Source organism: Arachis ipaensis, chromosome B05 (assembly GCF_000816755.2).
Source record: "Arachis ipaensis cultivar K30076 chromosome B05, Araip1.1, whole genome shotgun sequence".
NCBI lineage: Eukaryota > Viridiplantae > Streptophyta > Magnoliopsida > Fabales > Fabaceae > Arachis > Arachis ipaensis.
Window position 1 is genome coordinate 93345432 of NC_029789.2, and position 72089 is coordinate 93417520.

Below are 72089 nucleotides of genomic sequence, written 5' to 3' on the forward strand. Positions count from 1 at the left end.
TAGTTGGGGAGTTGGAAACTTTAGGGAGCCTTTGGGCATAGAACTACTCTCTGTATTTGCTTTCTCTAGACTTCTAGTTTTACTTTCAGCATGTATTCTCCATCTTTGTTTTCATTTTCCAGAGCTATGAACAACTAAACCCCTTTCAATTGACCAAGGAATTGGCTATTGATCAAGATTTGAGAGATTGAATTACAAGGAATTGTAATTCGATCACTTAAGATTGCCAAGAAGATCAATGAATGCATTGATTGAGGAAGAGATGAAAATGAGCTTGATCCGGAGAATGCAACATCTCCTGAGCCCAATGAATTCCCCATTTCTGATCTTACCCATTCTCTTTAATTTCTGCGATTTACTTTTATGAGCAATTTCCCCATTCCCATTTAAGATTCTGCAATTTACTTTCCGCCATTTACATTCATCTCTTTATTCCTAGCATTTACTGTTTTCACTATTTACTTTCCCGCCATTTAATTTTCTGTAATTCTCAACTCAAATTCTGGTTCGCTCAACTAGAACATTCCTTTAATTAAAGTTGCTTGATCAATCAATCTCTGTGGGATTCGACCTCACTCTATTGCGAGTTTTTACTTGACGACGAATTCGGTACACTTGCCGAAGGAAATTTGTTGCGAGACGAGTTTTTCGCATATCAGGTATTATATGAAAAGTTAAACTATTTCAGTATAGACTTAATGAACCTATACTTGGGATAGGCTAACTATTCATACCAAAATTTATATAAACTTTAAATACATACGTTAAGCAGAAAAATCAGAGCAGAATAAAGAAACACAGAGAATAGAGTAAAGTAAAGAGATAAAGAGAAAAAGAGTACTATAGATATAGAAGAAAGAGTAATTAGAGAAAAGTAAAGAGTTACAGAGAACAGAGTAACTAGAGTAGAGTAAAGAGATACAGAGAAAAGAGAAACTAGAACAGAGCAAAGAGATAAAAGAGATGAGTAATGCAATAAAGAGATATTTGTTTTATGTACATTTGTTTTTTGGGGCAACCCAAGACATGTTTGTTTATTCATTTGTTGCATTAGGGCAACTCCAGAATTATTTGTATGCTCATCTGCTGCATTGAGGCAGTCAGATAAATAGTGGTACGATCACAGAATATTTTCCAGTGCTACACAGCTATTGAGAGCTATAACTGCAACTGATAACCTGGGATCACTTGCAGAGGATATTAATTCATACATGGCTAGAATACCGCACCTGTAACGCAAAGATTGCTTACAGAGGATATGATTTCATACACGGCTGGAATGCCGTCACCTGTAAGGCAGAGTCTGCTTACAGAGGATATGACGCATACGTTGGTTAGTGAGAACTGTACCTATGCTGACTGGAAAACCATACCCGTTTCAGCTGCTTCGGGTTACGTCGGGAGCGGGTAGAAACCGACAAATGAGCTCATTACCTGCACTAGGACTAGACATGCATCATTCTTGTCTACACATTACTCTCTGTTGCTTTTCTTCTTGTGTGTATGATCTATTGCTCTATGTTTGTCTGTATGTATGCTATATCTGTTTTTTATTTTCTTGTATTTTTCTGTTTGTGTTCTGCTTTCTGTTTTCTCTACTTTCTCTATCTATCTTTATCTCCTATTTACTGCTTTGCTATATCCTATTATTTACCTGCTAATCAACGCCGAACAAATGAATGTAAAACACCGGCCCTACTAAAAACTCCCCAGTTCTTACCCCCTTCTTTCTCCTCCCCATCAGATAGAAACGGGCATGATATTCTATGAAGTCGAAGACCTATACATTTACGAGGATCCAGTGTACTATGGTTACTACATTTTAAGTGCGGAGCCTCGTATGAGACGTTACGTGTTACAAAATCGTCCCTTCCAACATCCTCTGTCTAGCCCGCATTTTGACCCCGATGCTCCTTACGACTTTTCCTTATCCTAGTTACACCCTGACGCACCTGGGCATCCTTTTCCTGATGGTCCCGAACACCCTATACCAGCTCAACCTTTGAATGTGGTGGAACCTGAGCCTATCATTCCTGGTGAGCCTGAGTTAGCTGCTGTCTATGTACCTGTGATACCACCAGAGTGGGATTTTTCCCCTTAGCCGATCCCTGACTTTCCACAGCCTAATGAGCCGGCACTACCGGACGATGGGGTAGCTCCTATTTACGCGAACAGACTTGTGCTCGCAAATGGTTTTATACATAGTGACAGCAGTGCTTCTGGTGGGTCTGAGGGTATAGCTGTAGCTGCGGATGAGGAGGAGGAGGAGGATCCTGAGATAGAGATAGAGCAGGATGAGGAGATGGGCGAGCCTCATGATGATCTTCAGAATGGCCACGTGTAGATATAAACTGACAGTAGTGGGAGCATTTTTTGATGATACTCTAGTCTAATATTATCTTTTAGTTAGTCTCTCACTTGTGTTAGTACACCTGAGAGCTAGGAGCTATATAGTGGTTAGGCTATCCTGGGTGCCAGTTTAGCGGCTTTTTGTATGGGCCAGGCCCTGGGAGTGTCGTGTATATATTAGCTACATAGGATGACGAGGATGTAAACTGACTTGATCTTTTGTGAACGCTATATGTTTCGTTATAGTGTACATGATGTATATTATCTGCTATATTTCTATATTTCTCTATGCTTCCTTTTATTGCTATGAATGTATGCTTGTTTATTTTACCTCTTCACCGCAACAACATAAATAGAATATAAAAAAAAGTTACCCGTAAAATCGGCAACGTTCTAACAAGAAACAGGCTCATATATTAAGTAATAGTTAATAATTAGGAAGAACAAGTTGGTAACACTTGGCTTCTTGTATGACCATGGCGTACTAGGAGTTGGGTCGTTACAATCTACAATGATGAGAAAAGTCAACCATATTGGATTATTTCGAAGGATCACTTGTTGCTATTTTAAGTTTATGCATAATTTGCAGACATTTAGGATTAGATACGGGTTGGAAAAGCATTGGAAATTTCAAATTATTAAGTTTTCAATGAAAAACTTTCAACATTAATCATCTTAAGGCACTTTGTTAGCAACACTCTAATAATAGTAATAATCAAGGTTCTGAAAATCAGACCGGACCAGCCAGTTCGACTGGGTTAACCAGCAACCGGTCATCTGGCCGGTCCGGGTGACTCCCAGATCCGTCTTGCAAAAAACGGTGTAAAAATTGGTCAAACCGGTGGTTAACCGACAAATCTGGTGAACCAGCCCGGTTTTTTAAATCAACGGTTGTTCATTATCCATCAAAACATCATCGTTTTGACGCCGAGAAAAAGAAATCTTTTCTATTATATTGTGTTATCTGTTCTCTTGTTCTTGTTGCACGATCATTTGCATTTTCGAACTAGTGACCCACCCAACCCATCCATTTCCTCTTCCATTTTCGAACCCTAACCCATAGCTTCCCTAATTTCCTCTTCCATTTTCGAACCCTAACACAGCAACAAGCTCTACAATCGATGCCAGCAGAAGGAACTCCAACGGGCAGAAGGAACTCCCGGTCGCGGATCGTAGCTGCTATTAGCGGCATCGTCATCTGGTCGTCTGAACTCTGAAGCTTCTGCCGTCGATGTTGTCTGGTCGCCCTGGTCGATGTTGTGTTTTTTAATTAATTTTTTATTTTGTTAATTAACTATATGAATTGTTTGTTGGAAGATTGTTAGTTCAATTGTCTTGTTAATTATATGAATTGATGGCTTGATGTAGAGTTCTTCTTCTGCTTTTCAGTTTTTTTTTATTTTGTTAATTATATGAATTAATCATTCTGTAATTATGAATTTACTTAATATAAATTTGATATAAGTTCAATTTTGGATTCTGGATTTTGAATGCTATATAGAATTGATACAATTTTGGGACTCTGGATTTTGAATGCTACATTGACTTTTGCTGAATATAATTCTTGATTTTAAATGCTGTATGAATTGATATAATTCTAAGGCAAATATTTTCTCAGATCTTTCTTTTCTTATAAAGAGCCAAAAATGCATATGATGTATCAAGTTATTGCTAGAGAATTGAATTAAAATTCAGTTTCTGTCCAAAGTTTTGCTTTTGCTACTTTTTAATCTGTTATTTTAAATTCTTATATTTCATGTAGGCCTAGAAAAGTTCAGGTACTTGGGGCAACACATTGATGCTCATTTGTGTCAACAGCATCAAAATCGTCCTTTAATAATCAATTTTTTGTTCACTAAGGAACAATTTTATGTTTTTGAGGTCTAATTTTATGGAGAAACGTAACAGATTGATAGTGAAGAGATAATTAGATGTCTCATATATCTTTGAGACAAATTTGACCAATTTAGTAATATATAAATTGATGATCAATTTGATGTCAAGTGCATATTCGAAGGACCAAATAAAATTTTGATTATTTGAAGGGCTTACTCATGTTTTGAGCTGAATTCCTTTTGTTTATTTATTTATTCTTTTTAAATGCATTACCTTGATATTGTGTATGTGATGAACGGATTTTTGACGGTTTAGAATTTCACAATAAATCCTCGTTGCTAGTATAGTTTCTAAACCAACAAAGAATCCTTTCATACAAAAATTTGGATGTCACTAAAGCAAACCCAATAAAATAAACCGAAGTATTTAAACCTCGGGTCGTCTCTCAAGGAATTGCAGGGAAGTGTACTTATAGTTGGTTATGAGATTGTATCTTTTTGGGTTTTTGAAATGTTGAACAAGGAATGTAAATGATAAGAAAATAAACTAATAATTAAGAAAGGCTCTTGGCAAGGTATGAGAACTAGAAGTCCTATCCTAGTTACTCTTATCAATTGTGATGAGAATTGTCCATTGTTCCCACTTAGTTAACCTCTAACCATGAAAGAAAGTCAAGTGGATGAATCAATTTGATTCCTCAAGTCCTAGTCAACTCCTAAGAAAAGACTAGCTTTAGAGGGATCCAAATCAACTAGCAACTTTCAATTATCAATCAACAAAGGAGTTTGATAACTCAAGAGTCTCCAATTACTCAACCATAGCCAAGAGGAGAGAAATCTACTCTAAAATCCAACCAAGCATTTTATCAAACACTTGGAAGCCACAACATAAAAGCATAGAAAAGCAATAAGAGATAATAAAATCTAAACAACCAATTGAAAGCATCAATAACATAAATTGAAGAAAGCAATCATAAATATGAAATACCTCGAATTGCATTAAATAGAAAATCAAATCTAACATGAGAATTCATAAACTAAAGTGGATAAATAGATAAATCAACAAGGGAAGATAGATAAACAAAAGTACCAGAAGAAATAAGAGTAAAAGAGAAACTAAATTGAAATAGGGTAGAAATCTAAAATTGAAAATAGCTAAACCTAAGAATCCTAAAACCTAGAGAGGGGAGAGAGCCTCTCTCTTTAAAAAACTACATCTAAAACCTAAAACTATGTAAAGTGAATGAATGTTGTGTGAATGAATGAATGATTCCCCCACTCTGCAGCTTCTATTCTATGTTTTCGGGCTTGGGATTGGGACAAAAATAGCTCAGAAATTGCCCCCTAGCGAATTTTGATACGTACAGCACTTGGCTCTGTCACGCGTACGCGTCGTCGATGCATACTCGTCGTCCACGCGTACGCGTCGATTGAACTTTCGCAAGGTCACGTGTACGTGTAATCCACGTGTGCGCGTTGCCTAACAGCATGGCAACTATGACAAATTATATATCATTTCGAAGCCTCGAATGTTAGCTTTCTAACGCAACTAGAATCGTCTCATTCGGACCTCTGTAGCTCAAGTTATGATCGATTTAGTATGGAGAGGTCAAGCTTGACAGCTTAGCAATTCCTTCAATTTCTTGTATTCCTTCTACTTTTGCATGCTTCTTTTCCATCCTCTAAGCCATTCCTGCCCTATAAACCCTGAAAACACTTAACACACATATCACGACATCGAATGGTAATAAGAGAGAATTAAAATTAGTAATTTAAGGCCAAAGAAGCATGTTTTCAATCATAGCACAGAATTAGGAAGGAAAATGTAAAACATCGAATTATATGAATAAGTGTGAGTTTAGTGGATAAAATCCACTCAATTAAGTACAAAATGTACCATAAAATAGTGGTGTATCAAATCTTCCCACACTTAAACATTAGCATGTCCTCATGCTAAGCTCAGGAGAAGATACAAAGCAGTGAAGAGGAATGGTAGAAATTATGAAATGCAACCTATCTATATAAAGACAACTACATGCAAAAATGCTTTTACCTACTTGATTAAAAGTAAACAAATTCTCCAAGACAAACATAAACTGGATTCCACTAATTCAAATCACAAAATAAAGTACAAGTAAACTTGTAAGAAGATAGCCCATGAAAGCCCAGAACACAGAATCAAGCATTGAACCCTTACTGGAAGTGTATATGCACTCTAATCACTCAAGTGTCTAGGGTTAATTCACTCTAATCTCCTTTAGTCATGCTTTCAAAAACTTTGTTCTTCATCTAACCAATCAACAAATATTTAATGTACAAATGCAAATATCATGAGGGCTTTTCAAGGTTGAAATGGGGCTAAGGTAACGGTGAGGATATATGTATGGCCAAGTGAGCTATCATATGAATCTTTGACTAACCTAAGCTCTCACCTAACACACACACACACACTCTATGTAATTCTAAAATCATGCCTAGCTACCCAAAATCACACTTTTGTATATTTCACATACTCATATACCAAATTTTTCTTAATTTCACCACATATGCATTGATCTTTTATTAAACTTAACATTGGGGTAATTTTGTCGCCTATTTATTTATTTATTTATTTATATTGTAATAGAATTGTTTTTTTTTTTTAACATGAAAGCAAACATAACTTATCAATGCACATAGTTTTTTTGGTCTCACATGAGTATGCACCCAAATTCACAATACTTAAATAAAGTGGAAACACAACACATTCCCATTAACCCAGGTTTCCCACAATTCCTCACACTTAATTGATACACAATCTCTATCTTAAGCTAACCAAAAATTTAATTGGGGTAATTAATTGTTTTTCCGCTTAAGGCTAGTGATGTGGTAAAATATAGAACAAAGGGGATTAAAAGGCTCAAAGTGGCAAACAAAGGTAATTGAAATGGTAGGCTATTTGGGATAAGTGAGCTAATAACAAATGATGGCCTCAATCATATGTATGCATGTAAATACACTAAATAATGGACATATATAAAGGAACAAACTATAGATTACAATCATAGAAAAGAAAACACACAAGAATAAAATATTATAATTAAATATTATAACCATATAATTAAGCTCAAATCTCACAGGTTATGTGTTCTAAGCTATAAACCATGTTCCAAATTAAAATCTTTAGACAAGTTTAACAAAAAGGTTTTAATTTAAATTACTGAAATACTATAAAAAGGGTCTTGAAAAGAAACTCATTATTTCAACCAAGCAAAACATACATGCAAACAATTATTATCATGCAATCTATCCTATCTAACAAAAGAAAAATGTCAAATGTTGGTGTTAAGAGAGAGAAGTTACCTCCAGAAGTCAAGGACTAACCTCCCCACACTTAAGGCTTGGCACGGTCCTCCGTGCCATCAGTAAGGAGCAAGGTAGGACTGGAAGCATCGCCTCCACTGTCTGGTTTGCCATGGCTCCCTGTGCTACTGGATGAAGGGGAATCCGGGGTGTCCTTCGGGTCCGGAGGTGGGTGGATACCAGCTATGAGTTCCTTTAGATAGTTGTATCGGTGCTTGTTACGGTGCTCCATTTTCTCCATTATGCAAACGCGTGGGTCGCGCAGATTTGATAGTGACGCGTAAGCGTCAGGCACGCGTACGCGTGCCTTTGGTTGTGCGAATCGTGCAAGACCAGCCACGCGCACGCACAACTCTCTGTTCGCTCTGGGCTAGGGGCCAAAATTGGCACGGCAGGGACGCACACGCGTGGATGGTCATTAAGGGAAGATGACGCGCACGCATCAGGGATGCGTACGCATGATGGGGTTTGTGCTTCTAGCACAGTTCCAGTCCCAAACCAGCACAACTCTCTGCCCATACACCCATTTACGCTGATTTCCAGGGTCATGCGTACGCGTCATGGAGGCTTACACGTGGACTGCTGAAAGCGCAAGTGACGCGCACGCGTGAGGGACGCGTACGCGTGGGCTAGCTTGTGCGCAAGGCATGCTTCCAGCGCCACTCATGCCCAACTTTCTGTTCAATTCCTTGGTGGTGCGAAGTCACGCATGATGCGTACGCATCATCGACGCTTGCGCGTCGAACTCCTTTTTCTTTTTTTGCAAGATAAAAGTAAATATGCAGAACTGGAAATTAAGGCTGACAGAAATAGATTAAAACTAATAAAAAGAAGGATCATACCATGGTGGGTTGTCTCCTACCTAGTACTTTTAGTTAAAATCCTTAAGTTGGACATTTGGTGAGCTCCTCGTCATGGTGACTTGTGCTTGAACTCATCTTGAAACTGCCACCAACGCTTGGACTTCCAATAAGCTTCAACACCTCCAAATAAATTCACCAAGCCTTGATGAAGTTCGCCACAAGTTTTGAGCTCCCAAAGTTGATCCTCTTGTATGCCCGGATCCCAAATCTTGTTTCCACACCCATCTTCAAGTTGATCATCATGATTCCATCCGGGTGGTTTAGCCTTGGAATTCTCATTTAAGCACCTAAACATCCTCCTAGTACCAATCAATCGAGAATTATACCAACCCTTGCAATTAGGCCTTGAGCTTCCAACCATAACAAACCTAGGATGGTGTTGCCAACCACTAACCATCTCCCTTTTACTCTTAAAACCACAGATAGCTCTAAGTTGTCCATCCGTTTCAAGTATACCATATTCAAGTGGGAAAGTAGAGTTTAAGGATAAGAATTTTACCCAATTGAATGTTGTGTTGGATGGTAATGGCTTGGGGGAAGGTATCTCCAGTGGCGGCCTTGCTAATGTATTCTTCAATCTCTTGGGCTCTTCTTTGATGATCTCCACCTCTTGACAAGCTTCTGGAACATTGACCTCTTCCTCTAGTTTAATGGGAGAGGTTTCAATTGTAGGTAAAAACTCATTAATTATTGAACCCGTCTCATGATCAACCTCCTCAAAGTCTGCAACCATGGTATGCATTGGAGGTTGTACACCCTCCTCAACATCAAATTCAAACATTTTAGAAGGAGGCTCTATGACTTGAGATTCCCATGGAGGTTCTGCATCTCCTAAGTCCTCAACCATTTCCTCTTCTTCGATAATTTCGGTTTTCTCCACTTGCTCTAGTACAAAATCTAACTCCTCCTTGATAACTTCCACCTCTTGACAACTTTCTTCAATTTCCCTAATTATTCAACTACTCCTTCATCTTCAAGGGTCTCTCCTACCTCCACTTTTTGGGCCTCCTCTTGCTTCTCTTGAAGTATGTATGCGTGAACCCTATCCATTACGTCTCTAAGACGATCCCTTTTCTCTTGTTCCATGTCAATAGCGTAATTGGGATCATGTTGCTCTTGGATTGATGAATATGGGTGAAAAGTAAGTGCACCAGAGCTTGAGAGTTGAGTATTGGGGGTAAAGGATGGATCCATACGAGATATAAGAGCTTGGAGAGTAGAGGTGAGACCGGTGAGAGCAGAGGTAAGTGTGGTTTGAAGCTCCTATTGCCTTGGCAAATAACACTAAAGGTATCATCTATGGGAGCTTGGGGTGGATAGGAAGGTTCATCTGTTGGGAGAAAAAGCTCATAATTCGAAGGTGGTTCTTCTTGATAAGGATATGGAGATGGTGTATATTGAGGTGGTGGTTCTGGGTATGGTTCATATGGTTCGTATGGTGGTTGGTGTGGTGGATAAGGGTTAGGGTCATATGGAGGTGAATGGTGGAAAGGGGCTTGTGAGTATGGTGGTTCAAAGCTATGTTGAGGAGGGGGTTCATAGGCTTATGGTGGGCTTGTCGGTAACTACAAGGGGATCTACCATATCCATTATCTTGGTATGCACCTTGGAATGGCTCTTGCTCATAGTAAGTTGGAGGAGGTTATTGCCAAGAGGGTTGATCAAATCCTTGTGGCTCCTCCCATCTTTGATTGTCCCAACCTTGATGCATGTTCTTATTATAGCTTCCATTCCCTACAACATAATTTGAACCAAACTCATAGCCAAAGGGATGAGAATTCATAGTAGCAATAGAAAATAAAAACAAAAACTGAGAAGAAATAATGAAATTAAACTCCTAAAAATAGAAACAACTAACAAAGAAACGAAAAAGTAAAATTATTCACAATATTCATAATAATCAATAATAAGGCACACATTTGCAATTCTCCGTCAACGGCGGTATTTTTTTTATGAACGGATTTTTGACAGTTAAGAATTTCACAATAAATTCCTATTGCAAGTATAGTTTCTAAACCAACAAAGAATCCTTTTATACAAAAATTTGTTTGTCACTTAAGCAAACCCAATAAAAATAAACCGAAGTATTTAAACCTCGTGTCGTCTCTCAAGGAATTGCAGGGAGGTATAGTTATTATTGGTTATAAAAAAGTATCTTTTGGGGGTTTTTGAAAGGTTGAACAAGGAATGTAAATGATAAGAGAATAAACTAATAATTAATAAAGCTCTAGGCAAGGTATGAAAACTAGACGTCCTATCCTAGTTATCCTTATCAATTATGATGTGAATTGTCCATTGCTCCCACTTAGTTAACCTCTAACTATGAAGGAAAGTCAAGTGGATGAATCAATTTGATTCCTCAAGTCCTAGTCAACTCCTAAGGAAAGACTAGCTTTAGAGGGATCCAAATCAACTAGCAACTTTCAATTATCAATCAACAAGGGAGTTTGATAACTCAAGAGTCTCCAATTACTCAACCAAAGCCAAGATGGGAAAAATCTAACTTTAAACCCTCCCAAACATTTTATCAAACACTTGGAAGGCAAAACATAAAAACATAGACAACTAGCAAGGAATATTAAATCTAAACAACTAATTGCAAGCATCAAGGATAACAAATAAAGGAAGAAGCAATAAATATGAAATACCTCAAATTGCATTAAAAAGGAAAATCAATTCTAACAAGAGAATTCATAAACCACATAAAGTAATCAACAAGAAAAATAAATAAACTAGAATGCTAAGAGAAATAAAAGTAGAAGAGAAACTAAATTGAAATAGAGTAGAAATCTAATAATGAAAATAGCTAAACCTAAGAATCCTAAAACCTAGAGAGAGGAGAGAGCCTCTCTCTCTAAAATTATGTATGAATGTTGTATGAATGAATATTGTGTGAATGAATGGATGATTCCCCCACTATGCAGCCTCTATTCTGTGTTCTCGGGCTTGGAATTGGGCCAAAAAGGAGCCCAGAAATCGCTCCCAGCGCTTTCTGCAATTTCTGCACGTGGCGCATGTCACGCGTATGAGTAAGTCATGCGTACGCATCGCCTGGCAAAATTCCTTGTCACACGTACGTGTTAGTCCCGCGTATGCATCGCTTGTCTTTTGTGCTAGTCACGTGTACGCGTCACTGCCAGCTTCTCAAAACTTCATTTTCTTGCCTTCCTTCCAATTTTGCATGTTTCCTTTCCATCCTCTAAGCCATTCCTGCCCTATAAAGCCTGAAAACACTTAACACACAGATCACGGCATCGAATGGTAATAAAGGATAACTGAAATTGACAGTTTAAAGGCCTAGGAAACATGTTTTCAACTATATCACATAATTAGGAAGGATTTGTAAAACCATGCAAATTATATGAATAAGTGTGCAAAGATTTGATAAAAATCACTCAAATTAGCACAAGATAAATCATAAAATAGTGGTTTATCAGTATGACATTGGGACATAATGGTTTGTTGTTGCATTACAATCACAATTAAAGAACATAGCTTACTATGCTTGGGACATAATGGTTTGTTGTTGCATTACAATCATAGTTAAAGAACATAGCTTACTATGCTTGTGTTAGAATGAGAAATTTGTCATCTTTAATTTTGAGGGTTAATGATGCTTGCTGCAGAAAAGTTTCATTTTGATTAATTTGGGTGTTTCTTTACTTTGGCTACTTCTTGTTGTTGGATCCAAATTTATAGACATATCACTTTTATTTTGGCTGCAAACTTTATATATACAAGTGCATAAAATTCTAACATCCTTACCAAAAAAAAGTTTATTAATTAAACCGGTTCAACTACGGTTTGACTCCGGTTGAACCATTAAATTATTGAACCAGTCACTTGACCGGTTCAATGACCGGTCTAGTTTTTACAACCTTGGTAATAATACAAGGAATTGTTTTATGTTAGCCATAATTGAAGTTAGGGTTGCAAACATTGAAAATGCTTGCATAATTGTGCAGGTATGAGTTCTAACGTTCACCAGATGCATTCTCTGCTTCAGTTCATGAATATAAAATATCTCTTAAAGGACTTCTAGGATTGCATTCATATTTTAATTTTGAGACTTTTATGTACTTAGATGATATTGAAATATTGAAGTTGTTAGTTTATTTTATTTTTTAAAGAAAAACAGTGATAGTTATGTAACACAATACCATATGTAATTATGTTTGGAACTATTGATATTGAGAATTTTTGTATATATAGAGTTATTATGTCTTATATTGAGGAATTGTGTTATAAAAGATTTAGTTTTAAAATTTTTATATTAAAAAATAAATTTTTAATTTGAGAATATGTAAATGAGATAAGATTAATGAATGATTTGAAATTAAAAATAAATAAATAATTACAAGATTTGTGGAGGTTTTAAACTGCCACAAAAGTTATTTAAAAATGCCATAAAAGTCCAATATACAACCCCTACTAAAAACACAAAATCCCTACTGAATAGATTGTGGAATTTTTAAAAACCCCACAAAAGACCTTGTGACGCCTCAAATTTTGGGGGTTTTGGAAACTCCCACAAACCATTTGGTGGGGGTTATAAACCTCCATATGTAACATCCGGTCAAACCGTAATTAATTAAATAATAAATTAAATAGGAGTGAATATGGTTAGAAAATCTAGCAATTGGAATTTGATAATTTAAATATGATATTTGGACTCAGTGGATTTTTCTGAGTCGGAAAACATAGTTTTCTGCAAAAAATTACGCACTGGAATTTTGACCGGCAGTACCGGCTGAGATCTATCTGGTACTGCAGCTGAGAAAATTAATTATAAGTTAATATGGCTAAGAAATTAGGATTTATAATTAGGACAAGTAGAAATATTTAAAATGTGATTTAGAGCACTAATCTTAAAGGTTTTGGCACAAAATTGGGCCAACAGACTAAAATAAGTGAACCGGGCCCAAGTGGGCCCAAGACCCAACATATATAAACATTAGTTATGAGCATTTTAGCTCATTAACCCTGAAGGAAGGGGGTAGGGGTGCTAAAAAATGGAAGAGAGGTGAGAGGAGAGGGTTCCAACTTCAATTCTATCTAACTGTTTGCGGCCACGCATCGCTCTTTTCATCCTCTACAATTCTATCTAAGTTTTGTGGTGAGTAGTCCACTCTCCTATGCCCAGTTTCGTTTTTCCCATTTTATTTCAAATTTGGTTAGGATTTTGAGGAAATCTTGTGATTTTGGTTGTTTAGGGGTGCTCTAGTATGAGCCATGGGTGATATTCATCACAAAATTTCGTGGGTTAAGGTAAGGAACCCTCTAACCCTTGTGATTTATCATTTTTATGAATCCTAGGTTGATGTATGTATGTGAAATTGGTTATGTTAGTGTATTTGGTGATTTTGGTGCACAATTGGGAGGTTGGTGTTTCTTGAGGAGCATTAGTGAGGCTTGGAGCTAAGGGTTGGTGGAGACTTCCAAGAAAAAGCTCAATTATTTTGGCTACAAGAGGTACGGTTTAAGTTTCATTTAAGTACCGTGTGGTGTGATGAGAATTCATAGGCTAGATGCCCCTAGGATTAAGTTTGGATTATGCAAATGGTTGGTACTAATATATATAGTTGTCATGTAATGAGAATTGATAATTGAGTTGAGAATTGTGTGAATTTGTATGTTTGGTGTGTTGAGAATTTGATGAATTGAATAATAAATATTGGTTTGTGGAATATGCATTTAAATTGTGAATTTTGCACCGGAGGCCGGAAAGAGGTAAAGAAGGTAAGTTGATATGTGTGTTGTGTGATGATAAGAGATTGGATGGATTTTAGTTATTGAATGTGTGAATAATTGGTTTGGTTATTGAATAATAAGGTTTGAGGAATTGAGGTGTGAAATTTGATAGTTTTGGATGAAATTGTGTAGAGGAGGTAGGTTTAGTTTGGTTGAGTGTAATTATGTGAATGTGGTTGGGTTGTGGTCATTTGGATGAGTGGAAATGAATTTAGCTTGTGAACATTAGAAAAATTGGTAATTTCTAGTTTTGGGGTAAAAACTGATTTTTTACCAACATTAGTGGTCCGTAACTCAGTCCACGGAGTTCGGAATTCTTCAAAAATGGATTTTTATGAAAGTTTATTCAAAGATCTTTCCAACAGTTCAAAAATGGTTGAAAAAGGAATTTTGTAGCAGAAGCTATGTGTGGTGGAAGTTTGAGGTTTAAAAATGAAATTCTGCAGCTTTTTAACTTAGTAAAATTTTTTGCAGATGGTACTCCCACGCATACACGTGGCCGACGCGCACCCGTCAATCTCAATTTTTACTCACCCACCTGTGCGCCTGGCCGATGCGTACGCGTCGATGTACTGATTTAAGTGCCCAGCCAAAGTTCTCGAGAGTTGTGCGGCTACTGTGCTGGTTTTGTGCGTAGGGCACAAACCGCACCCACGCGTACGCCTGGCTGACGCGCAGGCGTCACTTTACTTTTCTCCCATCCACGCATGCGCATGGGCGACGCATACGCGTCACTGTAATTTTTCTGCTTGATAAACCCTGTTTTTAGGGTTTATCTTGTGTTGAATTTAGAGTATTTTAGTAACATTTTCTCACATTTATTCACTAAAATAGCATGGTTTTGTGATTCCCCCTTGATTTGTGCTTAGATGTGAAAACATGCTTTTAGACCTTTAATTTGATGATTTTAATTCACCTTTGATTCCACTAGATGCCTTGATTTGTTTGTTAAGTGATTTCAGGTTGAAAAGGCTAGGAATGGATCAAAGGAGTGAAGATGAAAGCATGCAAAGTGGAGAACACATGGAAAAGCCAAAGATTTGAGATGCATCATCCACGTGCACGCACACTGTACGCGCACACGTGGATCATGAAAACCTCAAGGGACGCGCACGCGTGATGTACGCGTACGCGTCGGTGGCCGCACGTGATTTTTAAATAGAAAACGTGCCCAGTGAATTCTGGGAAGCTGTGGGGCCCAGTTTGCAACCAATTTTGGCGCCAAAGTGCTTTAAAGGACCAAGGATTGAAGGGAATGGGGATCTTTTTGCTCATTCATACACATTAGGATTAGTTTTAGTTAGTTTTAGAGAGAGAAGCTCTCACTTCTCTCTAGGATTAGGATTAGGATTAGGTTTAGTTCAATAAGCCTAGATCTAGGGTTTAATTCGTGCTTTCATCTACTTCTACCTGAGAGTCACGCATGCACTGCACGAACATTGCCCCGGAGGTGCAACCATCAACCCATGCGTAAGCGTGATGGACATGTGCGCACCCTCTCTCTGGTCTACCATGCACGCGCACGCGTGACCCACGCGTACGCGTCGCGTCCATTGCACCATCATCCACGCGCGCGCGCCATGCACGCGTATGCATGGATGCCCTTATTTCATCCATCTTCTTTTCTTCTCCTCTTTTCATTTCTTTCCTTCTTCTTTCTTCCTCCTTTCTCCGACCCTTCATCCAACACTTCCAACACCGCTTATAACCATTTAGTTAGTTAGTTACTTAGTTTAGTTTTCATTTCATTTTCTCCTTTTCATGATAAGTGTTGGATTATTGATTTTGTTTACTATACATTACTGCTTGTTATTAACTAAATGCTATTTTAGCATGATTATTTTCCTATTTTCATTGTTGGATTCCTTGATTGAGGTTATAATTTTCTACTTGGTTTTGAATTTTCCATACTTAATCTTGAGAATACCAAGTGATGAGAATCGCCTTCGAGCTTGTAACTCTTTTTGAATTACATGTTGTAGCTAGCCACCATGTAATTTGAATTCTTTTCCTCGATTAGGCAAGTTCTTGATGGCGGATGTTGAGCATTTATCTTAATGCATTGTGCTTCTTGATCATATGCATCCATATATGTTTGGCTTAGATACTTTTGTGCTTCTTTATAGTTTGTCTCAACTTACAAGCTTACTTAAAGTATTTCAAGAACATTAGGATGAGTGACGTGCATGCTTCTATTGTGACTTAGCCTCTTATGCTAGTGTGTTCTAAACCGCACGCAATTTAGAATTCACATACCTAATCTTTCTTAATGTCACACTAATTCACTCACTCAATTCTAGGGGTTAGTACCTCATTCCAATAATGTACGCTTCCTTGCCTTTGTATTTTCTCATCTTATGGTGTTATATTTTTGTTTTTCATGAATGATGCACCGCAAGCGAAAATAGAAGCGACAGAAAGAACATGCAGCACCGGTTGACCTATCAGCTGAGGGTAGCATTGACGATCGAATTTCTGCTAGTAAAGAAATTAACAAATATAATCACGTTGTAAGTATAGTTTCTAAACTAACCAGAATCCTTTCGTAGAAAAGTTTTGTTTGTCACTAAAGCAAACCCAATAAAAATAAATAACTGAAGTATTCAAACCTTGGGTCGTCTTCTCAAGGAATTGCAGGGAAGTATGATTTATTATTGGTTATAAGTAAAAGTGTATTTTTTTTATTTTTGAAATAGGGAACAAGTAATTTAAATAACAAGAAAAATAAATTAATAATTAATAAAATCTCTTGGCAAGGTATAAAACCGTGAGGCCTTGTGTGCCAAAGCGAACAATATCGTGCTAGATGGTAGTCTGGGCTGTTACACCTCATGCTGGTGTCGGTGGACGTTGAGGGTTGTTCTTGCTGAGGTGAATTGATGATGTGATTGAATAATGATGATGATTATTGAATGAGATAATTTGAGCTCCCTGGGTAGACGCAGTGAAGTGAATTCACTTGCTCCAGGTGAGGATATGATGTATTGATACAGAATTTCCGAGACAGAATAACCGGTGATGGTTTTGTTTATGAATCTAATTCTGATTCATTGGAGAGTTAGAGAGAGTTGAGAGGCATGAAAGATATATTTTAGATTTACCATTCCCTTATGACAGTTGCCAGTTTATGGATTAGTGAGAACATAGGGTGAATATCAGTGAAAGGAAGTTTAGGATGCTTAGCGAGTTTTTATTACAATGCATTGTATTTATTTGGCACTTTTACCGTACTGGAAACCCATGGGTCAGGGGTTCTCATTCCGTATATATCTCTTGTTTTTCAGATACAGGTCCAGGTGCTCAGAAGTGAGCTGTGGTTCATCTGAGAGATGGCAAAGATCTTTATATTCTCTACTTTATATTTTGCTTAGAATCTCTCCACCTTTATTTTGAAAAACTTATACTATGTATTAAACTCTCTTGAACTTGCCTATAGAGGCTCTTATGTTTCTTTTGGGAGAGATTAGGAGATACTGTTGTCAACTACTTTCATACTGTACCCTAGCCGGCCTAAACTTCGCGGGTCGCAACTAGTTGCTATTTACATATTGGTGCACGAAATTGTGATGTCCAGGCTCGAACAATCCCTGGTAATGGCTCCAAAGCTTGGTGCTTTGATCTTAATTCATAATTGTCACAACTTCGATACAACTAACCAGCAAGTGCACTGGGTCGTCCAAGTAATACCTTACGTGAGTAAGGGTCGAATCCCACGGAGATTGTTGGTATGAAGCAAGCTATGGTCACCTTGTAAATCTCAGTCAGGCAGATATAAAACAGTGATATGGTTTTCGAATATTACATAATAAAATAGGGATAGAGATACTTATGTAATTCATTGGTAAGAATTTCAGATAAGCGAATGGAGATGCTTTTCGTTCCTCTGAACCTCTGCTTTCCTGCTATCTTCATCCAATCAGTCTTACTCCTTTCCATGGCTGGCTTTATGCAAGGGCATCACCGTTGTCAGTGGCTACTTTGCAAGCTTTGTTCTTTGCTGCTTTTTCTTGCTTCAAGAATCATTTTTATGATTTTTCAGATTATCAAATAACATGTCTCCTAGTCATCATTCTTTCAAGAGCCAACATATTTAACATTCTTAAACAACAACTTCAAAAGACATATGCACTGTTCAAGCATACATTCAGAAAACAAGAAGCATTGTCACCACATCAATATAATTAAGCTAAGTTCAAGGATAAATTCGAAACTCATGTACTTCTTGTTCTTTTGAATTAAAACATTTTTCATTTAAGAGAGGTGATGGATTCATAGAACATTTATATCTTTAAGACATAGTTACTAACTACTAATGATCATGTAATGAAGACACAAAGACAGACAAACACATAACATAGAAAACGAAAACAGAAGAAAAATATGGGTGGGTTTGGGTGGGAAATTGGTTTTGAATTTTGAAGGTAGGTGGAGTTTATGAGGTAGGTTTATTGGGAAGAGTAGGTGGATGTGAGTGGTGAAGGGTTAGTGGGGAAGAGAGATTGAGGTGATTGGTGAGGGATTTTTAGGGAAGAGTGTTTATGGGGTTGTGTGAAAGAGAGTGGTGAGAAGAGGTGAGTGGAGGTAGGTGGGGATCCTGTGGGGTCCACAGATCCTGAGTTGATCCTGTGGGGTCCACGAGGTTTCAGCTCAAAGTTGTTTGCTCCAATGGCAGGAATGGATATGCTTCTTCCATGTAAATTGGAATTAGGTGCAGTAAAGTCACCAAGCATCCTCCTTGCATTATTATTATTTTCGGCTGCCATCTCCTCTGCCTGTTCGAAATTTTCTTGAAAGGTTATCTCTGGATTGTTGTATTTTAGCTTCTCTTAATTTTCTCTTCAGAGTCCTTTCAGGTTCTAGATCTGCTTCCACAAGAATGTTCTTATCCTTGCTCCTGCTCATATGACAAGGAAGAATGGCCAGAAAAATGATAATAATAATAAAGATCCTTTATACCCCAGTATAGGGATCCTTTTGTGAGTGGAAGAGAAGGGGGAGACAAAGAATGTGATGTAAAGGAAGAAATGCAACTGTACGAATGGAAGAGATGTGAGATGAGATGTTAGGATATGAATGAATAAATAGAATAGGATGGGGGAGGGATAATTTTCAAAAATTATTTTGAAAAAGAGTTAGTGATTTTTGAAAATGGTTTTTTGAAAATTGTTAGTATTTTTTTTTCGAAAATTTTTTTTTAAAATTAAAAATAAGACTAATTAGTTAATTAAAAAGAAATTTTTGAAAAAGAGGGAAGATATTTTCGAAAATTAGAGAGAGAGAGTTAGTTAGGTAGTTTTGAAAAAGTTAAGAAACAAACAAAAAGTTAGTTAGTTAGTTGAAACAAATTTTGAAAAGATAGGAAGTTAGGAAGTTAGAGAAGATATTTTGAAATCAAATTTTTGAAAAAGATAAGATAAGAAGATATTTTTGAAAAGATATGATAGAAATTAGTTTTTGAAAAAGATTTGATTTTTAAAATCTCAATTAATGACTTGATTCAAAAGAAATCACAAGATATGATTCTAGAACTCAAAGTTTGAATCTTTCTTAACAAACAAGTAACAAACTTCAAATTTTAGAACCAAAACATTAATTGACTATGTTATTTTCGAAAATTTGATGGAGAAATAAGAAAAAGATTTTTGAAAAATATTTTTGGAATTTTCGAAAATAACTAAGAATTTTGAAAAAGATTTGATTTTTGAAAAAGATTTTGAAAAAGATAAGATTTTCAAATTGAAAATTTGATTTGACTCATTGGCAACAACTTGATTTTTTTTAAAAATTTTTGAAAAAGTCAACTCAATTTTCGAATTTGATGAGAGAAAAAGGGAAAGATATTTTTTTGATTTTTTTTTGAATTTTTATGAAAACATGAAAAATATGCAATGCATGAAATTTTTAGATCAAAACAATGAATGCATGCAAGAATGCTATGAATGTCAAGATGAACACCAAGAACACTATGAAGAACATGATGAACATCAAGAACATAATTTTGAAAAGTTTTTTAATGCAAAGAAAATATGCAAGACACTAAACTTAGAATTCTTTAATGCTTAGACACTAAGAATTCAAGAATGCATATGATAAACATGAAAAGACACAAAACAAAAAATCATCAAGATCAAACAAGAAGACTTACCAAGAACAACTTGAAGATCATGAAGAACACTATGAATGCATGATATTTTCGAAAAAAATGCAGGATGCATATGCAATTGACACCAAACTTATAACATGACTCAAGACTCAAACAAGAAACAGAAAATATTTTTTAATTTTATGATTTTCTAATTTTTTTGGATTTTTATTTATATTTTTCAAAAATTTAAAAGAAAAAATAAAGATTCCAAAATTTTTAATATGAATTCCAGGAATCTTGCATTCTTAGTCTAAAGCTTCAGTCCAGGAATTAGACATGGCTCACTAGCCAGCCAAGCTTTCAATGAAAGCTCCAGTCCAAAACACTAGACATGGCCAATGGCCAGCCAAGCTGTGATATATGGAATTACATGCATTGAAGTGATTAGTTGAAGCCTCAGTCCAAAAGAATTTAGACATGGCTTTACAGCCAGCCAGGCTTCAACATGCTTCATGAAACACTAGAATTCATTCTTAAAATTTTTGAATAAAATTTTTGAAAACATTTTTATTATTTTTTCAGCAAGTGCACTGGGTCGTCTAATACCTTACGTGAGTAAGGGTCGAATCCCACGGAGATTGTTGGTATGAAGCAAGCTATGGTCACCTTGTAAATCTCAGTCAGGCAGATATAAAACAGTGATATGGTTTTCGAATATTACATAATAAAATAGGGATAGAGATACTTATGTAATTCATTGGTAAGAATTTCAGATAAGCGAATGGAGATGCTTTTCGTTCCTCTGAACCTCTGCTTTCCTGCTATCTTCATCCAATCAGTCTTACTCCTTTCCATGGCTGGCTGTATGCAAGGGCATCACCGTTGTCAGTGGCTACATCCCCTCCTCTCAGTGAATAATATGCTCATGCACCCTGTCACGGCACGGCTATTCATCTGTCGGTTCCCGATCATGCTGGAATAGGATTCACCCTCCTTTTGCGTCTGTCACTAACGCCCAGCAATCGCGAGTTTGAAGCTCGTCACAGTCATTCGATCATTGAATCCTACTCAGAATTCCACAGACAAGGTTTAGACCTTCCGGATTCTCTTGAATGCCGCCATCATTCTAGCTTACGCCACGAAGATTCTGGTAAGGTGATCTAAGAGATACTCATTCTAGCTTAATTCATGTAGAACAGAAGTGTTTGTCAGGCACGCGTTCATAAGGGGGAAGGATGATGAGCGTCACACATAATCATCACCTTCATCACGTTCTTGGGTGCGAATGGATATCTTAGAAGAGAAATAAGATGAATTAAATAGAAAACAGTAGTACTTGCATTAATCTTTGAGGAACAGCAGAGCTCCACACCTTAATCTATGGAGTGTAGAAACTCTACCGTATGAAAATACATAAGTGTAGGTCCAGGCATGGCCGAGATGGCCAGCCCTCTAAACGAGATCAATAGTCTCCTAAGATGAACAATAGATATAAAACTGAGACCAAAGATTAGTATGGACTGTTATATATTGCTGGAAAGCCCGGAATGTCTACTTTCCAACGCAATTGGAAGCGCGCCATTTTAAGTTCTGTAGCTCCAGAAAATCCACTTTGAGTGCAGGGAGGTCAGAATCCAACAGCATCAGCAGTCCTTTTTCAACCTCTGAATCTGATTTCTGCTCAAGTCCCTCAATTTCAGCCAGAAAATACCTGAAATCACAGAAAAACACACAAACTCATAGTAAAGTCCAGAAATGTGAGTTTAACATAAAAACTAAGGAAAACATCCCTAAAAGTAACTGGATCCTACTAAAAACATACTAAAAACAATGTCAAAAAGCGTATAAATTATCCGCTCATCACATATGTTATATATATATAATGTCCTTCTCTTACTCTCCTTTATGCCTTTATCTGTATATCGCTGTCGGCTTCACGCTTTATCTTTTGTTGTCGATGCGTGAGTGTTACGTCTTCACGATTTCATTTTACTCCTTTTCAGGCTTCTCAATTAATACTCCTTTCAATTATACTTATATTTATGTATTAAAAATCCACCTGAGAGTCATGCCACTGTAATATCATTGACTTATGACTCGAGTATAAGGATTTGAATATTAGGGTGTTACACCATAAATAAGAGAAAAAACTGCCACAAATAAATAAAAATCTATTGCCTAAAGCCTTCTCAGGCTAAGAAGCGATTCATTTAGATACCACTGATAAAGAAGAATCTTAAATATTCTCCAAATCTTCTCCGACATGACTCAGATTAAACCACAGTTTGACATAAGAATTTTAGATACTCTTTTCTTAAGCCTTCTCAAGCCTAAAGATCATAGAATAATCGAGTGTGTGAAGTTCAAAAACTCACAAGATGAACCAACAAAAATACCTTCTCAATTTTTACAATTGATGAATCTTTTTTCGATTCTCTGAAACTGTACTAAAATATAGAATAGTAGTAGAATTACAGGTATGTAATCTTGTTTAAAAATGTAAATCAAAGAACAACCTAGATAATAATTTAAAGAATAAAATTTTTTTTCTAAGACGAAAGAACAAGAAAAGAATAAACTAAGAACAAAAGACATGAAAAAATTACAATACTTTATTTTCAAAGATATTTTTCTTGTTTTTTCAATGATTCGGATCAGCTTTATATAGATAGAGAGTTTTAAAGATCCGTTAAATATCCCTCTTGTTCCTGTCTTCACATTTTTAAAAATAGTGTAAAATGTTAAATCACTTTAAACTTTTGTCAGTGTCTTTTACTTGTAATATGAGGTATTTAAATCTTGAAAACTTTTCTTACACATTGTTTGGATCAGTTGAAAATAAAAGGAAAGAAAATCTTTGAAAGAAAAAATGAATGGAAAACTTGGTTTTACGTCGTCTGGATGGCAAGAGAAAAAAAATAGAAAAGAAAAAAGTTGTGTGGGACCCACTTAATTTTTTTCATCTATGACCTATGAAGAAAACTGAAGAAGAAAGGAGAGTCAATAGCAAAATGACTTATATACCCTTTGAGTTATTTATGACTTTTGTATATGATTTTATTATATAGTTTTTCGGAAAAAAAATAGTTAGATTTTTTTGTTTAGGACATTTAAAATCATTAAACAACGAAGACTATAAAAAAAATTATTCATAAAAATAATATATTAAAATCTTGAAAATTAAATTGAATAACTAATTTTTTTTGGAAAAAATGACTTAAATACATTAGTAATGTATAATTTATATGTAATATAAAAAGGGTATTAACATAAATTTCCTCTACTTCCATTTTCTCTCTTCTCAATTTTCTTTCTATCCAAACAAAAAGAAAAATTTCTCTCTATTTATTTTTTCCCCATTTAAACAACATATAAAAAAACATCTACTTTTCCTTCTATTTTCTTTCCTCTTATTTTTTTTTTCTCTTATTTTCTTTTCTTTCATTTTCCATCCTACATCCAAACACACTCTTAAAGAGAAATTTTATCATTTAGGATTTTTTTAAATAAAAGAGCTCAACACAATAATTGGAGCAAGAATAATAACAAACAAATAGAAAAGTTAAAAAAGAAAAAAAATGCAAAAAAACTCATCAACCATTTTTTGTGCTCCTCCTTCTAACGGAGGAAAAATGTCAGTAAATTTTTTTACAAAAATTATCGCGTTGCAAGTATAGTTCTAAACCAACAATTTATCCTCAGTCAATATTTAAATTGTTTGTTACTTAAGCAAACCCAATAAAAATAAACCGAAGTATTTAAAGCTCGGGTCATCTCTTAAGGAATTGCAGGGAAGTATGTTACTATTGGTTATGGAAAAGTATTTTTAGGGTTTTTAAATGTTGAACAAGGAATGTAAATGATAAGAAAATAAACTAATAATTAAGAAAGCTCTTAGCAATGATTGAGATTTAGAAGATTTATCCTTATTATCATCATCAAATGTGATGGTAAATGTGAATTACCTTCACTTTGTTAACCTTTAACCAATGGAGGAAGGTCAAGTGCACACAGTTAACTTGAATTCACAAGTCCTAGTCAACTTATAGTGAGAGACTAGCTTCGGTGGAGTTCAAGCTAACCGGCAATCTCAATTACCAATCAACAAAAGACTTTTGATAACTCAAGAGTCTCTAATTGATCAACCCAAGTTAAGAATATAGAAATCTAAATTAAAACCCAACCAAGTATTTTATCAAACACTTTTAAGGCATAACATAAAAACATAGAAACCAACAAGATATAGCAAAAGCTAAGCCTAACAATTGCAAGAGGAAACAATAACAACAAATTAAGAAAGCAATCATAAACTTGAGAACATAAATTGCATTAATATGAAAATTGAATCTAACATGAAGAATTCATAAATTAAATTGGGAAAATAGAGAAATCAACAAGAGAAATAGATGAACTAAAGTACTAGAACAAATAAAAGTAGAAGAAAAACTAAAATAAACCAAGGTAGAATTCTGAAAATGAGAAGAAACAATACTAAAAACCCTAAAACCTAGAGAAAGGAGAGAGCCTTTCTCTCTAGAAAACTACATCTAAAACATAACTAATGTGAATGAATGTGTGAATGATTCATTCCCCTTTCCAGCTCCACTCTGCAGTCTCTAATCAGTATTTTCAGGCCTAAAACTAGGTCCAAAGCAGCTCAGAAATCGCCCCCAGCATTTTCTATAAATTGCAGCACGTGACGCTCATCACGCGTACGCGTCAGCCACGCGTACGCGTCGATGGAATTTTCACTTGGCCACGCATAGGCATCAGCCACGTGTGTGCGTCGTGTGTTTGCTCCTCCAGTCATGCGTGCGCATCATCCACGCGTAGGCGTCGATGCCAGCTTCTCAAAACTCTAATTTTTGTGTTCCTTCCACTTTTGCATGCTTCCTTTCCATCCTCTAAGACATTCCTACCCTATAAAACCTAAAAACACTTAACACACGTATCATGGCATTGAATGGTAATAAGAGAGGATTAAAAATTAGCAAATTTAAGGTCAAAGTAGCATGTTTTCAATCATAGCATAAAATTAGGAAGGAAAATGTAAAACATGCAATTTATATGCATAAGTGTGAGAATAATGGATAAAAACCGCTCAATTCAGTACAAAATAAACCGTAAAATAGCAGTTTATCAATCTCCCTACACTTAAACATTAGCATGTTCTCATTTTAAGCTCAAGAGAAACTATAAAGGAGTGAAGAGGAATGGTAGAATTTATGAAATGCAACCTATCTATATGAATGCAACTAAATGCAAAATACTTTTTTCTACATGGTTAAAAGTAAATCAAATTCTCCAAAAATAAATATGAACTGGATTCCACTAATTCAAATCGTAAAATAAAGTACACATAAACTTGCAAAAAGAAAGCTCGTGAATGCCGGGAACAAAGAATTGAGTATCAAACCCTCACCGGAAGTGTATACACTCTAATCACTCAAGTAATTAAGGGTCGATTCTCTCAATTCTCTATTAACCTTGCTTTCTAAGGCTTGCTCTTCTTCTACCAATCAACAAAAATTTAATGCACAAATACACATATCAAGAGGTATTTTAATGGTTGTAATGGGGTTAGGGTCAAGGTAGGATTGTATTTGGTCAAGTGGACTAAAATCTGAATCCTTGATTAACTCAAACTCTCCACCTAACTTAAAACAATCCATGTAATCAACATACAAAATCTAACTACCCATTAACTGTGTTTACCACATATTCATGCATCCGAACTTGAGTACAACTCATATGCATTGCTATCACCATTTACCTTGGGGCATTTTGTCCCCTTTTTATTATTTGCTCTTTTTTTATTTTCTTTTTCTCTTTTTTTTTTTAAATTTTTTTCTTTCTTTTCTTTTGTTTTTCTCAATGCATATGATTAAGGTATTGAATGCATGAACATATCCTCAACATTCTTTTTCACGTTCTCACAAGAATATACAACACCTAATTCCCAAACCAAATGTTTCCAAACCCAATTTCCGCACACTTAATTCATGAGCACTCTCACTAGTCTAAGCTAACCAAGAATTCAAATAAAGGACATTATTATTTTCTGCTTAGAGTTAATGATGTGCTAAAGCAAAGAACAAATGGGGTTAAAAGGCTCAACATTGGTTTGCAAAAGATAATGAAAAGGGATAAGGCTATATGTGTATGTAAGTATAGTGAAACAAAGGCCTCAATCATATAAGTGCATGCATACATCAAACCATGAAAATATAGAATCAAGCAAGACAAAGATCACAATTTTAGAGAGAACAACACACACCAAAATAAAATATTGGTTGATAAAATACAACCAATTAAATAGGCTCAAAATCTCACTGGTTTTGTGTGTTCAAACTCTAAAACCATGTTCCAAATTAAAATCTTCAAACAAGTTCAACAAAAAAGTTTAATTAAAATTAGTGAAATGCTATAAAATAGTTTCTTGGAAAAGAATTTATCATTTCAACCAAGTAGTGGTAGAATATGCACAAAATCCAACAAACATGCAATGAAACATGCAAATGCAACAACTAACTAATTAAGAAGGGTAAGAATCGGTTTTGAGAAAAGAAGGTAGCTAACCCACGGAAGTCGGTATCAACCTCCCCACACTTAAAGATTGCACCGTCCTTGGTGCATGCAAAGAAGTGCAAGTGGACGGGCTGCTGCAACTGATGCGCTTCCTCCAAAGATTGTGCAAAACGACTTGTTTATCGCCCCATCTAGAAGCTTCCGTTTCCCTTCTTGGTGGCTAACATGGTAGCTACAACATGCAAGTGAGGAAGTAATATAGGCACATGGCATATCAATAGTGCAAGAAATGCAATAATGAGGGAGAGAGAGTGGGTCATGAGAGACAATATAAGTTCATATCAATGCAAAGGAATACAAGTATCATAAAGGAGTAGCATTGACCTATAAATAAGATCACCCAACAATATAAAACAAGTCACTAAGCACCAAAATAATAGAAAAAATATTCAGCAATTGAGTAGAAAATACAACACCAATGGAAAAATAGTATACTTAGAAAAGAAAATAAAAACATGCACAAAGTGAAAATGCAATGAATGACAGTATGCAAATGCAATTTGTAAAAGAGAATGAAGGATAAGAAAAATAATAAGTGAACTTTTGAAAAGTGAGAGAAGAAGAATGTAAGAAAGGAAGAAGAAAGAAGAAGAAAGGTATAAACAAGGCGCGAACGTGACGCGTGCGCGTGAAAACAGAAACAGGCAGGTGACGCATGAGCGTCGTCCACGCGTACGCGTACGCGTGGATTCCCGAAAATAAAAATAACACGTGAGCGTCGGTCACGTGTACGTATGACTACTCGCGTGCTAGACGCATGGTTGCAGCACACCTCTAGCCCAACTCTCTGTCCAATTACCAAATTACGCCGATGTTCATTCCACACGTGCGCGTCGCTGATGCTTACGCGTGGATTGGCAAAATTGCAGGTGACGCGTATGCGTAGGTTGGTTTGTGTGCTAGGCACCCCTCCCGTACAGTTCCAGCGTAACTCTCTGTTTAATTTAACAGAGAGCGAACCTCTATATGACGCGTGCGCATCAGGTGCACTTTTTTTTTTTTGAAATGCCAGAAATTATTAAACAACTAAACCATAAATTAAATTAAATAAACATAACCGAAAATGAAAATGTAACTTATTACTAATATAAACAAAAAGGTAACTTAGAAAGAATTTACCATGGTGGGGTGTCTCCCACCTAGCACTTTTAGTTAAAGTCCTTCAGTTAGACATTTGGTGAGCTCCTTGTCATGGTGGCTTGTGCTTGAACTCATCTTGAAACTTCCACCAATGCTTGGATTTCCAAATAGCTCCGACATTTCCAAGTGAATTCACCAAGCCTTGATGAAATTCTTCACAAGCTTTGAGCTCCCAATGTTGATCCTCATATATTCCCAGATCCCAAATCTTGTTTCTACACCCGTCTTCAAGTTGATCATCAGTGTTCCAACCGGGTGGCAAGTAATCCGAATTCTCACTGAGGTATTCCAACAACTTCCTAGACCCAATAAATTGAGAACTATACCAACCATTGCAATTAGGCCTTGAGCTTCCAACCATAACAAACTTTGAATGGCAATTCCAACCACTAACCATCCCCCTTTTACTCTTAAAGCCACAAAGAGCTCTAAGTTGTCCATCCGTCTCAAGCAAACCGTATGCAAGCGAGATTAAAACTTAAGGAGTAAGGATTTACCCACTTGAATGGAGGGACGAATGGTGATGGCTTCAGGAGAGATGTCTCCAATGGCGGCCCTGCCAATGTATGCTTCACTCTTTTGGACTCCTCTTTGATGATCTCCACCTCTTGACAAGCTTCTTCAACATTTACCTTTTCTTCAAGTCTGATGGGAGAGGATTCAACTGTAGATAAAAACTCATCAATTATTGAATCAATCTCATGATCAACCTCCTCAAAGTCTTCAACCATGATATCCTTTGGAGGTTGTACACCCTCCTCAACATCAAATTCAAATTTCTTGGAAGGAGGCTCTATGACTTGAGTTTCCCATGGAGGTTCCGCATCTCCTAAGTCTTCAACCACTTCCTCTTCTTCGATAATTTCAGCTTTCTCCACTTGCTCTAGTACAAAATCCAGCTCCTCCTTTATGACTTCCACCTCTTGACAACTTTCTTCAAGGGTCTCTCCTACCTCTACCTTTTGGGCCTCCTCTTGCTTTTCTTGAAGTATGGATACGTGAACCCGATCCATTAAGTCTATAAGACAATCCCTTCTCTCTTGTTCCATGACAATAGCATAATTAGGATCATGTAGCTCTTGGATTGATGGATATGGGTGAAAACAACGTGTACTAGAGCTTGAGGATTGAGTATTGGGGGTAGAAGATGGATCCACACGGGATATAAGAGCTTATAGAGTAGAGGTGAGACCGATGAGAGTACAGGTAAGTGCAGTTTGAAGCTCCTGTTGCCTTTGGCGAATAACACTAAAGGTATTATCTATGCGAGCTTGGGGTGGATAGGAGGGTTCATTTGTTGGGAGAAATGGCTCATAATGGGAAGGTGGATCTTCTTAATACGGATATGGAGATGGTGTATATGGAGGGTATTAGGGTTGGAGTTGTGGTGGTTCTAAGTATGGTTCATACGGCTCATAAAGTGGTTGGTATGGTGGATATGGGTTAGGGTTATGTGGAAGTGTTTGATTGTAGAGGGCTTGTGAGTATGGTGGTTCAAAACTATGTGGAGGAGGAGGTTCAGAGACATATGGTGGGGCTTGTTGGTAACTACAAATGGGTCCAGCATAGCTATTGGCTTGATATGCATCCTGGAATGGCTCTTTCTCATAGTACGGTTGTGGAGGTTGTTGCCAAGAAGGTTGATCAAATCCTTGTGGCTCCTCCCAACTTTGATTGTCCCATCCTTGATGCATGTTCTCATTGTAGCTTCCATTCCCTATAACATAATTTGAACGAAACTCATAGCCAAAGGGGTGAGAATTCATAGTAGCAAATAAAAAAACTAATAAAAATAAGCAACAAAGTCCTAAAACTAACAAAAACTAACAAACAAGAAAAAGGTAAATATATACAATAACCAATAATAAGGCACACATTTGCAATTTTCCGGCAACGGCGCCAAAAACTTGACGGAAGAAAAATATCGGTAAATATTTTTACAAAAATATCGCGTTGCAAGTATAGTCTAAACCGACAATTAAACCTCAATCAATATTTAATTTGTTTGTCACAATACAAACCCAATAAAAATAAACCGAAGTATTTAAACCTCAGGTCATATCTCAAGGAATTGCAGGGAAGTGTACTTATAATTGGTTATGGAAAAGTACTTTTGGGGTTTTTGTGATAAGAGACAAGTAATGTAAATAACAAGGAAATAAAATAACAACTAAGAAAAGTCCTAGCAAGGATTGATAATTGGAATTCCTATCCCCATTATCATAGTCACTTGTGATGGTAATTGTCTTTTGCTCTCACCTAGTTAACCTTTAACAATTGAAGGTAAGTCAAGTGAGCAATTCAACTTGAGTTTACAAGTCCTAATCAAAGACTAGAGTTAGTGAAGCTCAAGCCAACTAGCAACTTTCAATCACCAACCAACAAGAGACTTTGACAATCAAAGAGTCTCCAATTTACTCAATCTAAGCTAAGAACATAAAAATCTAATTTAAAATTCAACCAAGCATTTTATCAAATACTTGAAAGGCATAAAATAAAAACATATAGAATTAACAAGACATAGTAAGATCTAAGACTAACCAAAGTAAGGAAATAACAATAACAAGGCAATTGAATAATAAGAAACGGAAAACACAAATTGCATTAATGAAAATTGAGAGTAATACATGAGTTCATAAACTAAATTAGCAAAATAAAGGAATCAATAAGAGAAGTAGGTAACTAAAGTGCTAGAATAAATAAAAGTAGAAGAAAACTAAATTAAAGCAAGTAGAAATCTGAATTTAAAAAAAGCTAAACCTAAAAACCCTAAAACCTAGAGAGAGGAGAGAGCCTCTCTCTCTCTAGAAAACTACATCTAAAACCTAACTAATGTGAATGATTCATTCCCCTTTCCAGCTCCACTCTGTAGTCTCTAATCAGTATTTTTTGGCCTGAAACTGGGTCCAAAGTAGCCCAGAAATCGCCCCTAGCGTTTTCTATAAATTACAGCACGTGACGCTCATCACGCGTATGTGTCAGCCACGCGTACGCGTCAGCCACGCGTACGCGTCGATGGAATTTTCACCTGGCCATGCGTAGGCTTCAGCCATGCGTGCGCGTCATGTGTTTGCTGCTCCAGTCACGCGTGCGCATCATCCATGCATACGCATTGCTGCCAGCTTCTCAAAACTCCAATTTCTTGTGTTCCTTCCACTTTCGCATGCTTCCTTTCCATCCTCTAATCCATTCCTACCCTATAAAACCTGAAAACACTTAACACACGTATCATGGCATCGAATGGTAATAAGAGAGGATTAAAAATTAGCAAATTTAAGGCCAAAGAAGCATGTTTTCAGTCATAACACAAAATTAGGAAGGAAAATGTAAAACATGCAATTTATATGCATAAGTGTGAGAATAATGGATAAAATCCGCTCAATTTAGTACAAAATAAACCGTAAAATAGCGGTTTATCACCTTCTTATAGTATACTTCTAATTTTGTACTCGTGAAAACATCTTCAACCACTCCAATCTTACTAAAATTCTGTCAATCAAATTACAAGATCGCTAAGTGAAAGTCCACCAGTTACATATCTTCTTTTATCCAATTCTTACTAAAACTATGTTAATCTAACAGCATCCTTTCTTCCCTCCACCTGCACAATCTCGTTGAGGTTTCCCATAGAGGCTGACATAACTCTGCAATATAATCCAATTTCTCCCACACAACAAATTTCTCTTCTCTTATATGAATTCAATATACCACAGAAAGTATAATTGAAATTATTTTTAGTAAGACCCCTTCAACACACAACCAAAACTCTCCTTTATGACAACGACTCATTTTAAACATTATTTTATCCAAAATTAATAGTAAACCACTTGAGGCACCCTCTGACTCAACATATTCTCATCCTACAGCATCACTCTCCTAAATTCTTATTACATCAAACTTCGTCATTAACCGCCACTTAATCTCAAACAAGCCCAACATATTCAACTTAAATTTTTCTTGAGGTTTTTGACCATGATCAACTTTTCATCACCCATTAACCTTCTAACATTCCAAGAACAAATTATTTTAATAAATTATTACACGCCTTTTTTTTGGGGCCTGCAGCATCTTGCTTTCTCTTTCTATTTTGCCAATCTTCTTTTCTAAGCAATTTCTTCATTCTATGTTTGGAGAATAGCCATAATATCATTGATAAACCACTATTTTATGATTTATTTTATATTGAATTGAGTGGATTTTATCAATTATCCATACATTTATTCATATAAATTGCATGGTTTTACAAATCCTTTCTAATTTTGTGCTATGATTGAAAACACGCTTCTTTGGCCTTAAATTTGCTAATTTTTAATCCTCTTTTATTACCATCAATGCCGTAATATGTTTGTCAAGTGTTTTTAGGTTTTTTAGGGCAAGAATGACTTAGAGGATGGAAAGAAAGCAAGCAAAAATGGAAGCAACACAACAAATTAAGGATTTCAGAATCTGGCAGCGACGCCACGCATGGACGACGGTACGCATGACTGGTGCAGCATACACATGACGCGCACGCCTAGCTGACGCCTACGCGAGGCTAGTGAAAATTCCAGCAATGCGTACGCAAGACGAGCGTCACGTGCTGCATTAAACAGAATTCGCTGGGGACAATTTTTAGGCTACTTTTGACCCAGTTTCAGGCCCGAAAATACATATTAGAGGCTGCAGAGTGGAGTTGGAAGGGAGACTGACTTTTATTCACACAATTTTAGGTTTTAGAGTTTCTACTCCAATTTCTTCTTAGATTTAGATTAATTTCTATTTTTATTTACAATTCCTTGCAATTTATTGTTCTAGCACCTTTGTTCTTCAATTCTACTTGTTATTTCCTTCAGTTTGTTATCCTTATGTTTATACACTCTTGATACTTTGGATCTTTTTTAATGCAATTTATATGTTCATATTTTTATTGCTATCTTTAGTTGTCATTGTTAATTTCTTTCAATTGGTAGTTGTTGGATTTTATTATCGTTGCAATTTTACCATGCTTTTATTTTGTGTCTACCAAGTGTTTGATAAAATGTTTGGTTGGATTTTAAATTAGATTTTTGAATTCTTAGATTGGATTGAGTAATTTGGAGACTCTTGAATTGTAAAAGTCTCTTATTGGTTGGTGATTGAAAGTTACTAGTTGGCTTGAGCTTCATTAACTCTAGTCTTTGATTAGGACTTGTGAACTCAAGTTTGATGAGTTTGAAAAACTCTAAATTTAATTTGATGATGAACAAACATTATTAACTTAATTAAAATACAAAATTTTTAATTTGATTTTAATTCATATGTATTGATTGATAATTTTGTTGGTGCAAATTTTGCATATGGGCCGAACAGAGAAGAAAAATGTTGCAAGCCCAATAATATTGAAAACACATTCAGCATTGATACAAAAAAAATTTTGATCCTTATGGCTGAATTTTTGTTTTGTTATTTGGGTCAGAATTTGTGATACAAGCCCAATAACAAACTTTGCTAAAAAGACCAAAGCTTGGTTCGAATCCATTAAGCAAAGAAAGTAAAGTTTCAATGCTTCCAACGGATTCCATTTCTTATTTTGGGATGGAATTCAAAATTTAATTTGCTAGCATTGGAAACATAAATGAGAGAGAGAAAGTGATTTGATGGCTTTAATGTAGCTTACACGCTACTACACAAAAGCATAGGGAGTTGATCTTAATTAATTTGTGTAACACTCATTACTCTTAGCTTTGCTTTTTCTCTCTTCTCTCTCTACTCTTTCTTCTTCAAGTTTCGGTCACTTCAACAGAAAATATGGAAGCCATCAGAAGCTACCAACAAGAAGAAGAAGCTAGTAATAAGACCATCACAATGATGGCAAGAAAAAAAATCAAAAGTATGATGTGGCTAAGATTCTCAACACTTGTGGTAAGATTTGGTGAAGAGATCTTGGCTTCTCCATACCAAAAATGGTTGAAGAAGATATCGGTCAGAGAAGAAGATCCTTGTAGGGATAGCTTGACTCTGATTCTACTCAACCATCACAGGAGGTAGCTACAGTGGCTACGTGATGGAAGAGGTAGAGATTGGAGCAGATGAAGCTGTCATCATCAAGCATGTATCAAGGGCTAGGAGTTCATCTTGGAGTTCAAGACAAGATGAAAGGCTCGGATTGATGATTGTTGGTGACCAAGGAAGAACCAGAGGTATTTGTATGTTGGTTATTGCATTCGGTTACTTCTCCTCTCTCTCTTGCCGAACCGGTTTGCTTGAAGAAGAAGAAGATTAGCTTGATTTCTTTGGTTTCAACTGTGGAGGCTTCTCCCTATAAGTAAGGGTGAACAACCAGGGCTTGAAGCATGGAATGAGAGTGCAAGGCACAGAGTTCTCATAGCTACCTAAGCTAATAGAAGTTCTTCTCTTTCAATGTTCTTCATTCTGTATTTTTCTATTTAATTTTGTCTGTCTTGAGTCTCATGAAAAAAGGCAAACAGTGAGGTTTGTATGAAAAAGCCATAGAGCGGAAAAAGGCAGAGAGTGCAAAATTCAAAGAAAAAGCCATAGATGTCCTTAAAGGTCCTTTGTACATCTGTGTTGTGTTTCATGATTCTGTGGGAATCTCCTTGCAAGTTGGGTTAGTACTTTGCAGTTGGAAGCTTGGCAGTAACCAAGTCAAGTTCAGGATTGGGGTTTAGATTCTAGACTTGTCCAAGATAGGAAGGATAGTTCCTAGAAAAAATTGGTGTATGTAATTATGAAGATTATAGTGAAATTCCATCATTGTTGTGATGGAGACTGGATGTAGGCTGCATTGCACTTAGCAACTGAACCAGGATATATCTTGGTGTAATCCTCCCTCTCTTCTACTCAATTTCTGTTTCTGCTGCTCAAAGAGATAAACTGAAAAATATCTCGTGCTGATCGATGAGACAAAATGAAAAGTCTCGTGGCTGGGTACGAGACAAAAAAAAGTCTCGTGGCAGGTTATGAGACAAAAAGTCAAAAAGTCTCCAGAAGTTGTTTCAAAGACCAGCAAGTATTATTAAGTGAAAAAGGGGCTAAGATTCAACCCCCCCTTCTCTTAGTCACTGAAAACCATCAATTGGTATCAGAGCTTAGTCTCAAAGAGATCAAGCTTTGCAGCTTGGAGAAAAGAGCCAGATGGCAGAAAACAGTGGCTCAAATCTAGTGTCCTACAACCTGACTAAAGGACAGTCAAGTAACAGACCTCCTCTTTTCAATGGGGAAAACTACACCTATTGGAAGGAGAGAATGAAGATATTTATGCAAGCAATGGATTACAGACTTTGGAAGATTATCCTAGAGGGTCCTCAATATCCAACCATCACAAGTGCCGAAGGAGTGGTCTCTCTTAAACCAGAAGCAAGCTAGACCGAAGAAGACAGAAAGAAGGTTGAGCTCAATGCCAAGGCCATCAACTTACTTAATTGTGCTGTCAGCTTTAAGGAATATCGATGGGTATCATGATGCACAACGGCAAAGGAAATCTGGGATAAAATTCTAGTTACTCATGAAGGAACCACAATTGTAAACAAGACCAGGATAGATATGCTAAACAGAGAGTATGAAATGTTTACAATGAAGGAAGGAGAATCTATTGATGAATTGTTCGAGCGCTTCAACACCATCATTGTCGGCTTGGATGCTATGGGAATCAAGTATCCTGAATCTGTGCTTGTGAGAAGAGTGTTGAGATGTCTCACAAAAGAGTGAGAAACAAAAGCATTAATAATTTCTGAGTAGTGGTCTTGACTCCATGACATATGATGACTTGAGAGAAAATTTACTTGCTTTTGAAAATACCTATTTAAAAAAGGATTCAAAAAAGAAAAGAATAGCCTTTTCATCTGTTACTAACCCTCTGGATGATGAATCCAGTGATAACTCATCTGAAAATAAATTTGTGTTGTTTGCAAAAAAATTCAGGAAAATGGTGAAGCTCAAGGAGAGAGGCAAGGGAGGCAGTTCAAGAAAACAAAAGAAAGATCTCAGCAAGGTGACATGTTACAACTGTAAGGAAACAGGGCATTTCAAATCCGACTGTCCTAAGTTGAAGAAGGAAGAAAAGCCAAAGAAAGGAAAGAAAAAGGGACTGATGGCGTCATGGGAGGACCTGGAAAATGACTCAGAAGATGATGAAGAATCTGAAACAAAGTCTCAACCATGTCTCATGGCAGATCACATTGAACAGGTAGTCTTTCATAACCCAAATATTAAAGATCTTCATCTTATGATAGACCACCTTTCTGAAAAAATAAGATGTTTTTTGCTTGATAACCAAGATCTTGAACAACAAATCACCATCTTTAAAGCTGAAAATGGTTTTCTCAAAGAAAAACTAAGGGAGGCCGAAACTGCTTGTGAACTTGTGAAGAAAATAAGCAGTTAAAAGCCCAACTTAGGAGCTGTAAAAGTGATCATTCTATTGTTGCATATGTAAATTGTTTTAAGGAAAATGAAGAGTTTCTTAAAGAGGTCAAAAGGCTAAAAGAAGACTTAGCTAAGTTCACTCAAAGTTCTAAAAATCTGAATTAAATCTTGGCTAGTCAAAAACCTCTTTAGGATAAAGCTGGCTTGGGCTTCTATAAATCTGTTGAAAAACCTTATTTTGAAAACATCGCATCATCTTCTAATGATACAAGGTTTCAAAACCCAACAAGCTTTAACAAAACAGCAACTCCTAGGTTTTGTAGGCTATGCAACCGAAATGGACACTTCCCCATTCAATGCTTCTTTGGTGAAAGGATAATTGGTGATAAAGTTTACAAAGTTATTTTTTATTATAATGGGTTAGGACATAAGAGATGGTTTAACGTGAAAGGATCCAAGAAGATTTGGATACCTAAGGTCACTTGAGCTTGTTTTGTAGGCGTGCCTAGCATCCAAACGAAAGGAGAATATGTGGTACATGGACAGCGGATGTTCTAGGGATATGACCGGAAAGACAACCTTCTTCATAAAGCTTGATGAGTATGATGGAGGATTTGTCACTTTCGGTGATGATGGTAAAGGAAAGATAGTGGCCGTTGGGAAATTTGGTAAAAGCTTTTCATCTTGTATAAATGATGTTCTCCTTGTAAATGGTTTGAAACATAATTTACTTAGTGTAAGCTAATTGTGTTATCTAGGATATGAAGTTGTTTTTAGAAAGTTTGTGTGCTTAGTTGTTTGTGAAAAAACTGGAAATATTTTGTTTGAGGCTAAAAGGTGCAATAATGTGTATGGATTGACTCTTGAGGACTTGAAAGAACAAAATGTAACATGTTTTACTTCTCTTGAATCTGAAAAATGGCTATGGAATAGAAAGTTGGGTCATGCTAGCATGTACCAAATTTCTAAGCTAGTTAAGAAAAATCTGGTTAGAGGAATTCTAAATATCAAATTTGATAAGGATCTTACTTGTGATTCTTGTCAATTAGGCAAACAAGTAAAATACTCTTTTAAACCAAAAGATGGAATTTCAACTAAAACTTTTACACATTGATCTTTTAGAGAGATTACACATTGATCTTTTAGAGATATTACACATTGATCTTTTTGGTCCAACAAGAACTCAAAGTCTAGGAGGTAAACACTATGGTTTAGTGGTGGTAGATGATTACTCTAGATTTGGTTGTGTACTTTTTCTTGCTCATAAAAATGATGCTTTTCATGCCTTCTCAACCCTTTGTAAAAAAATTCAGAATGAAAAAGATTTAAAAATTGCCCATTTGAGAAGTGATCACAGAAGAGAATTTGAAAACCAAGACTTTGAAAAATTCTGTGATGACTTTGGAATTGCTCATAACTTTTCATGCCCTAGAACCCCTCAACAAAATGGGGTAGTTGAAAGAAGGAATAGAAGCCTTCAAGAGATTACTAAGGCCATGCTTTGTGAGAATGAGATTCCAAAATTTTTATGGGCTGAAGCTGTAAATACAGCTTGTTACATTTTGAATAGGACCATTATTGGAAAAGGGTTGAAGAAAACTCCTTATGAGCTATGGAAAGGGACCTCTCCAAATCTTAAGTATTTCCACGTTTTTGGATGCAAATGCTTTGTACTTAACAATAAAGAAAACCTTGGTAAATTTGATCCAAAATCCTATGAAGGGATGTTTGTTGGATACTCTACCACTAGCAAGGCCTATAGAATTTACCTCAAGGAACATAGGACCATAGAGGAATCCATACATGTTACTTTTTGTGATTCTAATTTAATTCCCAGTACTGTGATAAATAATGATTCAGATTGTGAAGAAGATGTCAAAAAGGGAACAAGTGAAGAAAATCTCAAGACTGCTCAAAATGAAGAATCTGCCAGTCCAGTTTTGTCTCATCAGAATGGAAGAGACATTTCCATTTTGTCTCCTGAGCCAGCAGGAGAAATTGGAACAGAACAACCCATAGAAACTCATCAAAGCTCAACACCACTCCGAAAGCCTAGAGAATGGAAGTCCATGAGGGGTTATCCTCATGACTTTATAATTGGTGATCCCTCACAAGGTGTAACAACGAGATCCTCAACCAAAAGGCAATCCGAACCAAGCAACTTTGCCCTCTTGTCACAAATGGAGCCCAACAATGTAAAACAAGCTTTTGAAGATCCATCTTGGGTCAATGTCATGCAAGAAGAGCTTGCTCAATTTGACAAAAATGAGGTTTGGACACTAGTACCTCATCTGGATGGTAAGAAAGTTACGGGTACTAAGTGGGTGTTCAAAAATAAACTAGGTGAGGATGGAAAAGTTGTTCGTAACAAGGCTAGACTAGTGGCCCAAGGTTACGATCAAGAAGAGGGTATAGATTTTGATGAGTCTTTTGCTCTGGTAGTAAGAATGGAAGCAATTAGGTTGCTTCTTGCCTATGCTGCCCATAAGAATTTTAAAATGTTTCAAATGAATGTAAAATATGCTTTTCTTAATGGCTTTATTGATAGAGAAGTGTTTGTGGCACAACCCCCCGATTTTGAAGATAAAGAATTTCCAAACCATGTTTTCAAGCTCTCTAAGGCTCTTTATGGTCTTAGACAAGCTCCAAGAGCTTGCTATGAAAGGCTTAGTGTCTTCTTGTTAGAAAATCAATTTCAAAAGGGTACCACCGACACTACTTTATTTATTAAAGCATCTAATGATGATATCCTCCTAGTTCAAGTTTATGTGGATGACATTGTGTTTGGATCGGCCAATGAATTCTTGTGTGAAGAGTTTGGAAAACTCATGACTAGTGAGTTTGAGATGAGTTTAATGGGAGAGATAACTTTCTTTCTTGGCCTCCAAATTAAACAAACTCCTAGTGGTACCTTTATTCACCAAGGAAAATATGTTAAGGAACTTATCAAAAAATTTGGCCTAGAAAGTTCCAAACCAATGGGAACACCAATGCATCCAAACACCAAACTTGAAAAGGATGATGATGGCAAAGATGTGGATGAAACAAGGTATAGAGGAATGATAGGTTCACTCATGTACCTTACCTCCTCTAGACCGGACATTGTTCAAAGTGTGGGTGTAAGCTCAAGGTTTCAATCTCATCCAAAAGAATCCCATCTTTCAGCCGTTAAGCGCATCATTAGATACATTAAGGGGACTAGTGATTATGGCTTGTGGTATCCAAAATCTGATGATTTTTGTGCAGTAGGGTTTTGTGATGCAGATTATGCGGGAGATAGGGTGGATAGAAGGAGCACCTCCAGCATGTATTGCTTCCTTGGAAGCTCACTCAACATGTGGTCTAGCAAAAAACAAGCCACAGTGGCTCTATCCACAGCTGAAGCTAGATATATTTCTACATCTGCATGTTGTTCTCAACTAATTTGGTTAAAAACGCAGTTAGAAGATTACAAATTAAAGATCAATAGTATGCCCTTATTTTGTGATAATATGAGTGCTATAAACATTTCAAAAAATCATGTTCTGCACTCAAGAACCAAGCACATTGAAATTAAATATCACTTTATCAGGGAACATGTGCAAAAGGGTACTATTGATATTCAATTTGTAAAATCTGAAGACCAACTGGGTGACATTTTTACAAAACCCCTCTGTGAAGACAGATTCTGCACTTTGAGAAAAAGTTTGGGAATGATAGATTTAAGCTCTATTGATAACTTGTGAAATTTTTTACTCTGTTCAGTTTTGTCTCGTAGGAAAGCACGAGATAAAAAGTAGGATGTGTTGAAAGGGCTATGATCAAGGGGGAGACTGCGCAGATTTTAATTCTTTTGGGCCCCACCAAATCTCTTTGACCCCACTCTGACTGTTTTGTTAGTTTCACTTTGTGTAAATCAAATTTCCTTTTTTGTTGTCTCATCAAATCTTGTTGAAAGAGGATATTGTCAAATCAAATCTTTTCCCTTCTCTAATCCCTTGATTCTAGGAAACTACTTTTCAGTTTTATTTCAAATAAAAGGTAACTACCTTGGATAATAACCGCTCATTAATGGTCATTAAAATCCCTCCAATTCTCTCTCCACTCCACATTTAATGCGTCCCTAACCTCCCTCCTCCCTCACTCAATTCGGTTTCCTTCAACTCTCCCACTCCCACCTCTCCATTTTCTTTATCATGAAAAAGAAAACCGCCCCTAGAAAAAGTGAAAGAATCCTCTTCTCTCAAAAACCCTCCACACCTCAATCTCACACCCACATACATATCCATTCTACCTCTTCATCTTCTCCCTCACCACCATCCAAACACACAGACATCATGAGGAGGAAAGTAATAGCCACGAAGACATTTTCAAGGAAAAAAAAAGGAGAAGGTTTCTAATAAACCCCAATTTTATGATTTATCTTATGCTTAATTTGGGAGATTTTATCACCTTTTTCCCACATTTATTCAATAAAATAGCATGGTTTTGCAATTCTCCCTTGATTTGTGCTTAAATGTGAAAACATGCTTTTTAGGACTTAAAATAGCAAAATTCAATTCACTTTAATTCTATTCGATGCCTTGATGTATTTGTTAAGTGATTTCAGGTTATAAGGCAAGTATTGGATGGAAGGAATGAGTAGAAAAGCATGCAAAGGGGAGAATACATGAAGAAAAAAAATTGGGAGTGCATCAAAGGACGCGCACGCGCAAAAGTGGTCTTGCCTGCAGACGCGCACGCATACATGCCGCGTCCACGCGGATGGAAAATTTGCCAATCGACGCGTACGCGCACATGGCGCGCACGCGCCAGTACTCTCACGTGGCCCACTTAAAGGCAAAATGGTGGGGGTGATTTCTGAGCTGTCCAAGCCCAAATCCAACTTGTTTCTGAGTGTATTTCATGCAGAATTGAAGTCCAAGCAAAGGAGGAAGCAATTGTTTGTAGCATTAGCATCATGTAGGTTAGTTTCTAGAGAGAGAAGCTCCCTTTTCTCCCTAGAATTAGGATTAGAATTTCTTAGATCTAGGTATAATTCATGCTTTGATTTACTTTTCCTTTACAATTTCTTGTTCCTCTACTCTTCCTCTCTCTAATTTTGTATTTCATTCTTGTAATTGCTTACTTTGTTGTTGATGCACTCTTTCTTCTTCTATTTCCCTTTAATGCAATTTATGATTTATGTTCTTTTATTATTGATTTTCTTTATTGTTGTTTAATCTTTGCAATTGAGTAGTGTAGATTTATATTCCTTGCAATTTTACTATGCTTTCCTTTTTTGCCTTCCAAGTGTTTGATAAAATGCTTGGTTGGACCTTAGAGTAGAATTTTGTGCTCTTGGCTTGGGAAGGTAACTTAGGAACTCTTGAGTCACTAATGTCCAAGTGATTGACGATTGGGAGCCATTAATGCTAGATCTCACCAATTGATTAGGTGTAGAACGAGGACTTATGGACTTGGATTGATATAGCTCACTTGACTTTCCTCTATTATTAGTTAGGGGTTAACTTAGTGGGATTGATCCTTGCCAATTCTCATGTTGTGGATAGTGATTAGGATAGAGATCCTTGACCACCTAACCTTGCCAAGACCTTTTTGTTAGTTTATTTCCTTTGCCATTTATATTTCTTGTCCATCATCTCAAAAACCCAAAACATACTTCATAACCAATAACAAGGCACTTTATTGCAATTTCTAAGGAGAATGACCCGAGGTTTAAATACTTCGGTTTATAAAATTTAGGGGTTTGTACTTGTGACAACTCAAATTTTTGATGTGGAAATTGTTTGTTGGTTTAGAACTATGCTTACAACGAAGTTATTCTTTCTATAAGAAGAAATTCTAGACCATCAAGCAAAACTCGTTCATCAAAATGGCACCGTTGCTGGGGAGTTGCAATGGTGTTATGTTATTGGCTTGGGAAGGTAACTTAGGAACTCTTGAGTCACTAATGTCCCAGTGATTGACGATTGGGAGCCACTAATGCTAGATCTCACTAATTGATTAGGTGTAGAACGAGGACTTATGGACTTGGATTGATATAGCTCACTTGACTTTCCTCTATTATTAGTTAGGGGTTAACTTAGTGGGATTGATCCTTGCCAATTCTCATGTTGTGGTTAGTGATTAGGATAGAGATCCTTGACCACCTAACCTTGCCAAGACCTTTTTGTTAGTTTATTTACTTTGCCATTTATATTTCTTGTCCATCATCTCAAAAACCCTAAAACATACTCCATAACCAATAACAAGGCACTTTATTACAATTCCTAGGGAGAATGACCCGAGATTTAAATACTTCGGTTTATAAAATTTAGGGGTTTGTACTTGTGACAACTCAAATTTTTTATGTGGGAATTGTTTGTTGGTTTAGAACTATGCTTACAATGAAGTTGTTCTTTCTATAAGAAGAAATTCTAGACCATCGAGCAAAACTCGTTCATCAAAACTCGTTCTTCAACTTAGAGATTATTGAAGAAGAGGAAGAAGTGGTTGAAGACTTAGGAGATGCGGAGCCTCCATGGGAACATAGAGTTGAAGAAAACTCCTCCAAGATGATTGAAATTGATGCTAGGGAGGGAAGTGCACACCTTCCAAGGCATATTCGATTTGAAGACTTGGATGGGATAGAGTAAGAATTGAGTTCCCTTGGTGAGGAAGTTCAAGCACCAAGTCTTAGTGGTGAAGAATCCTTTAAACATGAAGAACCTTCCCCCATTGGATTTGAAAGCAATGTGGAGGTAAATCTCTCTCGTCCTCCCATTTATGATTTGAGTAAGGAAAAAGGTTTAGATAAAATTTTTGAACAAAGGATTGAAATTAAGAGATCTTGTAAAGAGGTGGAAGTCCTCAGGAAAAGGAGGATGGAAATTGAATACGCTTTGTCAAGACCCTTGGAATCACCTTTGCCTAGGTTGCCATCTACACCTTCATTTGAGTGGGTGAAACTCATTTTTATTAGCTTTATTATCCCACTTGAATATGGTTTGCTTGAAATGGATGGCCAACTTAGGGTACTTTGTGGGATGAAGCGTAAAAAAAAGATGTTTCGTGGTTGGCGTTGCAAATCAAGGCTCATTATGGTTGATGCATCAAACATGAGCTATAAAGGTTGGAGTAGTGCTCACCTAGATGGATCTAGAAGGATTGTTGGTCACTTTTAGAGAATTCACCTTGTTCACCACCCGGATGGGCTAATAATGAGAGTCAACTTCAAGACGGGTGTGAAAACAAAGTGTGGGACCCCGGATTACAAGGAGAAAATCAATTTTGGGAACCCCAAACTTGTGAGGAACTCCATCAACACTTGGTGCAAATGATAAGGAATCTTGAGGCACAATGGAGAACCAAGCATTGGTGGATGTTCCAAGATAGCTTCAAGCACAAGCCACCTTGAGAGGAGTTCCCCATAAGTCCAACTTAAGGACAATAAACAAAAGTTCTAGGTGGGAGACACCCCACCATGGTAACATCTTTCCCTTTTCCTCTTTGTAAATATTGGTAATTTAGGTTTAATTTCATGTTTTGATTACTTAGTTGAGTTTATTTGGGAGTCTAGTGGGTTAAATAAGGTTTTATGATGTTTTGGTAGTTGTTTGGAGGTTTGGAATGCTTGGTTTGGTGCAAAAACATAGAAAAATTTTGAAAAATAGAGCACCACCCACGCGCACGCGCACTCCACGCGTACGCGTGAATCAAGCAATTTTGGCCATCCACGCGGACGCGCCATGTACGCGTACGCGTGGATTGAATTTTTCCCCTCCATACATTCACCTGAGATTTATTCCTGAAGTATGCCAACTTTGTGCCCCAGGGCACGCGAACGCGTACCTTGCGCGTACGCGCACATGACGCGCACGTGTGGATTGCCCTGTTTCACCTTCTTTTCTTCTCTTCTTTCTATTTCTTTCCTTCTTCTCTTTTCTCTTCTTTTCTTTTCACCCTTCAAACATCATCCGACACTACCAAACACCATGTAACACCATTTTTTTTAGTTAGTTAGTTAGTTTAATTTTTGTTTTCCATTATAAGTGTTGGATTACTAATCTTGTTTACCATTTACTGCTGCTTATTACTAATGGGATGTTAGTTTAACATCATTGTTGTTATTGTCATTGTTGGATTCCTTTGTTGAGGTTGCAATTTATTACTTGGTCTTGAATTTTCGTGTTGAACATTTGTGAATACCAAGTACTTGTCACATTGCCTTCATGCATCTTGACTCTTTGAATTGCATGTTTTGGCCACCATGCATTCATCACCCACTGTTAGGCAATTGTATATTCTCAATGCATTTTTTTAGGATGCTTGTTCTAAGTGACCATCACCTATTTCATGCATTGAGATTATGGAATTGTGAAATTGGATCAAAGCTTACCTAGTGACATATTTTTGAGCTTTGTAAAGCTTTGTGGGCCACGCTTGCTATGTGATTGATTTTTATATCCCTTTTCCTAAGTTCCATAGAATCCATGTGTTCCACCTCTATGTCACTTAGGTGTTGCAACAACTTCAATATGTGTCATTGATTGTTGTGTGAGTTTCATATACCATTTTGTTCACAAAGTCTACCTACACATCAATCAATGTCCATGCATTATCCAATTTCACAATTGCTTGATTTTTGCTTGAATGCTTTCATGCCTCTTCACTACTTGTGTGGTTAACTTAACCTACAAGTCTTTTAAAGTATCTCAAGCACACTAGAATGAGTGAAGTGCATGTTTTCTTTTGTATAATTGTGACATGATTTTTAAATACTAGGGTGTGAGTTCTAAACCGCATTCAAGTTAGGACCCACACACTTATTTTTCATTATTGTCACACCAATTCACTCACTAAATTCTAGTGATTCACCTCATTCCAACAATTCATGCTTCCTTGCTTTTGTATTTTCTCATCTTACGGTGTTTATTTTGTTTTTCATTATTGATGCACCACAAGCAAAAATAGAAGAAGGAGGAAGAACACACAGCAATTGGCTGACCTACCAGATGAAGGTGGCAACTTGGAGAGTCGCCGTACCCCCTTGCTCATTTAGTGCACTGAGGACGGTGCAAACTTTTAAGTGTGGGGAGGTCGTCCGACCATTCGGCGTCTTTGGGTGACAAATTTCTAATCCCAACACTTTTGCATTTCATTTTAGGATCCTTAGTTGCATTTTCTCATTTTGCATATGTATATAATAAGTTTAGTCAAAATCATGATATTTTCCAAGGATTTTATCTAGAGGGCACCACAATTGATTGAAAAAAAATTTAGAACTTACTTGAGTTATATACTTCGTGGATCATGTTTTGAGCTAAGAACACAACATGTGAGGTTTGAGCCTAATTGTGTGGTTACACCATACATAACCACTTACTTTCCTTCTTGTGTGCATTATTCTCTTCCTATGATTGTAATCTTTGATTTGTTTGATTCTTTATGTCCATTACTTTGTGTATACATGCATTTATATGATTGAGGCCATTGTTTAAATAGCTCACTTACCCAAATAGCCTACCTTTTATCTTCTACTGTTAGCCAATTTTGAGCCTATGCTTAACCCATTTGTTCTTAATTGTAGCACATTACAAGCCTAAGTGAAAAATAATAAATATCCCTTAATTTGGATCTTTGATTAGCGTAGGCTAGTGAGAGTGTTCATCATTTGATTTTGGGAGAGTTGGGTACATTGGGTAGAGATAAAAGTGTTTTTACGTTTGTGTTGAGAATCTTGGGAATTGGGTACATACTCATGTATTAATCATGTGTAAACCATATACATTGATGTTCTTGTATATATATTTTAGTTTAAAAAAAATTAATAAAAAAAATAATAATAATAATAAGAAAAGAAAAAAAATGAATGAAAATAAATAATAGAAATAGAAAAAGATAGACAAAGAATTGCAATAAAAAGGGGACAAAATGTCCCAAAGCATGGTTCAATAAAAGTCAATGCATATGGGTGGTGATCAAAAAGAGAATGCATGAGTGTGTGAAAAAGTGAAGAATGGGTAGTTAGGTTTGTTTAGAATTGTATAGGTTGTCATAGGTTAGGTGGGAAGTTTAAGTTAATCAAAGATTCGAATTTCAAGCTCACTTGACCATATGCATCCTACCTTGACCCTAACCCCATTACAACCTATGGGAAGTCCTCATGATATTTGTATGCATGCATGAAATAATGTTTTATGGTTAGATGAAAAACAAATCTTGGAAAACATGATTAGGGGAGAATTGAGTGAATCAACCCCATACACTTGAGTGACTAGAGCGGATACACATCCGGTGAGGGTTCGATTGCTCAAATACATGTTTCCACCCATGATCATCTTTTCTTGCAAGTTTGGAAAATCTTTTTAATAATTCAATTCAATTGTGGGTTTGATTTGACTGCTATGGCTTTAGCCCTTGTACTTAAATATGTTTTCTTGGAAGTTGACTTGTTTTGACCAACTGGATGCATTCATGTAGATAGATTGCATATAGATAGATTGTATTTAGTTAGTTTGCATTGAATAAATGTTGATACCCCTTTTGTTCTTTCTTGATTTTAGTATGAGGACATGCTTAGTTTAAGTGTGGGGAGATTTGATAAACCCCAATTTTGTGGTTTATCTTGTGCTTAATTTGGGGGGATTTTATCACCTTTTCCCACATTTATTCAATGAAATAGCATAATTTTGCAATTCTCCCTTGATTTGTGCTTAAATGTGAAAACATGCTTTTTAGGCCTTAAAATAGCTAAATTCAATTCACTTTAATTCCATTCGATGCCTTGATGTATTTGTTAAGTGATTTCAGATTATAAGGCAAGTAATGAATGGAAGGAATGAGTAGAAAAGCATGCAAAGGGGAGAATGCATGAAGAAACAAAAAAAAATTGGGAGTGCATCAAAAGACGCGCACACGCACGCGCAAAAGTGGTCTCGCCTGCAGACGCGCACGCGTACATGCTGCGTTCGCGCGGATGGAGAATTTACCAATTGACACGTACGCGCACATGGCGCGCACGTGCCGGTACTCTCACGTGGCCCACTTAAAGGCAAAATGCTGGGGGCGATTTCTGAGCTACCCAGGCCCAAATCCAACTTGTTTCTGAGTGTAGTTCATGCAGAATTGAAGTCCAAGCAAAGGAGGGAGCAATTGTTTGTAGCATTAGCATCATGTAGGTTAGTTTCTAGAGAGAGAAGCTCCCTCTTCTCTCTAGAATTAGGATTAAAATTTCTTAGATCTAGGTTTAATTCATGCTTTGATTTACTTTTTCTTTACAATTTCTTTTTCCTCTACTCTTCCTCTCTCTAATTTTGTATTTCATTCTTGTAATTGCTTACTTTGTTGTTGATGCACTCTTTCTTCTTCTATTTTTCTTTAATGCAATTTATGATTCATGTTCTTTTATTATTGATTTGCTTTATTGTTGTTTAATTCCTTGCAATTGAGTAGTGTAGATTTATATTCCTTGCAATTTTACTATGCTTTCCTTTTATGCCTTCCAAGTGTTTGATAAAATGCTTAGTTGGACCTTAGAGTAGAATTTTGTGCTCTTGGCTTGGGAAGGTAACTTAGGAACTCTTGAGTCACTAATGTCCAAGTGATTGACGATTGGGAGCCATTAATGCTATATCTCACCAATTGATTATGTGTAGAACGAGGACTTATGGACTTGGATTGATATAGCTCACTTGACTTTCCTCTATTATTAGTTAGGGGTTAACTTAGTGGGATTGATCCTTGCCGATTCTCATGTTGTGGTTAGTGATTAGGATAGAGATCCTTGACCACCTAACCTTGCCAAGACCTTTTTGTTAGTTTATTTCCTTTGCCATTTATATTTCTTGTTCATCATCTCAAAAACCCCAAAACATGCTCCATAACCAATAACAAGGCACTTTATTGCAATTCCTAGGGAGAACGACCCGAGGTTTAAATACTTCGGTTTATAAAATTTAGGGGTTTGTACTTGTGACAACTCAAATTTTTGATGTGGGAATTGTTTGTTGGTTTAGAACTATGCTTACAACGAAGTTATTCTTTCTATAAGAAGAAATTCTAGACCATCGAGCAAAACTCGTTCATCAGTTCCCGTGATGGAAGAAGAAGAATTACACACTTCCCCCATCTCATCACCGCCGCAATCACCACCAAAGAAGACCACACCCGGACGAAGTACCCAGAAGACAAAAGGGTTTGTGTTGCATAACACCAGGGAGCCAGCAAACTTGGAGTCATTAGATTTCAAAAACAAGTTCAATAAATCACATTTTCATTTTGATCCGGCCAGGTTCAACTCTTGTGCCTCTTATGAGTTCCATAAGGAGGTGTTGGAAAAACGCCACCTTTGTGCCACCTATCTCGTCAATCTCGACTCACTCACAAACAAAGCGATCAATGTTTCTCCTCTGTTTGAACTTCTTCAATGGACACCACTGCTCCATATTCAGAAACTGGTCTACCCCGGTTTGGTACATGAGTTCTATGCAAACATGCGACTGATCGATGGTACAATACACTCCTATGTCAAGAAGGCTTACATGACCCTAAATTCTGATATTATTAGAACTGCCCTAGGCTATACGGATGCGGGGCCAAGAGCTTATATGACCGAGAAGTGGGACTCCTAGGTTGGAGTCACCTACAAGATTGTCCTACAACACATTTGTGAAAACGTATCTGGATTGGACGGCACAATTCCGACCCACAAAGCCCTCGGCCCTACAAACTCTCTGCTTCATAGGATCATCACTCACATCCTGACCCCTCAAAGTGGTTCCCATAACAGAGTAACCTTTTCTGACTCTCTCATACTTTTTGCTCTTGTTACATCTACTACTATATCATTTGGTTACCTTATGATCAGACACATGTGGGAATCAGTTAAGAGCACCAAAAAGGCGAATCTGCCTTATAGAATGTTTTTAACAAGTATTTTTGAATATTTTAAAATTGATCTCCTAAATGAAGCTGTAGAAAATAAGGTATCTATGATCAAAGGAGGAGGAGCCATGAAGGGAACCAAAGGGAAAAAATCTGTAGCCTCGGATAGTGACTTTGAGAGTCGGCCTGAGTCCTCCAAGGCAACAGAATCAATCAAAGAAATTCTCACTGAATTCTCAAATATACCGGGAAAATGTGGACTTTAATGACAACATGTACCAAGGATGGAACAATCAAAGATGGGAAGAGCCTCAAGGAGTTGATCACTCCTATTGGCAACAACCTCCGGACACTTATAGGTATAACAACCATCCTAATGCATGTCAATTTGATGGCTATGGTGACTCTTTTTGTGATAATCAATTACCACCATCATATGCCTATGATTCTTATCCTCAACATGAACCTCAACCATACTCACAAGCCTTTCCATACCAAGCATCTTCCTATGGTCCATATCCATCATATAACCAATCACCCATACCATATTCTCATAACCATTATGAGCAAGAACCTTTAGAACCACCACAATCATATCATGACTATTACCAAGAACCACCTCAATGCGCACCATCTCCATACCCTTATCAAGAAGAACCACCTTCCTACTATGAATTCTCTCTCCAAAATGAACCCTCCTATCCACCCCAAGCCCCAATAGATGATTTTCTCACCTTGCTACTTCAAGGCCAAGCGGATATGCAAAGGAACACCCTAGAGTTTGTGACTAACTTGACCAAGGTAGTGCATACCTTAGCCTACCAATGCTTGAACACTCAAGGTGCTTCCATAGCTACATGTGAAGAATCAATTGAAGATCATAGCATGAAGGAGAGATTGGAAACTCCGGTGGAAAATGAGAGATGCCACTTTGTGTTAGAACAATTGGAGGAGCTGGTGCACGAATTGTGAATCACACTTTTCACACTCGTACCACTAACCAGCAAGTGCACTGGGTCTTCCAAGTAATACCTTACGTGAGTTAGGGTCAAATCCCACAGAGATTGTTGATTTGAAGCAATCTATGGTTATCTTGCAATTCTTAGTCAGGAAGTCAATTATATTTATCAGTTGAGTTGCGAATAAATAAGAGAGCATGGATTAAAGGTTACTTGTTATGCAGTAATGGATAATATGTTGGAGTTTTGGAGATGCTTTGTCTTCAGAATCTCTGCTTTCCTCTGTCCTCTGATTTATGCACGCACGTCCTCCTATGGCAAGCTGTGTGTAGGTGGATCACCGTTGTCAATGGCTACCATCCATCCTTCCAGTGAAAAGGGTCCAGGTGCGCTGTCACCGCACGGCTAATCATCTGCAGGTTCTCAGTCGTACCGGAATAGGATTTACTATCCTTTTGCGTCTGTCACTACGCCCAGCTCTCGCGAGTTTGAAGTTTGTCACAGCCATCCAATCCCAGAATCCTACTCGGAATACCACAGACAAGGTTTAGACTTTCCGGATTCTCATGAATGCCGCCATCAATCTAGCTTATACCACGGAGATTCTGCTTAGCGAATCTAAGAGATATTCATTCAATATGATGTAGAACGGAAGTGATTGTCAGACACACGTTCATGGATTGAGGAAGGTGATGAGTGTCACTGATAATCACCTTCTCCATAGTTAGGTGCGAATGGATATCTTAGATAGGAACACGCATGTTTGAATGGAAAACATAAATACATGCATTAATTCATCGAGACACAGTAGAGCTCCTCACCCCCAACAATGGAGTTTAGAGACTCATGCCGTCAAAGAGTACAAAGTTCAGATCTAAAATATCATGAGATACAAAGTAAGTCCCTAAAAGTTGTTTAAATACTAAACTAGTAACCTAGGTTTACAGAAAATGAGTAAACTATAACAGATAGTGCAGAAATCCACTTTTAGAGCCCACTTGGTGTGTGCTGGGGCTGAGACTAAAGCTTTCACGTGCCTGGGGCTGTTTTGGGCGTTCAACGCCAGCTTTGGATCCTTTTCTGGCGTTGAACTCCAACTTGCAACTTGTTTCTGGCGCTGGATGCCAGAATTGGGCAGAGAGCTGGCGTTGAATGCCAGTTTACGTCGTCTATCCTTGAGCAAAGTATGGACTATTATATATTACTGGAAAGTCCTGGATGTCTACTTTCCAACGCAATTAGAAGCACGCCATTTGGAGTCTTGTAGCTCCAGAAAATCCATTTTGAGTGCAGGGAGGTCAGAATCCAACAGCATCAGCAGTCCTTTTTCAGCCTGAATCAGATTTTTGCTCAACTCCCTCAATTTCAGCCAGAAAATACCTGAAATTATAGAAAAACACACAAACTCATAGTAAAGTCTAGAAATATGAATTTTGCCTAGAAAGTAATGAAAATAAACTAAAAACCAACTAAAACATACTAAAATCTATATGAAATTAACCCCAAAAAGTTGACTCAGCTTTGCTAAAGTTCCCAATTAGAGGTGTCCAGGGTTCTTAAGCACACTCTTCTTTTTGCTTTGGACCTTGACTTTAACTGCTCAGTCTCAAGTTTTCACTTGACACCTTCACGCCACAAGCACATGGCTAGGGACAGCTTGGTTTAGCCGCTTAGGCCAGGATTTTATTCCCTTAGACCCTCCTATCCACTAATCCTCAAAGCCTTGGGATCCTTTCTATTACCCTTGCCTTTTGGTTTTAAGAGCTTTGGCTTTTTCTGCTTGCTTTCTCTTTTTTTTTTTTTTGCAAGCTTTGTTCTCTGCTGCTTTTTCTTGCTTCAAGAATCACTTTTATGATTTTTCAGATTATCAATAACATGTCTCATGTTCATCATTCTTTCAAGAGCCAACATATTTAACAGTCTTAAACAACAAATTCAAAAGACATATGCACTGTTCAAGCATTCATTCAGAAGACAGAAAGCATTGCCACCACATGTTACTAATTAGAATTTTTATTATTAAAAACTCGAATTTTATTGCCTCTTATTCAAAAGATCTACTATTTTATTCATGTTTGCTGATGATGAGAAAAATAGACTATAACTTAATTGGAGGTAAAATCAAAATAGATACTAATTACTACTATATGACTCCTAAGGTAAACTCTTATAACAACAACTATCACAGAGTTAAAGCAGAAATTGGAATTTAACAACCTTTGTTCTGGGAAGTGGATGTTCCTCGGATCTGTGGGGTGCTTGGTCCTTCAAGATATAACTTCTGAAGCTTCAATTCCCTCAAGTCACGCCCTTGCTCTTCCTGTTCTTTAATCAAATAACAAAGAATTTGACTTTGTTCCTTCTGTTCCTTTATTATTTGTTCCATAGCTTCTTGCATCTTGGTAACTGATGTTTCAAGAACCAAGATTTGGAGCCATTACCAGGATTTGTTCGAGCCTGGAGATCACAATTTCGTGCACCAAGTTTTTGGCGCCGTTGCCGAGGATTGTTTGAGTTTGGACAACTGACGGTTCATATTGTTGCTCAGATTAGGCAATTTTCTTTTTGTTTTCTTTTCAAAAATTTTTCAAAAATATTTCAAAATTTTCTCACTTGTTTTTGAAAAAAAAAATGTTTTCAAAAATATTATTTTTCTTCAGAATTTTTAAGAATGAATTCTAGTGTTTCATGAAGCATGTTGAAGCCTATCTGGCTGTAAAGCCATACCCAAACTACTTTGGGATTGGCATCCAACTAATCACTCCAGTCCATGTAATTATATGCTAAAGCTTGGCTGGCTATTAAGCCATGCCTGACCCTTTGATTGGAGCTTTAAGACTAAAATGGCAAGATTCCTGGAACTCATATTAAAAATTTTGAAATCCTTATTTTTATTTTTCACAATAATTTTCGAAAAAAAAAATAATAAATAAAAATACAAAAAATTTAGAAAATCATAAAAATCAAAAATATTTTCTGTTTCTTGTTTGAGTCTTGAGTCATATCATAAGTTTGGTGTCACTTGCATATGCATCTTGCATTTTTTCGAAAATATCATGCATTCATAGTGTTCTTCATGATCTTCAAGTTGTTCTTGGTAAGTCTTCTCGTTTGATCTTGATGAATTTTTGTTTTGTGTCTTTTCATGTTTATCATATGCATTCTTGAATTCTTAGTGTCTAAGCATTAAAGAATTCTAAGTTTGGTGTCTTGCATGTTTTCTTTGCATTAAAAATTTTTCAAAAATATGTTCTTGATGTTCATCATGACATTCAAAGTGTTCTTGGTGTTCATCTTGACATTCATAGCATTCTTGCATGCATTCATTGTTTTGATCTAAAAATTTCATGCATTGCATATTTTTCATGTTTTCATAAAAATTCAAAAAATCAAAGAAATATCTTTCCCTTTTTCTCTCATCAAATTCGAAAATTTGAGTTGACTTTTTAAAAAATTTTTAAAATCAAGTTGTTTCTCATGAGTCAAATCAAATTTTCAATTTGAAAATCTTATCTTTTTGAAAAATCAAATCTTTTTCATTGAAGGATCAAAAGCCTCAACAAGGCTTTAATAATGGTGGAAGAAATAGGTTTAGCAATAGCAAGCCTTTTCCATCATCAACTCAGCAACAGACAGAGAACTCTGAACAAAATGCTTCTAATTTAGCAAATCTAGTCTCTGATCTATCTAAGGCCACTGTAAGTTTCATGAATGAAACAAAATTTTCCATTAGAAATCTGGAAGCACAAGTGGGCCAGTTGAGTAAAAGGATCACTGAAATCCCTCCTAGTACTCTCCCAAGCAATACAGAAGAGAACCCAAAAGGAGAGTGCAAGGCCATTGACATAAGCGCCATGGCCGAACCTGTGAGGAGAGGAGAGGACGTGAATCCCAAGGAGGAAGACCTCCTGGGACGTCCAGTGATCAATAAGGAGCTTCCCTGGAACCCATATTTAAAGGGAGGGGGTGGGTTCGAAAATTTAGAAAAGATATGATAAAAAAAAGATTGATTTGGAAAAGATAAAATAGAAGATATGATAAGAGAGGATGTAGTTTAAAATTGAAAAGATATGAAAGATTTTTGAAAAAGATAAATCTAGATTTTGAAAAAGATAATGTGGAGATTTGAGAAAGATATTAGTTGAAAAGATAGATTTGTTTTGAAAATTTGAAAAAGAGTTGAATTGAATTGAAAAAGAGGGTTTGTGCTTATGGATTAAGATACATTTGATATTTTTAAGGTTGGATTTTTAGAAATTAGGAATTTTAGAAATCAGGGTTCTTAACATGTTTATGCAAGAAATCATGAATTGAAACATGAAAATTAAGATTAAAATGAAAAATATGAAGAAAAAACGAATGTACCTCCTTCCCACCATCCTAGCGTTTGAACGCCCAAACGTTGCATGTTTTGGGCGTTCAACGCCCAAATGCTGCTTCTCCTGGGCGTTCAACGCCCAGTTGCTGCTTATTTCTGGCGTTGAACGCCAGGAAGTCCTTTGTTACTGGGCGTTTTTCTGAACGCCCAGAACGCTGTAAATCTGGCGTTAAACGCCCAGAAAGAGCTTCTTTCTGGCGTTCAATGCCCAGATGGCTATCCTTACTGGCCTTCAACGCCCAGTGGATGCTTCTGTTGGGCGTTGAACGCTCAAAACAGACTTTTACTGGCGTTTTCTTGCCAGTGAGCTCCTTTTCTCTGTTTTGCGTGCAGAATCCTTCTGTAACCCTGTGAACTTATACAATTGACTCTTTACCTTAGGGTCAATGAACTTTATATAAACAAATAAAAATAAAAATAGAGCAGAATGCTTAGAGGATTGATGCCCCATGGCTGGGTTGCCTCCCAGCAAGCGCTTCTTTATTGTCTTTAGCTGGACCTTGCTGAGCTTTTAATCTAGCTTCAGCCTTGAGCACTCTTGCTCAACATTGCCTTCAAGATAGTGCTTGATTCTCTCTCCATTAACAATAAACTTCTTATCAGAATCAATATCTTGAAGCTCCACATAACCATATGGTGATACACTTGTAATCACATATGGTCCCCTCCACCGGGACTTCAGTTTCCCGGGGAATAGCTTGAGCCTAGAGTTAAACAACAGAACCTTCTGTCCTGGTTCAAAGATTCTAGATGACAGCTTCCTGTCATGCCATTTTTTTATTTTTCTTTATAAAGCTTGGCATTTTCGAAAGCAGTGATCTGAATTCCTCTAGCTCATTTAGCTGGAGCAATCTTTTTTCTCCAGCTAATTTGGCATCAAAGTTTAGGAATCTGGTTGCCCAGTAGGCTTTATGTTCCAGTTCCACAGGCAGGTGACATGCCTTACCATACACAAGTTGGTATGGAGAGGTCCCTATAGGAGTCTTGAATGCTGTTCTGTAAGCCCACAGAGCATCATCCAAGCTTCTTGCCCAATCCTTTCTACGGTTGCTTACAGTCCGTTCCAGGATTCTCTTCAGTTCTCTGTTAGAGACTTCAGCTTGCCCATTAGTTTGTGGATGATATGGAGTTGCCACCTTGTGGCGAATCCCATACCGAACCATGGCAGAGTAAAGCTGTTTGTTGCAGAAGTGAGTACCCCATCACTGATTAGTACTCTAGGGACACCAAACCTGCTAAAATATGTTTTTGGAGGAACTTCAACACTGTTTTAGTATCATTGGTGGGTGTGGCAACGGCCTCTACCCATTTTGATACGTAGTCAACTGCCACCAGAATGTAAGTGTTTGAGTATGATGGTGGGAAAGGTCCCATGAAGTCAATTCCCCGTACGTCAAACAACTCAATCTCCAAGATTCCTTGTTGAGGCATGGCGTAACCATGAGGCAGATTACCAGCTCTTTGGCAACTGTCACAGTTACGTACAAACTCTCGGGAATCTTTATAGAGTGTGGGCCAATAAAAGCCACATTGAAGGACCTTGGTGGCTGTTCGCTCACCTCCGAAATGGCCTCCATATTGTAATCCATGGCAATGCCATAGGATCCTCTGTGCTTCTTCTCAAGGCACACATCTCCGAATTATTCCGTCTGCAGATCTCTTAAAGAGATAGGGTTCATCCCATAAGTAGTACTTTGCATCAGTGATTAATTTTTTCTTTTGTTGCCTGTTGTACTCCTTGGGTATGAACCTTGCAGTTTTATAGTTTGCAATATCGGCAAACCATGGTGTTTCCTGGATGGCAAATAAATGCTCATCCGGAAAAGTCTCAGAGATCTCAAGAGAGGGGAGGGACGTCCCTTCTACTGGCTCTATCCGGGACAGATGATCAGCCACTTGGTTCTCTGTCCCTTTTCTGTCTCTTATTTCTATATCAAACTCTTGCAGAAGCAACACCCATCTGATGAGCCTGGGTTTTGAATCCTGCTTTGTGAATAGATATTTAAGAGCAGCATGGTCAGTATACACAATCACTTTTGATCCTACTAAGTATGATCTGAACTTGTCAATGGCATAAACCACTGCAAGTAATTCTTTTTCTATGGTTGTGTAATTTTTCTGGGCATCATTTAAAACGCGACTAGCATAATAAATGACATGCAGAAGTTTGTCATGCCTCTGTCCCAATACTGCACCAATGGCGTGATCACTGGCATCACACATTAGCTCAAATGGTAATATCCATCACCATAAAGTGACATTTTTCCCAGTTTAAAACTAGGTTGGTTTCTTGGGATCTCTTCAGAACAAGTTTCAGGTGATCAAGACAGGAGCTGAATGAGTCTCCATATACTGAGAAGTCATCCATGAAGACTTCCAGAAATTTTTCCACCATATCAGAGAAAATAGAGAGCATGCATCTCTGGAAGGTTGCCGGCGCATTACACAGCCCAAATGACATCCTTCTGTAAGCAAACACTCCAGATGGACATGTGAATGCTGTTTTCTCTTGATCCTGGGGATCTACTGCAATCTGGTTATAGCTTGAGTAGCCATCCAAAAGGCAATAATAATCATGACCTGCCAGTCTCTCTAGCATCTGGTCTATGAATGGTAAAGGAAAATGATCCTTTCTGGTGGCTGTATTGAGCCTTCTGTAGTCAATACACATGCGCCACCCTGTAACTGTTCTTGTAGGAACCAGTTCATTTTTTTCATTATGAATCACTGTCATGCCTCCCTTTTTTGGGACAACTTGGACAGGGATCACCCAGGGGCTATCAAAAATAGGATAAATAATCCCAGCCTCTAGTAATTTGGTGACCTCTTTCTGCACCACTTCCTTCATGGCTGGATTAAGCCGCCTCTGTGGTTGAACCACTGGTTTAGCATTATCCTCCAATAAGATTTTGTGCATGCATCTAGCTGGGCTTATGCCCTTAAGGTCACCTATGGACCACCCAAGAGCTGTCTTGTGTGTCCTTAGCACTTGAATAAGTGCTTTCTCTTCTTGTGGATTTAAAGCAGAGCTTATGATCACTGGAAAAGTGTCACCTTCTCCCAGAAATACATATTTCAGGGATGGTGGTAATGGTTTGAGCTCGGGTTTAGGAGGCTTTTCCTCTTCCAAAGGAAATTTCAGAGGCTCTTTCATTTCCTCTGAATCCTCCATATCAGGCTGAACATCTTTAAAGATGTCTTCCAACTCTGATTCGAGACTCTTAGTCATGTTGATCTCTTCTACCAAATAGTCAATAAGATCAACTTTCATGCAGTCTTTTGATGTGTCTGGGTGCTGCATGGCTTTGACAGCATTCAACTTAAACTCATCCTCATTGACTCTCAGGGTTATTTCCCCCTGTTGGACGTCAATGAGAGTTCGTCCAGTTGCTAGGAAGGGTCTTCCTAGAATGAGAGTAGCACTCTTGTGCTCCTCCATTTCCAGTACTACAAAGTCAGTGGGAAAGGCGAATGGCCCAACTCTGACAATCATGTCTTCGATCATGCCTGATGGGTATTTAATGGAGCCATCAGCAAGTTGGAGACATATCCGGGTTGGTTTAACTTCCTCAGTTAAACTAAGCTTTCTGATAGTGGATGCAGGTATCAGGTTGATGCTTGTCCCAAGATCACATAAAGCTGTCTTGGTGTAATTACCTTCTAATGTGCATGGTATCAGAAAACTCCCAGGGTCTTTAAGCTTTTCAGGGAAGCTTTTCAGAATGACTGCACTGCATTCTTCAGTGAGGAGAACTCTTTCTGTTTCTCTCCAATCTTTTTTATGACTCAAGATCTCTTTCATATGTTAGCATATGACCCCAGAGTCCTCCTGTACTGTTCATTTCCACTTAGATCCATAATGGAGAAAGGGAGATGATGTCAAATAAAAAATTTATTTTTATTTATTTATTTATTTATTTAATTCGAAAATGAAATAAATTAAAATAAAATAAACAAAAATAGTTGAAAATTTTCGAAAAAATGAGGAGAGAGAAAGTGGTTAGGAAGTTTTAAAAAGGATATGATGATTTTTGAAAAAGGCTTTAAATTTAAAAAAAAATCTGAATTTTTAAAGGTAAATTTCGAAAATTTGCTTTAAAATAGAGAGAAAAGATATTTTTGAATTTAAAAAGGAGAGAGAAAAACAATAAGATGGCACAAGATTTAGGATTTTTAGATCTGATGCTCCTTGTTTTTGAAAATTTTGGAGGGAAAACACCAAGGAACACCAAACTTAAAATTTTTAGAAAACTAAACTAAAATTTTCGAAAACCAAAAGGAAAATCGACAAGAAAACACCAAACTTAAAGTTTGGCACAAAATTTAATAGAGAAATTATTATTTGTGAAAAAGATTTTTTTTTAAAAAAAAAAAAAGAGTATACCAAACTGCCACGGACTTACACCAACGCTCTAGCCAATTGGGCAGTAAATGTAACACTTGTTTTGAAGAAGTATAAAATTTTAACCAAGAACAATAATAAGAGACTCTAAACCAAAAAGAAAAATTTTCCTAATCTAAGCAACAATATAAACCGTCAGTTGTTCAAACACAAACAATCCCCGACAACGGCGCCAAAAACTTGGTGCACGAATTGTGAATCACTCTGCAGGTTCTCAGTCGTACCGGAATAGGATTTACTATCCTTTTGCGTCTGTCACTACGCCCAGCACTCGCGAGTTTGAATTTCCTCACAGCCATCCAATCCCAGAATCCTACTCGGAATACCACAGACAAGGTTTAGACTTTCCAGATTCTCATGAATGCCGCCATCAATCTAGCTTATACCACGGAGATTCTGCTTAGGGAATCTAAGAGATATTCATTCAATCTGATGTAGAACGGAAGTGATTGTCAGACACACGTTCATGGATTGAGGAAGGTGATGAGTGTCACTGATCATCACCTTCTCCATAGTTAGGTGCGAATGGATATCTTAGATAGGAACACGCATGTTTGAATGGAAAACAGAAATACTTGCATTAATTCATCAAGACACAGCAGAGCTCCTCACCCCCAACAATGGAGTTTAGAGACTCATGCCGTCAAAGAATACAAAGTTCAGATCTAAAATGTCATGAGATACAAAGTAAGTCCCTAAAAGTTGTTTAAATACTAAACTAGTAACCTAGGTTTACAGAAAATGAGTAAACTATAACAGATAGTGCAGAAATCCACTTCTGGGGCCCACTTGGTGTGTGCTGGGGCTGAGACTAAAGCTTTCACGTGCCTGGGGCTGCTTTGGGCGTTCAACGCCAGCTTTGGATCCTTTTCTGGCGTTGAACTCCAACTTTCAACTTGTTTCTGGCGCTGGACGCCAGAATTGGGCAAAGAGTTGGCGTTGAACGCCAGTTTATGTCATCTATCCTTGAGCAAAGTATGGACTATTATATATTGCTGGAAAGTCCTGGATGTCTACTTTCTAAAGCAATTGGAAGCACGCCATGTGGAGTCCTGTAGCTCCAGAAAATCCATTTTGAGTGCAGGGAGGTCAGAATCCAACAGCATCAGCAGTCCTTTTTCAGCCTGAATCAGATTTTTGCTCAGCTCCCTCAATTTCAGCCAGAAAATACCTGAAATTATAGAAAAACACACAAACTCATATTAAAGTCCAGAAATATGAATTTTGCCTAGAAAATAATGAAAATAAACTAAAAACCAACTAAAACATACTAAAATCTATATGAAATTAACCCCAAAAAGCGTATAAAATATCCGCTCATCAGGAGCCTATGATTGTTGAAGAAAAGGAAGAAGTGGTTGAAGATTTAGGAGATGTTGAAAGTCCATGAAAATGTAGCATCATGGAGAACTCTTCCAAGAAGCTTGATATTGATGTTGATGAGGGTGCGCAACCTCCAAGGCATATTATAGTTGGAGACTTGGAAGAGGCTTATCAAGAGATGGATTCAATCATGGATGAATTTCTCTCTACAATGGAATCCTCTCCCATTGGACATGAAGTTGAAATTATAGAAGAATGTGCACAACCTCCCATACCCTTGGTGAGCAATGAGAAAGAGAGAGAATCGGAAGAAAGCTACCAAGGAGAAAAAGTTGAATTGGTGTATATCGAAATTGAAGAATATGAAGAGGTTGATCAAGAGATGGATTCATTCATCAATGAATTCCTATCCAAAATTGAATCACCTTCCATTGGGCAAGATGAAGTTCTTGAAGACAACACCAAGCCAAGTGATAAAAGGGGAAAGGTTGAAATTGAAAAAGCTTGCGAAGAGGTGGAAACAACTAAAGAAGTAGACCTCGCATTGTCTAAGTGTGGGGAGGTCTCCCTCCCCAAGTCACCATCTAACACAACATTCAACTGGGTAAAATTCTTATCCCTAAGCTTTACTCTCTCACTTGAATATGGTTTAATTGAAAATGATGGTCAACTTAGAGCTCTTTGTGGAATTAAGAGTAAAAAGGAGTTGTGTAGTGGTTGGAGGTTTGGAATTAGGCTCATCAAGGTCAAAACCTTAAAGTATAGGGACTATGATTGGATGAATGCTACTTTACATGGGTCTAGGAAGAAGACTTGGTGCGCTAGAGAGAATTCTACTTGTTTTACTTGCCAACCGCCCGAACGGAAAATTCATGAAGACCAATTAAGGGAGCTCATATCTTGGATGGAACTCCATCCAAACTTGGTGAAGATGGTTGGAACTTCTGTCAACCATTTGAGGAGCAAGGATCCTTGGAGATTCAAGGATGAGTACAAGCATAAGCCACCATGACAAGAGTTTCCCAAAAGGTCCAACTTAAGGACAATAAATAAAAGTGCTAGGTGGGGATACCCCACCATGGTAAACTCTTTCCACTCTCTTGTATGTAAACCTAATAAGTGATTTGAGTTGCCATCATAGGTAGTTTTCTTCTTTAATACACTCTTATACATTTTTTTTGGATTGATAGGTTGTTATAGTGTGTTTTGATTAGTTTAAATTGTTGTTAAAATAGGTTACTTGAAGTGCAAGTTATTTTTAAAGATTTTTGTTAGATCTGAATTTTAGTTACTTTAGAGTGTTTATAGGTTAGGAGAGTGTCAAATTCTATTTCTATGCTTCCGAAAAAAAAAAGAGCGCCATCGACACGCACGCGCACTACGCGCGTACGCGTGCATTAAGCATTTTCGCCAATCCGCGCGCACGCGTCATGTACGCGTACGCGTGGATTGAGAAATTCCACCCCCAAGCCAAAAACCCGAGAGTTGTGCGGACGCTGCGTGCGCATTGCGCCTTTGGCACAAAACCACTGACGCATATGCGTACATGACGCATACGCGTCACTCTCGAAAAAAAAAACCATCGACGAACGTGCGCCATGCGCGCGTACGCGTCGATTTGCACCCTGTTTTTCTCCTTTCTCCTTTCTCCTTTCTTCTTCTTTCTTCTTTTCTTCTTCTTTCTTTCTACCTTTCTTCTTCCTCTCTTGAAAAAAAAAATTTTTTAAATAAAAAAATAAAAAATTAATAAATGAATAAATAAATGAATAAATATATAAATAAATAAATAAAATACAAAAAAATATTTTCTTTTCTTCTATTTTCTTTTATTGCATTTGCTTACTTTCATTCATTGCATTTTAATTTTGATTTTTTTAGCTTGTTGTAATTTTCTTTTTTTTAAGTTTCTTATTTTAATAATGGTGTTGAATTTTTCTATTCAATTGTTGAGACTTTCTTGCATTATTTTGGTGCTTCATGACTTGTTTGATATTGATGGGTGATAAAACTTTTAAATCAATGCTTCATCTTCTATGACTCTTGTATCCCTTGTGCATTGATATAAGCTCACATTGTCTTTCATGACCCACTTTTTCTTATTTAAACTTGATGCCCAATATGCTCTTCATGCTTTGACTTTACTCTTGTATCAAGTATTATTTGATATGTCCTTTGCCTATATTACTTTCTCACTTCCATGCGTAGCTACCATGTCGTGAGAACCTTACTCTTATTTGGCATTAGCCCCCGCCTATGTTCTCTTTGCTTTGATATCTTTGTTATAGGCTTAATTTTCTTTCTTTTTCTTTCCTTTTAGGCTGGCCACCAAGAAAGGAAGAAAAGGAAAAGTTTCTAAATGGGGCAACAAACAAGTCATCCGCACAACCTTTTGAAGGAGCTCATCAATTGTAGCAACCCACCCACATTGCTCTTCTTTGCATGCACCGAGGACGGTGCAATCTTCAAGTGTGGGGAGGTCGTCTGACCGATGTCCATGGGTAACAATTCCTTTTTTAACACCAATGTTAGTTAGTTATTGCATTCCATTCTAGGTTTTTAGGATTTTTGTTGCATTTTCTTAATTTTGCATATATATACATAATAAGCTTAGTCAAAATAATGAGATTAATTTTTCAAGAACTCTATCTATAGGGCACCAATTGATTTGAGTGAAAACTTTTCATTAAACTTGCTTGAATGATATATATATTGTGGAACATGTTTTGAGCTAAGAACACAAGCTTGTGAGATTTGAGCCTAATGACGTGGTTACATCTTATAACCACTTATTTTCCCTTCTTGTGTGCATTATTCTCTTTCTATGATTGTAATCTTTGATTTGTTTGATTCTCTATGTCCATTATTTTGTGTATTCATGCATTTATATGATTGAGGCCATCGTTTCTTTTAGCCCACTTACCCAAATAACTTCACCTTTTATCTTCCTTTGTTACCCAATTTGAGCCTACGATTGACCCACTTTGTTCTTAATCTAGCACATTACAAGCCTTAAAGCGAAAAACAATAAATGTCCTTTATTTGGATCTTTGATTAGCTTAGGCTAGCGTATGTGTATCATCCAAGTGTGGGAACCTCGGGACATTGGTTGAGAAAAAGGGTAGTTTTGTATTTTTGTTGTAAATATTGGGAATTGGGTATATGCTCATGTATTGATTAAATGTATAGACCTTATGCATTGATGTTCTTGTATATAGAAAGAAAAAAAATGAGAAAGAAAAAAAAGAAGAAAAAAAAGAAAAGAAATAAAAAGGGGACAAAATGCCCCAAAGCAAAGTGAAGCTCAATAAAGATCAATGCATATGAGTTGTAATCAAAAAGAAAATGCATGAGTATGTTAAAAAGTGAAGAATGGGTAGTTAGATTAGCTTTTGAATTGTATAGGATGTCATAGGCTAGGTGGAAAGTCTAAGTTTATCAAAGATTCAAATTTCAAGTTCACTTGACCAAATATACATCCTTACCTTGACCCTAGCCCCATTACAACCTAAAGGAAAGACCTCATGATACTTGTATGCATGCATGAAATATATGTTGATTGTTAGAAGAAAAATAAATCTTAGAAAGCATGATTAGGGGAGAATTGAGTGAATCAACCCTAAACACTTGAGCGAATAGAGTGCAAACACATCCGGTGAGGGTTTGATGCTCAATTACATGTTTTCACCTATGATCATCATTCTTCACGCAAGTTTATAAAAATATTTAATAGCTCAATTCGATTGTGGTTTGGCATGGTTGTTAATACCTTTGGCTCTTGTGCATATATGTATTCTTGAGAATTGATTTATTTTGACCAAGCAATTGCATTCATGTAGATAGTTGCATATAGGTAGTTTGCATTTAGTTAGATTCCATTGAATAAATGTTGATACCCTTTGCTCTTTCTTGGTATAAGCATGAGGACATGCTTGGTTTAAGTGTGGGGAGGTTGATAAACCCCATTTGTAGGGTTTATCTTGTGCTTAATTTAGAGGAATTTATAACCTTTTAAACCACATTTATCCAATGAAATAGCATGGTTTTATAACTTCTCCTTTAATAGTTCTTAAGTGTGAAAACATGCTTTTAGGTCTTAAAATAGCTAAATCCAATTCACCTTGACTCCATTAGATGCCTTGATATGTTTGTTAAGTAATTTCAGATTTAGGAGGCAAAGATTGGATCAAGGGAATGAAGGAAAAGCATGTAAAAATGGAGAACTCATGAAGAAATGAAGGAATCGCAAAAGCTGTCAAGCCGACCTCTTTGCACTTAAACGACCATAACTTGAGCTACAGAGGTCCAAATGATGCGGTTCCAGTTGCGTTGGAAAGATAACATCCGGGGCTTCGAAATTATATAATATTTTCTATGGTTGCATTTCGCATAGGGACGCGCATGCGCACGGTACGCGTATGCATCCATGGGCGCACACAATTCACTTAGTCAAACACGTGGCCAGCGATTTTAGAATCCTTGTGGGCCCAATCCAACTCATTTCTGATGCTATTTAAGCCAAGGATTGAAGGGGAATTAATAGACATTTACAAATTAGTTTAGTTTAGGTTAGTTTTAGAGAGAGAAGCTTTCACTTCTCTCTAGGATTAGGATTAGGTTTTAGATCTAGATTAGAAATTCTTAGATCTAGTTTAATTTCATGCTTTGATTTACTTTTCCTTTATCAATTCTTCTTCTTCTACTTATCCTCTCTCTAGTTTTGTATTTAATTCTTGTAATCCTTTACTTTTATGTTCATGCACTTTTGTTTGTTCTATTTTCATTTCAATGCAATTTATGTTTTCATGTCCTTTATTGTTCATTTGATTTGTTGTTGTTTAATTTCTTGTAATTGAGTAGTGTAGATTTACTTTTCTTGCACTTTTTACTATGCTTTTCTTTTATGCCTTCCAAATGTTTGATAAAATGCTTGGTTGGATTTTAGAGTAGAATTTCATGCTCTTGGCTTGGGAAGGTAACTTAGAAACTCTTGAGTTACTAATGTCCAAGTGATTGACGGTTGGGAGCCATTAACTCTAGACCTCACTAATTGATTTGGTGGAGAACTAGGACTTATGGACTTGGATTGACATAGCTCATTTGACTTTCCTTTATTAGTTAGAGGATGACTTAATGGGGTTGATCCTTGCCAATTCTCATATTGTGGTTAGTGATAAGGATAGAGATCCTTGACCACCAACCTTTGCCAAGAGTTTTGTTAGTTGCTAGTTTATTTTCATTGCATTTTACATTTCTTGTCTCCTATCTCAAAAAAACCCCAATATACGACCCATAACCAATAACAAGAACACTCTATTGTAATTTCTAGGGAGAACAACCTGAGGTTCAATACTTTGGTTTATAAATTTAGGGGTTTGTTACTTGTGACAACCAAATTTTTGTATGAAAGGACTATTGTTGATTTAGAAACTATATTGCAACGAGATTTCATTTGAGAATTTTAAACCACACAAAAGTCCATCTCATCAGCAGCCCGCAAGCAAGCCTATGAAAATGAGAGAGCTTGGATGAGGTGCAAAGATAGGGTGAGTCTGATGTTGTGAAGTTTTGAGGAGGAATTGGGTGCTGCTAGTGAAGAAAAAGCTGATGAATCTGAGTTCCACTTATCTGATGATTAGTCCCTATTTCTTTCCTTTTCGTTGATATTTGGCTTGTTTCGGCTCAATCTGAAACTGTAGTAGTTTATTTTGGTTCTGTAGACATATGACACTATGAAACACTCTTGACACTGTGGGTATATTTTGGATATTTTGTTTTCTATGTCATCTTTTGCAGGTGCCCCCTTGATGCCAAAAGGGGGAGAAATGCTGGAAAATTGAAATTAACAAAATAGTGGATGAAATCCTTTTGAGGATTCATGATCTTCCTTGTTTCTTGTTTCAATATCTTGTTGTGATGATATATTTGATGTTGATAATGTATCTGTTCTATCTTGATTGCTGCTGCCTGATGTTTGTAATTTATTTGACTTACCTTGATAAAATATTTTCTATTTTGGATTTATTTTTGGCCGTTCCTTTAAGCTGTGATATAAAAATAAAGTTTGATAGTTGCTATGGTTTGAGATGATCATGTTTGATCAGAAATATTTTCCTTGCTATGATTAATTTGCTTTGATTGGTTAATTGGAAAATATTTTCAAAATAGCTTAAACAGCAATCTCTTGAAACGTCAAATTTTTTTGTTGATATGAACTCAATTGCTTTGTATGAGTTTGAGCAGAAAATTAATTTATGATAACAAATGAGTTTTGTTTATCAATCCAATTCTGCTCATAAATCAAGCATTCAACAATTTCAAAATTAATATGTTGAATAACATAGATGCCTCAAGCTTGATTTTAAAGTTACAGGTATAAAGCTTCCCTTGGTAAAATAGCATATATTAAGGGGGAGCCATGTAACATTTGGAAAGGGAAGAAATACTAATCTGCAAAGGGGGTATTCTATACTCTAATCTTTGATTTCTTTCTATTTCAATTTTAATAATGTTTGTCATCAAGGGGGAGATTGATGAGTTTGGAAAACTCTAAATTTAATTTGTTGATGAACAAATATTATTAACTTAATTAAAATACAAAATTGTTAATTTGATTTTAATTCATATGTATTGATTGATAATTTTGTTAGGGCAGATTTTGCATATGGGCCAAACAGAGAAGAAAAATGTTGCAAGCCCAATAATATTGAAAACACATTCAGCATTGATACAAAAAAATTTTTATCCTTATGGCTGAATTTTTGTTTTGTTATTTGGGTCCGAATTTGTGATACAAGCCCAATAACAAACTTTTCTAAAAAGACCAAAACTTGGTCCGAATCCATTAAGCAAAGAAAGCAAAGTTTCAATGCTTCCAACGGATTCCATTTCTTATTTTGGGATGGATTTCAAAATTTAATTTTCTAGCATTGGAAACATAAATGAGAGAGAGAAAATGATTTGATGGCTTTAATGTAGCTTACACGCTACTACACAAAAGCATAGGGAGTTGATCTTAATTAATTTGTGATAACACTCATTACTCTTAGCTTTGCTTTTTCTCTCTTCTCTCTCTACTCTTTCTTCTTCAAGTTTCGGTCACTTCAACAGAAAATATGGAAGCCATCAGAAGCTACCAACAAGAAGAAGAAGAAGCTAGTAACAAGACCATCACAATGATGGCAAGAAAAAAACTAAAAGTATGCTGTGGCTAAAATTCTCAACACTTGTGGTAAGATTTGGCCGAATCGGTTTGCTTGAAGAAGAAGAAGATTAGCTTGGTTTGTTGGTTTCAACCGTGGAGGCTTCTCCCTATAAGTAAGGGTGAACAGCCAGGGCTTGAAGCAAGGAGTGAGAGTGCAAGGCACAGAGTTCTCATAGCTACCTAAGCTAACAGAAGTTCTTCTCCTTCAATGTTCTTCATTCTGTGTTTTTCTGTTTAATTTTGTCTGTCTTGAGTCTCATGGAAAAAGGAAAACAATGAGGTTTGTATGAAAAAGCCATAGAGCAGAAAAAGGCAGAGAGTGCAAAATTAAAAGAAAAAGCCATAGATGTCCTTAGAGGTCCTTTGTACATCTGTGTTGTGTTTCATGATTCTGCGGGAATCTCCTTGCAAGTTGGGTTAGCACTTTGCAATTGGAAGCTTGGCAGTAACCAAGTCAAGTTCAGGATTGGGGTTTAGATTCTGGACTTGTCCCAGATAGGAAGGATAGTTCCTAGGGAAAATTAGTGTATGTAATTATGAACATTATAGTGAAATTCCATCATTGTTGTGATGGAGACTGGATGTAGGCTGCATTGCACTTAGCAGCTGAACCAGGATATATCTTGGTGTAATCCTCCCTCTCTTCTACTCAATTTCTGTTTCTGCTGCTCAAAGAGATAAACTGAAAAATATCTCGTGCTGATCGACGAGACAAAAAGAAAAGTCTCGTGGCTCGGTACGAGACAAAAAGAAAAAGTCTCATGGCAGGTTACAAGACAAAAAGTCAAAAAGTCTCCAGAAGTTGTTTCAAAGACCAGCAAGTGTTATTAAGTGAAAAAGGGGCTAAGATTCAACCCCTCCTTCTCTTAGCCACTGAAAACCATCAAAGTTGATTTGCTCACTTGACTTTCCTTCAATTGTTAGAGGTTAACTAAGTGACAGCAATTTGTAATTACCATCACAATTGACAATGATAATAAGGATAGAAATTTTGATTCTCAACCCTTGCTAGGACTTTTCTTAGTTGTTAGTTATTTTCTTGTTATTTATATTCCTTGCTTACTAAACTCAAAACCCAAAAAGATACAATCTCATAACCCATAATAAACACACTTCCCTGCAATTCCTTGAGAGACGACCCGAGGTTTAAATGCTTCGGTTAATTTTATTGGGTTTGTATTTGTGATAAACAATTTAAACATTGACCGATGATAATTTGTCGGTTTAGAACTATACTTGCAATGCGACATTTTTGTGAAAATCTTTACCGACATTTTTCCTCCGTCAAATTTTTGGTGCCATTGCCGGGGAATTGCAAATGTGTACCTTGTTACTGGCTGGTTATTGTACTTACTGTGAATATATGTGCCTTTTCGTTTCTTTGTTAGTTGCTTCTAGTTTTAGGAGTTTATTTTTATTATTTCTTTTTAGTTTTTGTTTTTATTTTCTCTTGTTACTATGAATTCTCACCTTTTTTGCTATGAGTTTGGTTCAAATTATGTTGTAGGGAATGGAAGCTACAATGAGAACATGCATCAAGGATGGAACAATCAAAGGTGGGAGGAGCTTCAAGCTTATGGACAACCATCTTGGCAACAACCTCCTCTAACATACTATGAGCAAGAGCCATTCTAAGATGCATATCAATTCTATGGCTATGGTGGACCTCCTTGTGACTACCAATAACCACCACCATATACATATGCGCCATATCCTCAGTATAGCCCTCAACCACCATACTCACAAGCCCCCTACAATCAAACACTTCCATATGACCCTAACTCATATCCACCATACCAACCACCTTATGAACCATATGAGCCATACATAGAACCACCCCAATTCCAACCCAATTACTCCCAAGAACCACCACCTCAATATACACCACCTCCAATGTATGCGAACTTTCAACCACAAGATGAATTTTTCTTTCCACCACAACCCTCCATAGGGAAATGTCCATATCCATCAATCCAAGAGCAATATGATCCTAATTATGTTAGCCAAGTGGAACAAGAGCCACGGGATCATTTTAAGGAAGCAATGGATCAACTTCAAGCAACCATCCATCAAATGGAGCAAGAGGAAGGCCGAAAAGCACTCGAAGCTCTCATGGCTAACATTGCCAAAACGTGAGCCACCATCGACCCATGGGACTCATGCAACAAACAAAGCATTACCATGGATGAATGTGGAAAGTCAACCGAAGAGCGGAGTATGAACAAGATCTTGGAATCTCAACTTGAGAACAAGGGACTAGAGTGTGTTGTGGAACAAGTGGAAAAGATGGAGAGTGTTGAACCGCCACATCCTTGTCATGATGAACCGCCCTCCTATTATGAACCCCTTCTCCCAACCGATGAACCCTTCCAACCACTCCAATCTCCAATGGATGACACTCTTGGTGTTCTTCTTCAAGGGCAAAGAGAGATGCAGCGGATGACACTAGAGTTCATAGCTACCTTGACCGAGGTAGTAGATAATTTAGCCTCCCTACGCTTCAACACTCAAAGTACCCCCATGGCCGCATGTGGAGAATCTGATGAAGAACATATCATGAAGGAGAGATTAGGAACCTCGGTAGAAAGTGGGGAATGTGACTTTGTATTGGAACAAATGAAGGAAGCTGTAATTAATGAAGAGGAAGAAGTGGTTGAAGACTTAGGAGATGCTAAACCTCCATGGAAATATAGAGTTGTAGAGTATTCTTTCAAGAAGCTTGAAATTAATGTTGAGGAGGGTAGTACACAACCTCCAAGGCATGTTCCCTATGAAGAATTGGATGGAATAGATCAAGAAGCAAGTTTCATTGGTGATAATGATCATGAATCAAGCCATCATAGTCATGAATTTGCATCAACAAGTGACATCCTTGAGTTAGAAGAGCCTTCTCCCGAGAAAGCAACGTTGACGTAGATTTCTCTCAACCTCATATTTATGATTTGAGTGACGGAGAAGATTTGGATGAACTCGGTGAGGAAGCGCTTGAAAGTGAGGAATCTTTTCAAAGGTGGAAGTCCTTCGGCAAGGTTGGACGGGAGTTGAATATGTTTTGTCAAGATCGTTGGAGACTTCCCTACCTAGGTTGCCATCTACTCCTTCATTTGAGTGGGTAAAACTTATCTTTATTAGCTATATTGTTCCACTTAAGTATGGTATGCTTGAAACGATGGCCAACTTAGGAGGCTTTGTGGAATGAAGCATAAGAGAAGGATATTTAGTGGTTAGAGTTTCAAATCAAGACTCATCAAGGTTGAGATTTCAAGAGCTAGATGCAACGGTTGGACTAGTGATCGATTGGTTGGATCTAAGACAAGAGTTTGGTACTTCATTGAGAATCCGAATTGCTTGCCACCCAGTTGGAACAATGATTCCACTTAAAGACGGGTGTAGAAACAAGATTTGGGATCCCGGCATACAAGAGGATCAACTTTGAGAGCTCAAAGCTTGTGAAAAACTTCATCAAGGCTTGGTGAATTCACTTGGAAATGTTGGAGCTTATTAGAAGTCGAAGGGTTGGTGGAAGTTTCAAGATGAGTTCAAGTACAAGCCACCATGACAAGCAGCTCACTAAATGTCCAACTTAAGGACTCTAACTAAAAGTGCTAGGTGGGAGACACCCCACCAAAGTAAATTCTTCCTATTTTTCCTTTTTTTTATATTGGTAATAAGTTGCATTTCTATTTTTAGTTAGGTTTATTTAGTTTAGGCTGAGGTTTTACTTGTTTAATAATGTTTGACATTAGTTTCTTATATTAAAAAAAAAAGGAAGCTCACGCGTCATATTGAATGTTGCTCTCTGGTACGAAAACCAGAGAGTTGCGCTGGAACCGTGCGGGTGGGGTGCTAGGCGCACAGCCTAACCCACGCGTGCGCGTCGCTGACGCGTACGCGTCATTTGCAATTTTGGCTTCCCATGCGTGAGCGTGGCGGACGCGCATGCGTCGTATATTAATGATACCACCTCCGGTACAAATACCTGAGAGTTGTGCTGGAACTATGCGAGTATTGTGCAAGGAGCACAATTCACACCCACGCGTATGCGTCACCTTCTCTTTTCTGCTTTTCACGCGTACGCGTGACTGACGCGTACGCGTCGCCTCTTCTTTTCCTTTTTTTCTTCTTTCTTCTCTCCTTTCTCCCTCTTTCTTCTTCCTTTCTTACTTTCTTCTTCTTCATTTCTTTAACTTCTTATCCTTATTCTCTTTTATTCTCTTTTGTTTATTGCATTTGCACACTTTCATTTATTGCATTTTAACTTCACTTTTGTAACTTATTTTTATTTTCGTTCTTACGTTTCCTATTTACCATTGGTGTTAAATTTTCTACTCAATTTTTGAAAATTTCTTGAATCATTTTAGTGCTTCGTGACTTGTTTCGCATTAATGGAAATTTTTGCCCCACACCCAAGATTAGTGCTTTCACCCCTTCTGACTCATTATTATTTGTTTTTATGCTTCATTATCATTGAGTTAGGATAAGACCAAATGCTCTCATGCTTATCACTAATCTTATCTGTGTCAATTCTTGTTTTAACTTGATGTTTCCGAGTATTCTTTCCATTTACTTATGCTTTGACTTTACTCTTGCATTAAGTGTTAGTTGATATGCCATTTGCTTATACTGTTTTCTCACTTGCATGTTGTAGCTACCATGTATTTGAGAACCTCACTATTATTTGGCA